Genomic DNA, 72,089 nt, shown 5'->3' on the forward strand with positions numbered 1-72,089 from the left:
CTAGTAAAACATTTAGCAAGTTTGTTGTCAACCTTTTGGTTAGCAATCAGCTGCTCACGAGTGACTGGTAACTGTATTGCATCAGCAATAAGTTCAACGTTCTTTAATTCTTTTCTGGGCTGTTTGTCAGAGGTGATCAACTTCTCAGAGGTATCACACAATCCATCCTCTTGATCATCATCTTTGAACAGAACAGTGTTCGACAAATCTATCACGTCACCCTCTTGTAGTGCCTGAGCACGAGTGACAGCACAAGCGGGGAACACATGTGGATAACTCTGTGCCAACTCATTCGAGAGAGAGTGGTCACTTTTATCCAATACTTCCAATACGGGTACTACCTTTCCTCCGGCAATATCGTTACCCATTATAAAGGTCACACCTTTCACTGGCAACTTAGGACGTACCCCCACTCTGAATATTCCACTGATTAACTCAGTGTACTTTCACAAAGTGCAACGGCACTGGGACAAAACCCATTTCAATACCCTGCACTAACACACTGGAACCACAGTATGTATCGTCAGATAAGGGCAACACATCAGACAATATAAACGACTGCGCCGCACCAGTATCTCTAAGGATTTTAACCGGACGCTGAGACGCTCCGTCATTCGTTAGGGACACAAACCCCTCGGAAATGAATGGTTCATAACTGCGGTCAGGGACTGAGACTTTCAAACTGCAGTTACCCTGAGGCACCTGTTTTGTTGCAGACCTCACAACCGTTCGAATTAGAGCAACACCTGTTGGTGGCTTGGCACGAAGAGGCATCCCTTGTTTGCGTTTTAGCAGGAAACAATCATTAATCATATGTCCCACTTTATGACAATAGAAACAGGAACGCTCATTCTTCTGGCGTGCTTGATATACCACTGCTGGCCGACTAGGGCTAAAGGTAGGAAACTCAGTGGTTCTACTCTCAGTATGAGCCGAAAACACACTCTTGTGCGTCAACACAAACTCGTCTGCCAACACAGACGCTTCTGCCAGGGAGGATACTTTCTGTTCATTTAGGTAAACTACAATGCGTTCGGGTAAGCAATTTTTAAACTCTTCCAACAAGATTAACTCCCGGAGAGAGTTGAAATCAGTTACCTTACTAGCAGCATGCCATTTATCAAACAGATTTCCCTTGTCTCTAGCAAATTCCACATACGTCTTACTAGAAGACTTTCTATGAGACCTAAATCTCTGTCGGTATGCCTCAGGCACAAGCTCATAGGCACGAAGAACAGTAGCTTTGACCACTTCATAATTCAAACTGTCCTCTAGAGGTAGCGCTGACAAAACCTCTTGGGCTTTACCAGTTAATTTACACTGAAGTAATAGGCACCATACCTCTTCAGGCCACTTCAATGCTACACGCTCAAATACGCAAAAATAGGAGTCAACCTCCGACTCTCTGAACAAAGGTACTAAGGCTATCTGCCTGCTAATGTCAAACGTGTTTGAGGACACAGCAGGTGAGGACGGCTCACAAACAGGCACAGTAGGAACGAAGGCTAGCCTTGCTGTCTCTGCCTCCAGTTCCATCTGGCGCATTTTAAACGTCATCTGCCTCTGTTCTCGTTCTCGTTCTTTTTCTGCCTCAATTTTACACATCTCCAACTGGAGAGTCTCTCGCCTAATTTGGGCTCTCTCTTCCACCTCTAGTTGTAACTGTGCTAAACGGACATCCCTCCTGGCATCGCCGTTTGACAGTGGGGAGAGTGGATCTAAATGGGACAATGTGGCTGGTGTTTTAGCCTCACCCTCACTATCAGACACCAATGGGCTTACAGGAGCAGCAACATCCCCTACAGGGTTAGTATGCCCAGGCAGCGGTAACACAAGCACCTGCTCTTCCAACAATACATTTAACACCAGCTGTTTAACCTCCGCCTTAACTAAACTCTGTGGAATCAATACCGAATAATGGTCAGCCAAGGTCATTAAATCAACTCTACGACATTTATCAAAAACCTCCCATGAAGGATTATCCAAAAAGGACTTAAAATCAAAAGTAGCCATCTTACACTACTTCACAAGAGCCAAAGAAAATAGCAAACACTAATGCTACTTCAGCTATGACGCTCAACACTGAACTATACCACGATCACAATCTACATGAGCGGCATGGGTGTCAGTAAAGACAGATCCCGGATGAGCCCCCACTTATGTTACGAATCCCTTTTGGCCCGACAGTCTAGGGGGGATGGTAGTGAGACCCGTAACATAACTCATGTAAATTATAATTGTGACAAAGTGAGTGTGAACGAAATAACCACGACAACCGAAATAATACCGTCAAACTCAGGGTTTATTTATAAACACACGGTAATGGGGGGAGCAGGAAAAAGGGGCTGAGCTGGACCCAAGGAAAGAAACAATAAATATACAAAAACACCCCTAAGTTAGACTAGCCTACTTTAATAACAGCTAACTAACTAACCAAAAATACAGTGGGTGGTCCGCCCAGTTCTAACTAGTGTGTTTAACAAAGTTTACCTACGGGTAGTGTATGCCCATGGGCGACTTGTCTTGGTTTCCCCCTTTTCCCACCAGCAACAAACACCATAACCAAAACAATACTCACAGGAGATGACAAAGTGATTTGGAGGTGCTCCAACAAAAGGAAAGGTTAATTAATACACAGAGAGCGAGCGAAGAACAGAGATCTACAAACATGGCATTTAACAAAGAGATTGAGCTACTGAAATCTATGAAGAACAGAGATCTATCAACATGGCATTACAAAGAGATTGAGCTCCTGAGCAAACAAATGATGGGGTTTTTAAACCATGGGGAAGGAACTGTGATAGGGTAGGAAACAGGAGGAGGTGTGTCTTCTGATTGATGGGTTGATTGTTGACTGATTGGGGAGTGATGATGTTCACCTGTGAGGGGAGACAGAGAGAAAAGAAACACACAGGATACACACACACACAGGATAATGGTATCCGTAACACTAACATACAGATAGAAGGTCCCCCTAACCAACGGAAAACTGGACACTCAAACATTAGGGTAACATTACGGGTAACTTTACAAAAACCTTCTCCCTAGCAGGGGCGTCATGCACCCAAAACTCTGAACGGGCACAAAGTAATACACTGGACTTTGTGCAAACTGGAAACCGCATATCCTGAGGCTGCATTTATTGTAGCTGGGGACTTTAATAACATACATCTGAGGAGTATGCTACCGATGTTCTATCAACACATCTCCTGTGCTACTCGGGCATCGAGAACTCTGGACCATTGTTTCTCCCCCTTCGGGGATGGCTACAAGGTCCTCCCCCACCCTCCTTTCAGAAAATCAGATCATGCCTCCATTTTGCTCCTCCCATCCTATAGGCAGAAATTTAAACAGGAAGTACCCGTGGTAAGGACTGTTCAATGTTGGTCTGACCAATCAGAATCTATGCTTCAAGATTGTTTCAATATTTGATGATCTGACTTGTTGGAAAGGTGGCATCCTATGATTGTGCCACGTTGAAAGTCTCTAAACTCTTCAGTAAGGCCATTCTACTGTCAATGTTTGTCTATGGAGATTGCATAGCTGTGTGCCTAATTTTATACACCTGTCAGCAATGTGTGTGACTGAAATAGCCGAATACAAATACTTTTGTACATATAGTTCAGCTCTGAGAGCTGTCTGGTTTAAAGACTTGTTGGTTTTGGAGGGCTGACTGCCTTAGCAGGAACTAAGGGGGATCCATAATAAACCCCAGGAAGAGTAGCTGATTCCTTGGCAGGAACCAATAGGGATCCATAATATACCCCAGGAAGGGTAGTTGCTGCCTTAGCAGGAACTAATAGGGATCCATAATAAACCCCAGGAAGAGAAGCTACTGCCTTGACAGGAACTAATGGGGATCGTTAATAAGTATAAATACAACTGAAAATACAGCACATGGAATCATTCCCATTGTAGAGAAGCTACCCTCCAGTCTTCAAGAGAAATGGGTGTCACAGACTGAGTTGCAAACAGCGACACCATGTGGCCTTTCTCCCCCTTTCACTTGTCCTTTTTCATCCTCAATGAGACAAACGTGAGGAACGACCCCAGCTTTACCCTTTCAACCTCAAGTACATCCATGACAAGACCAGAGGGACTCCAAGTAAGTAATCCCATCTCAGCACACTAAACAGAGGCTGGTAAACCTGCCTACCATCAACATCCAGTTGAGGACACAGACACAGGGTGCCCTATCCACAAGTACCACACCATCTCAAGAGCTGTAGAGGATTCAGACAAAAGCCTCTGGAAGAATGTAAACGTTGTCTAAAGGACAACTCAATTTGCTTTAGATGCTGCGCTTCAACAAGCCAGCATGCTGCACAGAGTGTAACAGTAACCAACATGTTGCAGCTCTTAATGCTGTCCCAGTGCCCTTGGCTATAACAGAGGTTTCCTCACCTGCCATAGAGCATGGCAGGAATGGCGACGCTCACTCTCCCATAGGTGTCGGTCATGGGCATGCCCAAGAGCCCATGTTTGTCAACGCACACAAAAGCAACCCTTGTTGAAAATTGACCGCAGAGCAATGGAGCCTCCAGTCCAACCAAGCTCCACAGCCAACCAGCTTCCAGAGCCAGTCAGCGTTTAGAGTCAGCCTTTCAAAACCAACATGTCTTTACAACTAGACAGCTCTCAGAGCTAACCTATAAATACAAAATGATGTGGACACCCCATCAAATTAGTGGATTCAGCTATTTCAGCTACACCCTTTGCTGATAGGTGTATGAGCACACAGCCATGGAATCTCCATAGACAAACATTGGCAGTAGAATGTCCTTACTGAAGAGCTCAGTGACTTTCTACGTGGCACCGTTATGGGATGCCGACTTTCCAACAAGTCAGTTCGTCAAATGTATGCTCTGCTAGAGCTCCTCTGGTCAACTGTAAGTGCTGTTATTGTGAAGTGGAAGCGTCTAGGAGCAACAACGGCTCTGCCGTAAAGTGGTGGGCCACACAAGCTCACAGATTGGAACCACCGAGTGCTGAAGCGGGTAAGATGTACAAATCATCTGTCCTCGGTTGCAACACTCACTCCGAGTTCCAGACTTCCTCTGGAAGCAACGTCAGCACAAGAACTGGTCGTCGGAGCTTCATGAAATGGGTTTCCATGGCCGAGCAGCCACACCCAAGCCTAAGATCACCATGCGTCGGCTGGAGTGGTGTAAAGCTTGCCGCCATTTTTTTTATGTTGTTGATTTAAATAAAACGTATATTTTTTACCCCCTTTACCCCCTTTACTCCCCAATTTGGTGGTATCCAATTGTAGTTACTATCTTGTCTCATTGCTACAACTTCCCTACGGGCTCGGGAGAGACGAAGGTTGAAAGCCATGCGTCCACCATACACAACCCAACCAAGCCACACTGCTTCTTAACACAGCGCGCATCCAACCCGGAAGCCAGCCGCACCAATGTGTCGGAGGAAACACTGTGCACCTGGCGACCTGGTCAGCACGCACTGCGCCCGGCCCGCCACAGGAGTCGCTACTGCGCGATGAGACAAGGATATCCATTGTCCTGGTGGAAGGTGAACCTTTGCCCCAGGCTGAGGTCCTTAGTGCTCTGGAGCAGATTTTCATCAACAATCTCTCTGTACTTTGCTCCGTTCATCTTTCCCTCGCTCCTGACTAATCTCCAATTCCCTGCCGTTGAAAAACATCCCCACAGAATGATGCTGCCACCACCATGCTTCACCGTAGGGATGGTTCCAGGTTTCCTCCAAATGTGACCCTTGGTATTCAGGTCAAAGGGTTCAATCTTGGTTTTGTCAGACCAGAGAACTTGTTTCTCATGGTCAAAGAGTCCTTTAGGTGCCTTTTGGCAAACTCCAAGCGGGCTGTCATGTGCCTTTTACTGAGGAGTGGCTCCTGTCTGGCCACTCTAACATAAAGGCCTGATTGGTGGAGTGCTGCAGAGATGGTTTTCCTTCAGGAAGGTATACAGAGGAACTCTGGAGCTCTGTCCTGAGTGACCAAGGCCCTTGTCCCCCGATTGCTCAGTGTGGCCAGGCGACCAGCTCTAGGAAGAGTCTTGGTAGTTCCAAACTTCTTCCACTTAAGAAAGATGGAGGCCACTGTGTTCTTAGGGACCTTCAATGCTGCAACCATTTTTTGGTACCCTTCCCCAGATCTGTGCCTCGACACAATCCTGTCTCGGAGCTCTACGGACAATTCCTTCAACCTCACGGCTTGGTTTTTTGCTCTGATATGCACTGTCAACTGCAAAAATATCGAAAAACCTGTTTTCGCTTTGCCATTATGGGTTATTGTATGTAGATTGAATGGAAGAAAATTATATTTAGTCCACTTTAGAATAAGGCTGTAACAGAACAAAGTGTGTAAAAAGTCAAGGGGTCGTACTACTTTCTGAATGCACATGTACAATTTGTTTGAATGATAATGTTCTCCGTTTTGCTCTATAACCCCCACAAGCGTCTTGAGACTCGTCTGCAGTTGGTAGAATCCGATCTGCCAACTTCGTTCTGTAGTGTCCGAACAGTTTGGGCTACACACTACACAGTATTTGGGGAAAGGTGAGACTCTCATGAACACGTACACGTTGGTTGTTTTGCTCTAGGATGCCCACAGGCCTCAAGAGACTTGTCTGAAGGTCCCCGGTAGAGTACTGTATATGTGTAGACAGTTTAGTGCCAAAAATAGGGGATTAAATATTGCTGAAATAAGTATAGTAACATAACATACCCAAACATATTCCCCATTCTTAGGAAAAGGATGTAATGATGAAGTCTACGTGGTGTAGGTATTTTACAATCAGAGGAGGTTGGTGGCACCTTAATTGGGGAGGACGGGTTTGTGGTAATGGCTGGAGTGGAATAGGTGGAATGGTATCAAATACATGAAATACATGGTTTCCATGTGTTGGATGCCATTCCATTAGTTTTCATAATTACTGTGTAAGTCTACAGAGAGGAGTGAGAACCATGAGCCTCCTAGGTTTTGTGTTGAAGTCAATGTACCCAGAGGAGGACAGAAGCTTTGACCAGGTTCCAGTGAAGCAATGATAATAACAGTCCACAACAACATACCCAAGAGTTTCCTGGTTAGCAAGGGGAAGTCAGTGTTTCATTTCATTGTGTATTAGAAACACACTTTGAGATCATTGTGAGGGGATTTCCACCGTGTCTGAATGGGGATTTGGGCTTCCAGGGAAAATGTTGTTCGATGTTGCAAAAGTAACCAAGTGAGGCGGAACTTAGCGAAGGGTCAAATATGTGAGGCTTATTTGATCTAATAGTTCCGTGATGTTTAGGCTATTACAAATGTACATAAGTGGATGCAAGTTACATTCTGGCAACTTTGAGAAAAATCACATAGTTGTGTATCTGCCCTCTCATTGGCTAGAATGTTACAACCTGATCTCGCCTGCCTTTGATCATTGAGGAGATGGATTTCCATTGTTAGAGCGGTCACTATCTAGTCAATATAATAGATAAACATTGGTCTGGTGCTGTGTTTACGTATGCATGCTATTAACGTGGAAAAGAGGCCTAGTGCAGGATCTGATAGGGCCAAGTAGTGGAATAGTGGGGAGGTTTTAATGGGTGTTGGATCTGATAGGGCCAAGTAGTGGAATAGTGGGGGGGTTTTAGTGGGTGTAGGATCTGATAGGGCCAAGTAGTGGAATAGTGGGGAGGTTTTAATGGGTGCAGGATCTGATAGGGCCAAGTAGTGGAATAGTGGGGAGGTTTTAATGGGTGCAGGATCTGATAGTGCCAAGTAGTGGAATAGTGGGGAGGTTTTAATGGGTGCAGGATCTGATAGTGCCAAGTAGTGGAATAGTGGGGAGGTTTTAATGGGTGCAGGATCTGATAGGGCCAAGTAGTGGAATAGTGGGGAGGTTTTAATGGGTGCAGGATCTGATAGCGCCAAGTAGTGGAATAGTGGGGAGGTTTTAATGGGTGTAGGATCTGATAGGGCCAAGTAGTGGAATAGTGGTAAGGTTTTAATGGGTGTAGGATCTGATAGGGCCAAGTAGTGGAATAGTGATGAGGTTTTAATGGGTGTAGGATCTGATAGGGCCAAGTAGTGGAATAGTGATGAGGTTTTAATTTGTGTTGGATCTGATAGGGCCAAGTAGTGGAATAGTGGGGAGGTTTTAATGGGTATAGGATCTGATAGGGCCAAGTAGTGGAATAGTGGGGAGGTTTTAATGGGTGTTGGATCTGATAGGGCCAAGTAGTGGAATAGTGGGGGGGTTTTAGTGGGTGTAGGATCTGATAGGGCCAAGTAGTGGAATAGTGGGGAGGTTTTAATGGGTGCAGGATCTGATAGGGCCAAGTAGTGGAATAGTGGGGAGGCTTTAGTGGGTGTTGGATCTGATAGGGCCAAGTAGTGGAATAGTGGGGAGGTTTTAATGGGTGTAGGATCTGATAGGGCCAAGTAGTGGAATAGTGGGGAGGTTTTAATGGGTGCAGGATCTGATAGGGCCAAGTAGTGGAATAGTGGGGAGGTTTTAATGGGTGTTGGATCTGATAGGGCCAAGTAGTGGAATAGTGGGGAGGTTTTAATGGGTGTTGCATCTGATAGGGCCAAGTAGTGGAATAGTGGGGAGGTTTTAATGGGTGTTGGATCTGATAGGGCCAAGTAGTGGAATAGTGGGGAGGTTTTAATGGGTGTTGGATCTGATAGGGCCAAGTAGACTGAAAAGAGGAAGAGAGAGGAGAATGAGAGGAGAGAGCAAGTGGAAAAGAGGAAGAAAGAGGAGGAGGAGAGGAGAGAGGAGGATGAGAGGAGAGAGCAGTAGGAAAGGACAAAGGCAGAAAGTGAAATAAGGATGGGGAGAGGACAAAAGTCATTGGAAGAAATGGTTGTCGAATAAAAGGACCATAATGTTAAAAGATGCTTGTCCCTTTATTCAAGACACTGTAACCAACACTGAGGCACTACAATGGTTAAATGGTTGAACAGTTGAACAGTAATACTTTGGACAACACAGTAGAGATGTCTAATGTCTAATAATGTCCCGAGTTGTCCTTTCATGTGTGTTAAGAGTATGTACATAATATGAGTGCATTGCTATCCTGATCCCAGACCTGTTTGTGGTCTTGCCAATGCCAACGGTCGTTCTGCCCCTGAACAAGGCAGTTTAACCCACTGTTCCCCGGTAGGCCGTCATTGTAAATAAGAGGTTGTTCGTAACTGACTTGCCTAGTTAAATAAAGACCATCATGGCAGTCTGTCATTGCCAAGTCAACTCTTTGTCACCCATTGTCATGTTTGGCTTGACACAAATGAGTGACAGGAGTTGTCATGATGGCACAAACAGACTGGCACTCAGACTAGTGCATTGAGTCTCCTTCATAAGAGGACCATTTCATGTCAGACACTCTCTGCTGTGTCACACAGCTCCCTGTATTCAGGTGGTTGAGAGGTGAAGATCACAGGTGGCACATCAACCTTTCTTCTCATCTGGCAGAGTATTGTGATGGCCAGGGCAACTCCAACATCCTGAGGACCAGACACACAGTAACGGTTCAGTCAGGATTGACGGAGCAGGTGACCAGATGCTGAGTGTGATAGATGATGGTTCAATCTAATAGGCCTACACTCAAAAGGTACGGTAAAAATCACTATGGTACAGTGTTGGGGTCGATTCATCCATCATTCAGTTTGCATCCTGACTTTTAGATGTTTTAATTGTTCTTGTTTACTTGTATGTAATGTGTACTGCAATTCAGCTTTTAGCTGCCACATCGGTAATAATTATAATGAACAAATACTACTAAAGTTTTCAATTCAGGTACTTGAAATTCACTTCCTGAATTGAAAAATACATATGAAAAATGACAGACAATTTTCAATTTGGGAATTGACTTTCTATTTATTGAATTTAAAAAACTGAATGGACCCCAACCCTGAAATGGTGAAATAGTACAGACATAGATATGAAATACATACCCATAATGCGTTAAGTGCTACTAATGTTCCTATCATCAGGCTGATTGCATAGCCCATGAAAGAGATCAGGATGGGAAGACATGGCTGAAAATGAAAAATAAAGAGTTTGTAAAAAACAAGAGTATCCACTCTGTACTATATCAGAACTTGAACATATAGCTGTTTATTGTATCAATGAGCACTGCAAGACATTTTGAGCAAAATTAAAAAATAAACTTTTTAGTTGCACCTTCTTGACAGCAGAGTGAACATTTTTTTAATTTTAGAGTTCATTTCGTGCAATTCTACACATTTTAACTTGGGGTGTAGAGAAAATCTTGCCGTTTTAAAGCAAGTTTGCTGCAATTCTACACATTTTGCCATGGGGTGGTGAGAAATGTATGCAGTTTTTAATATGACATGAGAGTGAGACTGACTAACAACATCATTGGGGACCTCATGGGCGGTAATTCGACCACGATAACAGGTTTAGATAGCTGACCGGTAAACAAATTTAGCCATCTAAAAGATATTATCTGACATGGCCTAGTTGATCTGACGGCCTTCACAATGGCCGCCAGTTGCCCATCCCTGGTGTAGTGGAATGACATGATTTTACCTCTTTATATACCAGCATGTGTTCATCCATTAATCCCTTGTGGTCATCATCCTCAGACATATCACTGTTGGGATAGTGAATAACAAATCTTGTATTGTTACCAGGAGCAACCTGAAATAGAATGTGAGATGGTTTAAAACAGTGCTCTACTTTAGCTGCATGATTTCTTACTAGGCTACAGCATGGCATCCATTATGTGTCTGGTCCAAATGTGTTCTATGGTATTTGTTGGTCTTTTAGAGTATTGTCATGTACATCTTCCTCAGTTTATTTATGGTTGTCTTGTCACTGTCCTCATCATCTGTTTTGTATTATTTTTTAAAATAAAAAATGTATTGCTCTTACCGAAAGACAAGAGATTCCCACTTTCATATTTGAGTGATAATTTATTTAACAGACGGACACATTGAAACCCATCCTCCTCATCATACACATAACAACAGCAACAAGTTAACTTATTTAACACAGACTCACACATTTAAAGTCTGTTGAGTCCTCATCAGAACAGAGACAGGAGAGGGGGATGTCTGTGCCCCAGTCTTGGTAGCCTTGTACGAGCCCACAGCATTTTAACTGAAAGTGAAGGAAACAGAACAACAGGCATTTTAAAAACATGATTTACCAGGTATAGTTAAGGCCTAGTCCTGAAAGAACCCTCCATGGAGAAATCTCCAATGAAAGTGTTTTTAGTCCAGGCCTTGATTTACATAATATGGAAAACTGGTCCTAAAGACACACACACATTGAAACAGCACTCTGGGACTTTGAATTGGCACCCTGGGACTTTGAATTGGCACCCTGGGACTGTGAATTGGCACTCTGGGACTGTGAATTGGCACTCTGGGACTGTGACTTGGCACTCTGGGACTGTGACTTGGCACTCTGGGACTGTGACTTGGCACCCTGGGACTTTGAATTGGCACTCTGGGACTGTGAATTGGCACCCTGGGACTTTGAATTGGCACTCTGGGACTGTGAATTGGCACCCTGGGACTGTGAATTGGCACCCTGGGACTGTGAATTGGCACTCTGGGACTGTGAATTGGCACTCTGGGACTGTGAATTGGCACTCTGGGACTGTGAATTGGCACTCTGGGACTGTGAATTGGCACTCTGGGACTGTGAATTGGCACTCTGGGACTGTGAATTGGCACTCTGGGACTGTGAATTGGCACCCTGGGACTGTGAATTGGCACCCTGGGACATTGAATTGGCACCCTGGGACTTTGAATCGGCACAAGCAGAGACCATAAGAAGCATTAAATGAAGGTGACTTACGTTAGTCTGCATGTTGTATAGCCCTTCTAAATCAGTTTGATTCGCTCCACTCAGAGGCATCATCGCTAGATGTTCCTCTCTGGTTAACTCCTCCATCTTGAAATGAATCAAGTTAACATTGAGTGTTATAGTCACAGCTGAAACCTATAATCAGCTCTGAATTTTGAAAAGGACAGATACAGTACATTGAATTGTCAAGAATCAGATGCATTGCACCATCATACAATAACTTCTCAAATATATTTTTACCAGAACAGCAAATAAACATTGCCTCAAGGTTGAATGAAAGTCACAGCCATGTATATCCCCCCAAGCAGATATCTCGAAGGCCCTGAAAGAACTACAGGTTGACTGATTATGATTTTTCAACACCGATACCGATAATTGGAGGACCAAAAAAAGCCAATACCGATTAATCGGACGATTTTTATATATATATATTTGTAATAATGACAATTACAACAATACTGAATGAACACTTTTATTTTAACTTAACATAATACATAAGTAAAATCAATTTAGTCTCGAATAGATAATGAAACATGTTCAATTTGGTTTAAATAATGCAAAAACAAAGTGTTGGAGAAGAAAGTAAAAGTGCACAGAACGCAAGAGAAGTGACACAATTTCACACCCTATTAAGACAGTTTATGTAAGTGTTTCCTTTATTTTGACAGTTACCTGTGTATATATATATATATATATATATATATATATATATATAGACTACTGTACCTCGTGTTTCCTTTATTTTGACAGTTACCTGTGTATATATATATATATATATATATATAGACTACTGTACCTCGTGTTTCCTTTATTTTGACAGTTACCTGTGTATGTATGTATATATATATAGACTACTGTACATCGTGTTTCCTTTATTTTGACAGTTACCTGTGTGTGTGTATATATGTATATATATATATAGACTACTGTAGCTCGTGTTTGCTTTATTTTGACAGTTACCTGTGTATATATATATATACAGTGCCTTCCGAAAGTATTCGGCCCCCTTGAACTTTGCGACTTTTTGCCACATTTCAGGCTTCAAACATAAGATATAAAACTGTATTTTTTTGTGAAGAATCAACAAGTGGGACTCAATCATGAAGTGGAATGACATTTATTGGATATTTCGAACTTTTTTAACAAATCAAAAATGGAAAAATTGGGCGTGCAAAATTATTCAGCCCCCTTAAGTTAATACTTTGTAGCGCCACCTTTTGCTGCGATTACAGCTGTAAGTTGCTTGGGGTATGTCTCTATCAGTTTTGCACATCGAGAGACTGAAATTTTTTCCCATTCCTCCTTGCAAAACAGCTCGAGCTCAGTGAGGTTGGATGGAGAGCATTTGTGAACAGCAGTTTTCAGTTCTTTCCACAGATTCTCGATTGGATTCAGGTCTGGACTTTGACTTGGCCATTCTAACACCTGGATATGTTTATTTTTGAACCATTCCATTGTAGATTTTGCTTTATGTTTAGGATCATTGTCTTGTTGGAAGACAAATCTCCGTCCCAGTCTCAGGTCTTTTGCAGACTCCATCAGGTTTTCTTCCAGAATGGTCCTGTATTTGGCTCCATCCATCTTCCCATCAATTTTAACCATCTTCCCTGTCCCTGCTGAAGAAAAGCAGGCCCAAACCATGATGCTGCCACCACCATGTTTGACAGTGGGGATGGTGTGTTCAGCTGTGTTGCTTTTACGCCAAACATAACGTTTTGCATTGTTGCCAAAAAGTTCAATTTTGGTTTCATCTGACCAGAGCACCTTCTTCCACACGTTTGGTGTGTCTCCCAGGTGGCTTGTGGCAAACTTTAAACAACACTTTTTATGGATATCTTTAAGAAATGGCTTTCTTCTTGCCACTCTTCCATAAAGGCCAGATTTGTGCAATATACGACTGATTGTTGTCCTATGGACAGAGTCTCCCACCTCAGCTGTAGATCTCTGCAGTTCATCCAGAGTGATCATGGGCCTCTTGGCTGCATCTCTGATCAGTCTTCTCCTTGTATGAGCTGAAAGTTTAGAGGGACGGCCAGGTCTTGGTAGATTTGCAGTGGTCTGATACTCCTTACATTTCAATATTATCGCTTGCACAGTGCTCCTTGGGATGTTTAAAGCTTGGGAAATCTTTTTGTATCCAAATCCGGCTTTAAACTTCTTCACAACAGTATCTCGGACCTGCCTGGTGTGTTCCTTGTTCTTCATGATGCTCTCTGCGCTTTTAACGGACCTCTGAGACTATCACAGTGCAGGTGCATTTATACGGAGACTTGATTACACACAGGTGGATTGTATTTATCATCATTAGTCATTTAGGTCAACATTGGATCATTCAGAGATCCTCACTGAACTTCTGGAGAGAGTTTGCTGCACTGAAAGTAAAGGGGCTGAATAATTTTGCACGCCCAATTTTTCAGTTTTTCATTTGTTAAAAAAAGTTTGAAATATCCAATAAATGTCGTTCCACTTCATGATTGTGTCCCACTTGTTGTTGATTCTTCACAAAAAAATACAGTTTTATATCTTTATGTTTGAAGCCTGAAATGTGGCAAAAGGTCGCAAAGTTCAAGGGGGCCGAATACTTTCGCAAGGCACTGTATATATATATATATATATATATATATATATATATATATATATATATATATATATATATATATATAGACTACTGTACCTCGTGTTTGCTTTGATATCCATTCACGCACTCCACAAACAGGTATAGGCTGGCCAGTGACATACCTACAGAAAACTACACACACATATTGGAGTTGTCAAGCAAAATCAATACTAAAGGTTCATTCAAACTTATCACGCTTTTTGGGAAACATGTCATGGGGAAAGTGTTGACTGGTTTCAGTTGAGTTGTATGGCATGCCATTACCTGTCAGAAAGGAACAGTTTGCAGCAGAGAAGTCAAGTCGGTAGCCAGATCCCAGATCTGTTTGTGCTGTCTAACGAACTCTTATGATAATTATCCAAGACAAACAAACAGATCTGAGATCAGGCTAACACTTTGAGACAGGTCTCGGCAGGCTTACCAGAACCACAGCCCATTTCTTCTCCTTGCGAGCGCCATAGACACCAAAGATTGACAGGACCAGGGTTGCTGCTTCTAGGACATACAGAACTACTATACCTGGCAGAATCTCTATCTGTGAATAGGAAGACAAGCCAGACTAATGATATGGCAACTGTGGGTTTATAATCATAATATTACAATGATGCTGATGGATTCTAGCCTGGTCTCAGATCTGTATAGCCAACTCCAATGGTTGTTGTCATGCTAAACACTGTAGGAGTTGGAAAGACAGCACAAACAGATCTGGGACCAAGCTAGATGGACACAGCATTATTATAATGAAATCGATATGATATAATTAGTAAATGTAATAGGAGCTATAAAAATAACAATTACTTCTTCTGATTGGTGGAAGTGCCCATGTCCAAATAATGTGATGGCCAGCAAGAGGGTGCTGATGATCTGAAGAGAATACAACACATGATACAATCATTACAATGTACAGGGTATTATACTGGGAATTCTACTGATAATGCACAGTAAATGTTGATACAATCATTACAATGTACAGTGTATTATACTGGGAATTCTACTGATAATGCACAGTAAAGGTTGATACAATCATTACAATGTACAGGGTATTATACTGGGAATTCTACTGATAATGCACAGTAAAGGTTGATACAGTCATTACAATGTACAGGGTATTATACTGGGAATTCTACTGATAATGCACAGTAAAGGTTGATACAATCATTACAATGTACAGGGTATTATTCTGAGAATTCTACTGATAATGTACAGTAAAGGTTGATACAATCATTACAATGTACAGGGTATTATTCTGAGAATTCTAGTGATAATGTACAGCAAAGGTTGATACAATCATTACAATGTACAGGGTATTATACTGGGAATTCTACTGATAATGCACAGTAAAGGTTGATACAATCATTACAATGTACAGGGTATTATTCTGAGAATTCTACTGATAATGCACAGTAAAGGTAGATACAATCATTACAATGTACAGGGTATTATACTGAGAATTCTACTGATAATGCACAGTAAAGGTTGATACAATCATTACAATGTACAGGGTATTATACTGAGAATTCTACTGATAATGCACAGTAAAGGTTGATACAATCATTACAATGTACAGGGTATTATACTGGGAATTCTACTGATAATGCACAGTAAAGGTTGATACAGTCATTACAATGTACAGGGTATTATACTGGGAATTCTACTGATAATGCACAGTAAAGGTTGATACAGTCATTACAATGTACAGGGTATTATACTGAGAATTCTACTGATAATGCACAGTAAAGGTTGATACAATCATTACAATGTACAGGGTATTATACTGAGAATTCTACTGATAATGCACAGTAAAGGTTGATACAATCATTACAATGTACAGGGTATTATACTGGGAATTCTACTGATAATGCACAGTAAAGGTTGATACAGTCATTACAATGTACAGGGTATTATACTGGGAATTCTACTGATAATGCACAGTAAAGGTTGATACAGTCATTACAATGTACAGGGTATTATACTGAGAATTCTACTGATAATGCACAGTAAAGGTTGATACAATCATTACAATGTACAGGATATTATTCTGAGAATTCTACTGATAATGCACAGTAAAGGTTGATACAATCATTACAATGTACAGGGTATTATTCTGAGAATTCTACTGATAATGCACAGTAAAGGTTGATACAATCATTACAATGTACAGGGTATTATTCTGAGAATTCTACTGATAATGCACAGTAAAGGTTGATACAATCATTACAATGTACAGGGTATTTACTGGGAATTATACTGATAATGCACAGTAAAGGTTGATACAATCATTACAATGTACAGGGTATTTACTGGGAATTATACTGATAATGCACAGTAAAGGTTGATACAATCATTACAATGTACAGGATATTATTCTGAGAATTCTACTGATAATGCACAGTAAAGGTTGATACAATCATTACAATGTACAGGATATTATTCTGAGAATTCTACTGATAATGCACAGTAAAGGTTGATACAATCATTACAATGTACAGGGTATTATACTGAGAATTATACTGATAATGCACAGTAAAGGTTGATACAGTCATTACAATGTACAGGGTATTATACTGGGAATTCTACTGATAATGCACAGTAAAGGTTGATACAGTCATTACAATGTACAGGGTATTATACTGAGAATTCTACTGATAATGCACAGTAAAGGTTGATACAATCATTACAATGTACAGGATATTTACTGGGAATTATACTGATAATGCACAGTAAAGGTTGATACAATCATTACAATGTACAGGATATTATTCTGAGAATTCTACTGATAATGCACAGTAAAGGTTGATACAGTCATTTGTTTCAGAGGAGTTGAGGGATCCATTTCTTCATAACTTCAATAATGTATTTTAACCAACGCCATCTACAAATGGTTTGTAAGCAGACAGTAAATTGTATTTACATATATTACATCTAGACTAAGAAATAGACTAAGAAATTATACATTATTAAGAAAGGAATAGCTGAAATATTTACTTAGTCAGCTGTTTATAAAAATCTAATATCAGTTATTGACTATCCTAATATTCTGACAAAAACGTGATAACTAAGGTCAGTAGGCCTATTTGAAGATGAGAATAAACATAACTCATGACTTTAAAACATTTAGCAGCGCGAGGATTATACTGATCAAAACCCAGTAGCCTAATTGCAACATTAAATGCATTTCTATTTCATTTGAGTGCTTCTTTCAATACCGGTCTATAGAACAACTCGCTCATTAGTGATGATGAAAGTGGCACTGCTCTTTATTCCGTCGCGTGTAAACTGCAACTCTCACTACTTGCGTTGAAGTAAATATAAATAAATAACCGGCAATAATTACAAAACATTTGCCTGTATTAAAAAACGTTGCTCCTACAAAAAATTGATTTATCAACTCGAATATTAACAGGCCAAAATACTGGACGATAACTTACCCCGATCAAGACACAGATGAAAATGAACGTCCGTTTTACGCAGATATGTATTGTTCCCATTTCTATGTTTGGTTATAATAAAAACAACAGTTTGGATAAGCAGTTCACTTCAGAGTTGGTCTTGCTGAAGCCCAAGATCTTTATGTCCAGAAAAAAGATTGTCCGATTCCTTTAACTGTTTCTTCTTCTTCTCAACATGTGTTGACATGCTGCTCAATGGTGTTTTGTGTTATGGGAGGGACTAGCATGAACATTATGTCACTGATGGTTAGAGCTTAGGCAGGCATAAAGGGAGGGACTTGACTTATATTTTCTTTAAATGGGCTCTCCCGGAAGTTAGAGATAGATGTGAACCAGGCAGTAAGATTTGTGGCCAGTTGCCCTGAGTAAAAGGCAACCAGTGGAGCACAAACAACATTGTAAACGTTGATCTGTTTATTTATCTTCCCCCACTATTCGTACTACAACTACAGTGCCTTGCGAAAGTATTCGGCCCCCTTGAACTTTGCTACCCTTTGCCACATTTCAGGCTTCAAACATAAAGATATAAAACTGTATTTTTTTGTGAAGAATCAACAACAAGTGGGACACAATCATGAAGTGGAACGACATTTATTGGATATTTCAAACTTTTTTAACAAATCAAAAACTGAAAAATTGGGCGTGCAAAATTATTCAGCCCCTTTACTTTCAGTGCAGCAAACTCTCTCCAGAAGTTCAGTGAGGATCTCTGAATTATCCAATGTTGACCTAAATGACTAATGATGATAAATACAATCCACCTGTGTGTAATCAAGTCTCCGTATAAATGCACCTGCACTGTGATAGTCTCAGAGGTCCGTTAAAAGCGCAGAGAGCATCATGAAGAACAAGGAACACACCAGGCAGGTCCGAGATACTGTTGTGAAGAAGTTTAAAGCCGGATTTGGATACAAAAAGATTTCCCAAGCTTTAAACATCCCAAAGAGCACTGTGCAAGCGATAATATTGAAATGGAAGGAGTATCAGACCACTGCAAATCTACCAAGACCTGGCCGTCCCTATAAACTTTCAGCTCATACAAGGAGAAGACTGATCAGAGATGCAGCCAAGAGGCCCATGATCACTCTGGATGAACTGCAGAGATCTACAGCTATAGGACAACAATCAGTCGTATATTGCACAAATCTGGCCTTTATGGAAGAGTGGCAAGAAGAAAGCCATTTCTTAAAGATATCCATAAAAAGTGTTGTTTAAAGTTTGCCACAAGCCACCTGGGAGACACACCAAACATGTGGAAGAAGGTGCTCTGGTCAGATGAAACCAAAATTGAACTTTTTGGCAACAATGCAAAACGTTATGTTTGGCGTAAAAGCAACACAGGCCATCACCCTGAACACACCATCCCCACTGTCAAACATGGTGGTGGCAGCATCATGGTTTGGGCCTGCTTTTCTTCAGCAGGGACAGGGAAGATGGTTAAAATTGATGGGAAGATGGATGGAGCCAAATACAGGACCATTCTGGAAGAAAACCTGATGGAGTCTGCAAAAGACCTGAGACTGGGACGGAGATTTGTCTTCCAACAAGACAATGATCCAAAACATAAAGCAAAATCTACAATGGAATGGTTCAAAAATAGAACGGCCAAGTCAAAGTCCAGACCTGAATCCAATCAAGAATCTGTGGAAAGAACTGAAAACTGCTGTTCACAAATGCTCTCCATCCAACCTCACTGAGCTCGAGCTGTTTTGCAAGGAGGAATGGGAAAAAAATTCGGTCTCTCGATGTGCAAAACTGATAGAGACATACCCCAAGCGACTTACAGCTGTAATCGCAGCAAAAGGTGGCGCTACAAAGTATTAACTTAAGGGGGCTGAATAATTTTGCACGCCCAATTTTTCCATTTTTGATTTGTTAAAAAAGTTTGAAATATCCAATAAATGTCGTTCCACTTCATGATTGTGTCCCACTTGTTGTTGATTCTTCACAAAAAAATACAGTTTTATATCTTTATGTTTGAAGCCTGAAATGTGGCAAAAGGTCGCAAAGTTCAAGGGGGGCGAATACTTTCGCAAGGCACTGTATTTGCTCATTAAAACCCTGGACATATATGATAATATAACTCTGGAAATGTCTGTATCTTTATGAAACCTTTGTGTTGTTTACTGTTTATTTCTAATAGTTTGTTGTTGATGTTGTTTTTTGTTTCTTCTCACTTTCTTTATTGTTTATTTCACTTGCTTTGGCAATGTAAACATATGTTTCTCATGCCAACAACACCCCATTAAAGAGAGAGAGAGAATTAAGAACTCATACAGCACTTATTGTCTGCTCTTCTATCTGTTGTCTTGGCAGAACAAAGCATCTACCTCAGGAACCCAGACTCCAGAGGTCCAGTCCAGAGCAAGGAGGCCTGAGTGAACATGAAATCACATAATCAGCCATTTCTGGACAACTATGACCTCACCACTTGCGTCCAAAATGGCACCCTATTCCCTAGTGCTCTATAAGCCCTGGTCAAAAAGTAGTGCACTATATAGGGAATAGAGTGCTATTTGAGAAGCAACCACATTGGGTCTCTAGGAATCCAGAGAAGGGCCAAGTGTTAAGCAATGTCAATGTCAATGCAACCCCGCAAAACATCTGGAGCACATTTTGTACAGAGGAAGATAGTAATGGAACAGACTCAAGCATATGATAGTAATGGAACAGACTCAAGCACATGTTCGCAATGGAACAGACTCAAGCATATGTTCGCAATGGAACAGACTCAAGCATATGATAGCAATGGAACAGACTCAAGCATATGATAGTAATGGAACAGACTCAAGCATATGATAGTAATGGAACAGACTCAAGCATATGATAGTAACAGAACAGACTCAAGCATATGATAGTAATGGAACAGACTCAAGCATATGATAGTAACAGAACAGACTCAAGCATATGATAGTAACGGAACAGATTCAAGCATATGATAGTAACAGAACAGACTCAAGCATATGATAGTAATGGAACAGACTCAAGCATATGATAGTAACGGAACAGACTCAAGCATATGATAGTAACAGAACAGACTCAAGCATATGATAGTAATGGAACAGACTCAAGCATATGATAGTAACAGAACAGACTCAAGCATATGATAGTAACGGAACAGATTCAAGCATATGATAGTAACAGAACAGACTCAAGCATATGATAGTAATGGAACAGACTCAAGCATATGATAGTAACAGAACAGACTCAAGCATATGATAGTAATGGAACAGACTCAAGCATATGATAGTAACAGAACAGACTCAAGCATATGATAGTAATGGAACAGACTCAAGCATATGATAGTAACAGAACAGACTCAAGCATATGATAGTAACGGAACAGATTCAAGCATATGATAGTAACAGAACAGACTCAAGCATATGATAGTAATGGAACAGACTCAAGCATATGATAGTAATGGAACAGACTCAAGCATATGATAGTAACAGAACAGACTCAAGCATATGATAGTAACAGAACAGATTCAAGCATATGATAGTAACGGAACAGACTCAAGCATATGATGGTAACAGAACAGACTCAAGCATATGATAGTAATGGAACAGACTCAAGCATATGATAGTAACAGAACAGATTCAAGCATATGATAGTAACGGAACAGACTCAAGCATATGATAGTAACAGAACAGACTCAAGCATATGATAGTAATGGAACAGACTCAAGCATATGATAGTAACAGAACAGACTCAAGCATATGATAGTAACGCAACAGACTCAAGCATATGATAGTAACGGAACAGACTCAAGCATATGATAGTAATGGAACAGACTCAAGCATATGATAGTAACAGAACAGACTCAAGCATATGATAGTAACGGAACAGACTCAAGCATATGATAGTAATGGAACAGACTCAAGCATATGATAGTAACAGAACAGACTCAAGCATATGATAGTAACAGAACAGATTCAAGCATATGATAGTAACGGAACAGACTCAAGCATATGATAGTAACAGAACAGACTCAAGCATATGACAGTAACGGAACAGACTCAAGCATATGATAGTAACGGAACAGACTCAAGCATATGATAGTAACAGAACAGACTCAAGCATATGATAGTAATGGAACAGACTCAAGCATATGATAGTAACAGAACAGACTCAAGCATATGATAGTAATGGAACAGACTCAAGCATATGATAGTAACGGAACAGACTCAAGCATATGATAGTAATGGAACAGACTCAAGCATATGATAGTAACAGAACAGACTCAAGCATATGATAGTAACGGAACAGACTCAAGCATATGATAGTAATGGAACAGACTCAAGCATATGATAGTAACAGAACAGACTCAAGCATATGATAGTAACAGAACAGATTCAAGCATATGATAGTAACGGAACAGACTCAAGCATATGATAGTAACAGAACAGACTCAAGCATATGATAGTAATGGAACAGACTCAAGCATATGATAGTAATGGAACAGACTCAAGCATATGATAGTAACAGAACAGACTCAAGCATATGATAGTAACGGAACAGACTCAAGCATATGATAGTAACAGAACAGATTCAAGCATATGATAGTAACGGAACAGACTCAAGCATATGATAGTAACAGAACAGACTCAAGCATATGATAGTAACGGAACAGACTCAAGCATATGATAGTAACAGAACAGATTCAAGCATATGATAGTAACGGAACAGACTCAAGCATATGATAGTAACAGAACAGACTCAAGCATATGATAGTAACGGAACAGACTCAAGCATATGATAGTAATGGAACAGACTCAAGCATATGATAGTAACAGAACAGATTCAAGCATATGATAGTAACGGAACAGACTCAAGCATATGATAGTAACAGAACAGACTCAAGCATATGATAGTAACGGAACAGACTCAAGCATTTGATAGTAACGGAACAGACTCAAACATATGATAGTAACAGAACAGACTCAAGCATATGATAGTAACGGAACAGACTCAAGCATTTGATAGTAACGGAACAGACTCAAGCATATGATAGCAATGGAACAGACTCAAGCATATGATAGTAACGGAACAGACTCAAGCATATGATAGCAATGGAACAGACTCAAGCATATGATAGTAACGGAACAGACTCAAGCATATGATAGTAACGGAACAGACTCAAGCATATGATAGCAATGGAACAGACTCAAGCATATGATAGTAACGGAACAGACTCAAGCATATGATAGCAATGGAACAGACTCAAGCATATGATAGTAACGGAACAGACTCAAGCATATGATAGTAACAGAACAGACTCAAGCATATTCCCCATTCACAGGAAAAGGGTGTACGAATGAAGGATAAGGGAGCATACGAATTTTATAACATGTTTGAGATATAATCAAATCACATTTAATTTGTCACATACACGTGTATAGTAGATGTTATTGCGGGTGTAGCGAAATGCTGTTGTTTCTAGCTCCAACAGTTCAGTAATATCTAACTAGTAATATCTAACAATATACACATTCTAAAGTAAAGGGATGGAATTAAGAATATATAAATATGTGGACAAGCAATGTCAGAGCTGCATAGACTAAGATACAGTAGAATAGGACAGAATAAGATGCTGGAGAGTAACTGTTCCGTTCTGGGTAACAGATTAGTTCAACAACTACGTAACTGAGTAGATACAGTATGTCCAGTTGTTTCCTGTGAGGTCTTGATCACTCAAACACTGAAGAGGGTCTTGTTTTGGAAACATCCTTCCTAATTCCCTTTAGTAATCACTGAAATAACACATCAACTGTAAATTGTCTGAAGCTATCACCACTCCACTTATGATATCACTGGTTACATGAACCAATGAATGGAGGATGGAAGGAAGCGTGTATTGTGTAGTAGTTGGAAATGTCCCAAGTGTTTACCCGTGACAGGTCCCGTAGTACTAACTGCCACCACTAGAGGTGGTGTATAGACGGTGACGGCTGTGTTCGGTGCTGTGTTTACATCTGCGTGCTGTTGACGTGGAAGAGACACAGAAGAAAGATGGCGGCGCCCTCTGCAGAGCAGCAAAACGGCCAAAGTGATGAATCTGATCTACAAAGCCCTATATCGACAAATTATGAAGACTCCGAAACAGAATCGGGGGAGGGAGCACTCCCCGACTACGTTGTCGAATTGATAGAGAAAGAAATCGGAGTGGATCTGAAGTCGCTGAAGAAAGTTAGCGCGCTCCTGGAGAAACTGACAGCGGAAAACAAGTTGCTGGAGGAGCAGGTAGTTAGCAAGCGCGTTGTTAACTTCATGTTGCACACTCAAATCAGCTTTCAATGCTGTATCAATTATTGCATGAAAAATAATAGAATCGTTAATAATGCGAGTATTATTCTTTCCCTTGCTAGTTAATGTAAGTAATGATCTATAGCTAACCTTTGCTAGCTAGTTTAAGGGCGTGCATTTCCCTTGCTGACAGGTCTTCCTCCACCCACCTTCTCAGGTTCTGACGGTGTCCAGTTCGGTGCCGCTGCGGGTGTCAGCAGCGCTGTCTGCTGCCGAGGAGTCCCGTGTGTCTCTGGAAGGTTTGCTCCAGCGGGAGAGGGTCCTGTCCAACACCCTGATACAGCACCTGCAGGGCGCCCAGCCCTGGGCAGACAGCCTGGGACGGACCCTGGAACAGCTGGACAGCACAGAGAAACACATGAAATACCTGCAGTGTCTGTCACGCATTGAAGAACTCAGGTGAGCAACGGTATTATAATTTTCTTCTTCTTGTAGTTGGACAATATATTTGACACTATTCAAAGATAGGATCCTGATTGGAATACACACACACAAAATGGTATCCTACTGTATGTTAAGTTGTTCCGCTAACTGTCGTTCTCTCCTCCCACAGTGACAGCATCCAGCAGTGTCTGATCACCAACAGTATATGGGAGGCAGTGGTGGCGGTGGGCAGCATGGCCAGTCTAGATGTGGGCCTAAAGCAGTCTGGCTGCTCTCATCTCCAGGCCTTCCTCAGAGAGACACTATGCTTCTGGCACAAGATCATTAAGGACCGACTGGCTGGGTATGTGTGTCTGAGTGGGTCAGACAGGGCAGGCAGTGTGTTGTGTTAGCGGGCCGGGCCGAAGCAGAAGGACTGGCGATGGAGAACTCTGTGATAGTTATTAGGATCTCTGTTTAGATCAGTGGTCAGAAACCCTGGTCCTGGAGAGAAACTGGCCATGCAGGCCTTTGTTCCAGCCTGGCACTAACCCATCTAATTCAGTCTATTTGATTAGTTGACCAGGTGTATTTGTGTTGGGCCAGAACAAGTAAGACACACACGGTAGCTCTCCAGGACCGGGCTTGGTGATTCACAGTTATTATGATGATCCAAAGTCAAGCTACCTCAGACCTGAATGTGATTTTTAACTCCTCCTCCTCCTCTGTCTGGCAGTGATTTTGAGGAGTTGCTGATCCAGCTCCACTGGCCGTTCATCTCTCCTCCCACCCAGTCTCTCTCCCCCCCTGCCAACGCTCAGGAGCTCCACAGCCAGCTGGAGCTTCTGGTGGCCCAGCTCCTGTCTCTACAGACCTCGTATCCTTCACCCTAATATAGTGTTATCAGAGTCGAAGACATACACACTAGCATTATCGTCTGTTATACATACACTGTTATAGACACTACTGGGTTATAGACAGGACTGGGTTATAGACAGGACTGGGTTGTAGACAGGACTGGGTTGTAGACACTACTGGGTTGTAGACACTACTAGGTTATAGACAGGACTGGGTTATAGACACTACTAGGTTATAGACACTACTAGGTTATAGACAGGACTGGGTTATAGACACTACTAGGTTATAGACACTACTGGGTTATAGACAGGACTGGGTTGTAGACAGGACTGGGTTATAGACACTACTAGGTTATAGACAGGACTGGGTTATAGACACTACTAGGTTATAGACAGGACTGGGTTATAGACACTACTAGGTTATAGACAGGACTGGGTTATAGACAGGACTGGGTTATAGACAGGACTGGGTTATAGACAGAACTAGGTTGTAGACAGGACTGGGTTGTAGACAGGACTGGGTTATAGACAGGACTGGGTTATAGACACTACTGGGTTGTAGACAGGACTGGGTTGTAGACAGGACTGGGTTATAGACAGGACTGGGTTATAGACACTACTGGGTTATAGACAGGACTGGGTTATAGACAGGACTGGGTTATACACACTACTAGGTTATAGACACTACTAGGTTATAGACCGGACTGGGTTATAGACAGGACTGGGTTATAGACACTACTAGGTTATAGACAGGACTGGGTTATAGACACTACTGGGTTATAGACACTACTAGGTTATAGACACTACTAGGTTATAGACAGGACTGGGTTATAGACAGGACTGGGTTATAGACAGGACTGGGTTATAGACACTACTAGGTTATAGACAGGACTGGGTTATAGACAGGACTGGGTTGTAGACAGGACTGCGTTATAGACAGGACTGGGTTATAGACACTACTGGGTTATAGACAGGACTGGGTTGTACACACTACTGGGTTGTAGACAGGACTGGGTTATAGACACTACTAGGTTATAGACACTACTGGGTTATAGACACTACTAGGTTATAGACAGGACTGGGTTATAGACAGGACTGGGTTATAGACAGGACTGGGTTGTAGACAGGACTGGGTTATAGACACTACTAGGTTATAGACACTACTAGGTTATAGACACTACTAGGTTATAGACAGGACTGGGTTATAGACAGGACTGGGTTATAGACAGGACTGGGTTATAGACACTACTGGGTTATAGACAGGACTGGGTTGTAGACACTACTGGGTTGTAGACAGGACTAGGTTATAGACACTACTAGGTTATAGACACTACTGGGTTATAGACACTACTAGGTTACAGACAGGACTGGGTTATAGACAGGACTGGGTTATAGACAGGACTGGGTTGTAGACAGGACTGGGTTATAGACACTACTAGGTTATAGACACTACTAGGTTATAGACATGACTGGGTTATAGACACTACTAGGTTATAGACAGGACTGGGTTATAGACACTACTAGGTTATAGACACTACTGGGTTATAGACACTACTAGGTTATAGACACTACTAGGTTATAGACACTACTGGGTTATAGACACTACTAGGTTATAGACACTACTAGGTTATAGACAGGACTGGGTTGTAGACACTACTAGGTTATAGACACTACTGGGTTATAGACACTACTAGGTTATAGACACTACTAGGTTATAGACACTACTGGGTTATAGACACTACTAGGTTATAGACACTACTGGGTTATAGACACTACTAGGTTATAGACACTACTAGGTTATAGACACTACTGGGTTATAGACACTACTAGGTTATAGACACTACTAGGTTATAGACACTACTGGGTTATAGACACTACTAGGTTATAGACAGGACTGGGTTGTAGACACTACTAGGTTATAGACACTACTGGGTTATAGACACTACTAGGTTATAGACACTACTAGGTTATAGACACTACTAGGTTATAGACAGGACTGGGTTATAGACACTACTAGGTTATAGACACTACTAGGTTATAGACACTACTGGGTTATAGACACTACTAGGTTATAGACACTACTAGGTCATAGACACTACTAGGTTATAGACACTACTGGGTTATAGACACTACTAGGTTATAGACACTACTAGGTTATAGACACTACTAGGTTATAGACACTACTAGGTTATAGACAGGACTGGGTTATAGACACTACTAGGTTATAGACAGGACTGGGTTATAGACACTACTAGGTTATAGACACTACTGGGTTATAGACACTACTAGGTTATAGACACTACTAGGTTATAGACACTACTGGGTTATAGACACTACTAGGTTATAGACACTACTAGGTTATAGACACTACTAGGTTATAGACACTACTGGGTTATAGACACTACTAGGTTATAGACACTACTAGGTTATAGACACTACTAGGTTATAGACACTACTAGGTTATAGACAAGACTGGGTTATAGACACTACTAGGTTATAGACACTACTAGGTTATAGACACTCCTAGGTTATAGACAGGACTGGGTTATAGACAGGACTGGGTTATAGACACTACTGGGTTATAGACACTACTAGGTTATAGACACTACTAGGTTATAGACACTACTAGGTTATAGACAGGACTGGGTTATAGACACTACTAGGTTATAGACACTACTAGGTTATAGACACTACTAGGTTATAGACAGGACTGGGTTGTAGACACTACTAGGTTGTAGACACTACTGGGTTATAGACACAGTGCATTATATCCACTCTGCACACTTCTTCATACAGTAGCTCCATACTCCATACATTCCCAGTCACAGACATAATGTTCCCCACACACTTCCTAAGATATTGACTGATGTTTCTTTAACCTGTTTCTCAGTGATGATCTCATATCAGAGAAGCCAACCTCTGTGTCCCGTGTAGGGTTGCCCCCGACGACACCCCTGTCTCTTCCTGTCCAGATCATGTTGCTTCCTCTGAGCAAGAGGTTTCGATACCACTTCACTGGAAACCGTCAGACCAATTCACTCAACAAGGTTAGAGCAACACACACACACACACACACACAGAGCATGTCTCACACACACACACACACACACACACAGAGCACGTCTCAAACACAGACAGACACACACACACACACACACACAGAGCATCTCACACACACACACACACACACACAGAGCATGTCTCACACACACACACAAAGACAGACACACACACACACACACACACACACACACACACACACACAGAGCACGTCTCAAACACAGAGACAGACAGACTATGACAATAATAATAACCTCCATCTCTGTCTCCATGCAGCCTGAGTGGTTCCTGACCCAGGTCCTGATGTGGATGGGTAACAGCTCCAACTTCATGGAGGAGAAGATCCAGCCCATTCTGGACAGAAATGGAGCTAACGTCAACGCCAAGGTTAGAGGATCAGCCGCTAGATGATCATCTAGAATCCTGAGTTCATGTGCCATTGAAGTATTTGTTCACCCCCCAAGATTCAAAGCTGAAAGTCAAGCTGAGTCCATTGCAGTCATCTGTCAATCGTAGCAGCTCTTGATGTTCCACAGTCATATGAGAGGATATAAGCATATATATATATATTAATATAATAAAATATAATGGGTATAGCTATTGAAGTATCTCGTGTCATCCCTCACGTCCCCACCAGGTGGAGCTGTGTCGCGGTCTACTCACCCTGGCCCAGGAGAAGCTAGCGTTGGATGCTCCACGGCTGCTCTACGACGACGCTCTCTTCTGCCACCTGGTGGATGAGATCCTGCAGTTTGAGAGGGAGCTGCGCACCACCCACTCCTACCCCAGCACCCTGCCCGGAGTGCTGCATGTACTGCTGGAGGAGGTCGTGCTGCAGAAGTGGCTCACTGTGGAGAGGAAGAGTGAGTGAGAGAGGCAGCAGTGGAGCATCTCTCATCGTTCCCTACTCTTTCCCCTTGGCCCTAACCCTCCAATTTCCACAGATCTGAAGGGGCTGGATAGGTATAAGCAGTGTACTAGCAGAGCTTCCACCATATCGCTTCTACCTTACAGATCTGCAAACATTGAAGGGTTTGGGTGAAGTGAAGGGGTAGGAAGCCATTTGGGACTGACTAAAGAGATTGATTTTATGTGGGATTTTACTTCTCTGTTAGACTCTGTTTATGTCAGTGTATGTGATTTAGTGAATGTGTGATGTGTGCTCATCCCAACTGTGTGTCTCTCTGTAGTGGCGATAGAGAAGGTGGATGCCATGCTGTCTGCTGAGGGGGCTTGGAGCTCCCAGTACAAAGACATCAGTGACATGGATGAACTCAAGGCTCCAGACTGCGCTGAGACCTTCATGACCTTACTGCTGGTCATCACTGGTAGGATTATTAACTACTTTATCACTCTCTCTCTCTGCCTCTCTCTGTCTCTCTCTCTCTACCTCTCTCTCTCTCTACCTCTCTCTCTCTCTGCCTGGGTAACTCTGTCTCTCTCTCTCTACCTCTCTCTCTCTCTACCTCTCTCTCTCTCTCTATCTCACTCTCTCTCTCTACCTCTCTCTCTCTCTGCCTCTCTCTCTCTCTGCCTCTCTCTCTGTCTGCCTCTCTCTCTGTCTACCTCTCTCTCTCTCTCTCTCTCTCTCTCTTCCTCTCTATCTCACTCTCTCTCTCTACCTCTCTCTCTCTCTGCCTCTCTCTCTGTCTGCCTCTCTCTCTGTCTCTCTCTCTCTTCCTCTCTATCTCACTCTCTCTGTCTCTCTCTGCCTCTCTCTCTCTCTGCCTCTCTCTCTGTCTCTCTCTCTCTTCCTCTCTATCTCACTCTCTCTGTCTCTCTCTGTCTCTCTCTCTCTCTCTCTCTCTCTCTCGTCTCACTCTGTCTGTCTTGTTGGTTGTCACCGTTCATCCCTCTGTTTGTCGTACAGGGACAGCCTGCTGTTGGGGCAGCCTCTGACTTACTGCACTCTATCTCTCTCCCCTTCTCTCCCTCCCTCTCTCTGCTTTCCCTTTCTCTCCCCTCCACCTCCCTCTATCCTCTCTCTCCCCCTCAATCTCTAATACTCCCCCTACCAGACCGCTACCGTGCCCTCCCCTGCCCTCGTGCTCAGCTGCGTTTCCTGGCGCTACAGAGAGAGCTGGTGGACGACTTCCGTATCCGCCTCACCCAGGTGATGAAGGAAGAGTCCCGTAACCCGCTGGGCGCTAGATACTGTGCTATTCTCAACGCTGCCAACTACATCTCCACCGTGCTGGGGGACTGGGGAGACAACGTGGTACGTGGCCCCTCGGAGTCATCACGCTGTTGCTATACAAAACATATTGATGCAGTAGTAGCTAAGATGGGGAGAAGTCTGTCTATAATAAAGCCATACTCTGCCTTCTTAACAACACTATCAACAAGGCAGGTCCTACAGGCCCTAGTTTCTACCTTCTTAACAACACTATCAACAAGGCAGGTCCTACAGGCCCTAGTTTCTACCTTCTTAACAACGCTATCAACAAGGCAGGTCCTACAGGCCCTAGTTTCTACCTTCTTAACAACACTATCAACAAGGCAGGTCCTACAGGCCCTAGTTTTGTCGTACCTTAACTATCGTTCAGTCGTGTGGTCAGGTGGAACAAAAAAGGACTTAGGAAAATTGCAATTGGCTCAGAACAGGGCAGCACGGCTGGGCCTCAGAACAGGGCAGCACGGCTGGCCCTTGGATGTACACAGAGAGCTAATATTAATAATATGCATGTCAATCTCTCCTGGCTGAAAGTGGAGGAGAGATTGACTTCATCACATGTTGAATGCACCGAACTGTCTGTCTAAACTACTGGCACACAGCTCGGACACCCATACATACCCCACAAGACATGCTACAAGAGGTCTCTTCACAGTCCCCAAGTCCAGAACAGACTATGGGAGGCACACAGTACCACATAGAGCCATGACTACATGGAACTCTATTCCACAGTACTACATAGAGCCATGACTACATGGAACTCTATTCCACAGTACCACATAGAGCCATGACTACATGGAACTCTATTCCACAGTACTACATCAATCAATCAATCAATCAAATTTATTTTATATAGCCCTTCGTACATCAGCTGATATCTCAAAGTGCTGTACAGAAACCCAGCCTAAAACCCCAAACAGCAAGCAATGCAGGTGAAGAATCACGGTGGCTAGGAAAAACTCCCTAGAAAGGCCAAAACCTAGGAAGAAACCTAGAGAGGAACCAGGCTATGTGGGGTGGCCAGTCCTCTTCTGGCTGTGCCGGGTGGAGATTATAACAAAACATGGTCAAGATGTTCAAATGTTCATAAATGACCAGCATGGTCGAATAATAATAAGGCAGAATAGTTGAAACTGGAGCAGCAGCACAGTCAGGTGGACTGGGGACAGCAAGGAGTCATCATGTCAGGTATTCCTGGGGCATGGTCCTAGGGCTCAGGTCCTCCGAGAGAGAGAAAGAAAGAGAGAATTAGAGAGAGCATATGTGGGATGGCCAGTCCTCTTCTGGCTGTGCCGGGTGGAGATTATAACAGAACATGGCCAAGATGTTCAAATGTTCATAAATGATCAGCATGGTCGAATAATAATAAGGCAGAACAGTTGAAACTGGAGCAGCAGCACAGCCAGGTGGACTGGGGACAGCAAGGAGTCATCATGTCAGGTAGTCCTGGGGCATGGTCCTAGGGCTCAGGTCCTCCGAGAGAGAGAAAGAGAGAAGGAGAGAATTAGAGAACGCACACTTAGATTCACACAGGACACCGAATAGGACAGGAGAAGTACTCCAGATATAACAAACTGACCCTAGCCCCCCGACACATAAACTACTGCAGCATAAATACTGGAGGCTGAGACAGGAGGGGTCAGGAGACACTGTGGCCCACTCCGAGGACACCCCCGGACAGGGCCAAACAGGAAGGATATAACCCCACCCACTTTGCCAAAGCACAGCCCCCACACCACTAGAGGGATATCTTCAACCACCAACATACCATCCTGAGACAAGGCTGAGTATAGCCCACAAAGACCTCCGCCACGGCACAACTTAAGGGGGGGGGGGGGGGCGCCAACCCAGACAGGATGACCACATCAGTGACTCAACCCACTCAGGTGACGCACCCCCTCCAGGGACGGCATGAGAGAGCCCCAGTAAAGCCAGTGACTCAGCCCCTGTAATAGGGTTAGAGGCAGAGAATCCCAGTGGAAAGAGGGGAACCGGCCAGGCAGAGACAGCAAGGGTGGTTCGTTGCTCCAGAGCCTTTCCGTTCACCCTCCCACTCCTGGGCCAGACTACACTCAATCATATGACCCACTGAAGAGATGAGTCTTCAGTAGAGACTTAAAGGTTGAGACCGAGTTTGCGTCTCTGACATGGGTAGGCAGACCGTTCCATAAAAATGGAGCTCTATAGGAGAAAGCCCTGCCTCCAGCTGTTTGCTTAAAAATTCTAGGGACAATTAGGAGGCCTGCGTCTTGTGACCGTAGCGTACGTGTAGGTATGTACGGCAGGACCAAATCAGAGAGATAGATAGGAGCAAGCCCATGTAATGCTTTGTAGGTTAGCAGTAAAACCTTGAAATCAGCCCTTGCTTTGACAGGAAGCCAGTGTAGAGAGGCTAGCACTGGAGTAATATGATCAAATTTTTTGGTTCTAGTCAGGATTCTAGCAGCCGTATTTAGCACTAACTGAAGTTTATTTAGTGCTTTATCCGGGTAGCCGGAAAGTAGAGCATTGCAGTAGTCTAACCTGGAAGTGACAAAAGCATGGATTAATTTTTCTGCATCATTTTTGGACAGAAAGTTCCTGATTTTTGCAATGTTACGTAGATGGAAAAAAGCTGTCCTTGAAATGGTCTTGATATGTTCTTCAAAAGAGAGATCAGGGTCCAGAGTAACGCCGAGGTCCTTCACAGTTTTATTTGAGACGACTGTACAACCATTAAGATTAATTGTCAGATTCAACAGAAGATCTCTTTGTTTCTTGGGACCTAGAACAAGCATCTCTGTTTTGTCCGAGTTTAAAAGTAGAAAGTTTGCAGCCATCCACTTCCTTATGTCTGAAACACATTCTTCTAGCAAGGGCAATTTTGGGGCTTCACCATGTTTAATTGAAATGTACAGCTGTGTGTCATCCGCATAGCAGTGAAAGTTAACATTATGTTTTCGAATAACATCCCCAAGAGGTAAAATATATAGTGAAAACAATAGTGGTCCTAAAACGGAACCTTGAGGAACACCGAAATTTACAGTTGATTTGTCAGAGGACAGACCATTCACAGAGACAAACTGATATCTTTCCGACAGATAAGATCTAAACCAGGCCAGAACTTGTCCGTGTAGACCAATTTGGGTTTCCAATCTCTCCAAAAGAATGTGGTGATCGATGGTATCAAAAGCAGCACTAAGGTCTAGGAGCACGAGGACAGATGCAGAGCCTCGGTCCGATGCCATTAAAATGTCATTTACCACCTTCACAAGTGCCGTCTCAGTGCTATGATGGGGTCTAAAACCAGACTGAAGCATTTCGTATACATTGTTTGTCTTCAGGAAGGCAGTGAGTTGTTGCGCAACAGCCTTTTCTAAAATTTTTGAGAGGAATGGAAGATTCGATATAGGCCGATAGTTTTTTATATTTTCTGGGTCAAGGTTTGGCTTTTTCAAGAGAGGCTTTATTACTGCCACTTTTAGTGAGTTTGGTACACATCCGGTGGATAGAGAGCTGTTTATTATGTTCAACATAGGAGGGCCAAGCACAGGAAGCAGCTCTTTCAGTAGTTTAGTTGGAATAGGGTCCAGTATGCAGCTTGAAGGTTTAGAGGCCATGATTATTTTCATCATTGTGTCAAGAGATATAGTACTAAAACACTTGAGCGTCTCTCTTGATCCTAGGTCCTGGCAGAGTTGTGCAGACTCAGGACAACTGAGCTTTGAAGGAATACGCAGATTTAAGGAAGAGTCCGTAATTTGCTTTCTAATAATCATAATCTTTTCCTCAAAGAAGTTCATGAATTTATCACTGCTAAAGTGAAAGTCATCCTCTCTTGGGGAATGCTGCTTTTTAGTTAGCTTTGCGACAGTATCAAAAAGGAATTTTGGATTGTTCTTATTTTCCTCAATTAAGTTAGAAAAATAGGATGATCGAGCAGCAGTAAGGGCTCTTCGGTACTGCACAGTACTGTCTTTCCAAGCTAGTCGGAAGACTTCCAGTTTGGTGTGGCGCCATTTCCGTTCCAATTTTCTGGAAGCTTGCTTCAGAGCTCGGGTATTTTCTGTGTACCAGGGAGCTAGTTTCTTATGAGAAATGTTTTTAGTTTTTAGGGGTGCAACTGCATCTAGGGTATTGCGCAAGGTTAAGTTGAGTTCCTCAGTTAGGTGGTTAACTGATTTTTGTCCTCTGGCGTCCTTGGGTAGGCAGAAGGAGTCTGGAAGGACATCAAGGAATCTTTGTGTTGTCTGTGAATTTATAGCACGACTTTTGATGATCCTTGGTTGGGGTCTGAGCAGATTATTTGTTGCAATTGCAAACGTAATAAAATGGTGGTCCGATAGTCCAGGATTATGAGGAAAAACATTAAGATCCACAACATTTATTCCATGGGACAAAACTAGGTCCAGCGTATGACTGTGACAGTGAGTGGGTCCAGAGACATGTTGGACAAAACCCACTGAGTCGATGATGGCTCCGAAAGCCTTTTGGAGTGGGTCTGTGGACTTTTCCATGTGAATATTAAAGTCACCAAAGATTAGAATATTATCCGCTATGACTACAAGGTCCGATAGGAATTCAGGGAACTCAGTGAGGAACGCTGTATATGGCCCAGGAGGCCTGTAAACAGTAGCTATAAAAAGTGATTGAGTAGGCTGCATAGATTTCATGACTAGAAGCTCAAAAGACGAAAACGTCATTTTTTTTTTTGTAAATTGAAATTTGCTATCGTAAATGTTAGCAACACCTCCGCCTTTGCGGGATGCACGGGGGATATGGTCACTAGTGTAGCCAGGAGGTGAGGCCTCATTTAACACAGTAAATTCATCAGGCTTAAGCCATGTTTCAGTCAGGCCAATCACATCAAGATTATGATCAGTGATTAGTTCATTGACTATAATTGCCTTTGAAGTAAGGGATCTAACATTAAGTAGCCCTATTTTGAGATGTGAGGTATCATGATCTCTTTCAATAATGACAGGAATGGAGGTGGTCTTTATCCTAGTGAGATTGCTAAGGCGAACACCGCCATGTTTAGTTTTGCCCAACCTAGGTCGAGGCACAGACACGGTCTCAATGGTGATAGCTGAGCTGACTACACTGACTGTGCTAGTGGCAGACTCCACTATGCTGGCAGGCTGGCTAACAGCCTGCTGCCTGGCCTGCACCCTATTTCATTGTGGAGCTAGAGGAGTTAGAGCCCTGTCTATGTTGGTAGATAAAATGAGAGCACCCCTCCAGCTAGGATGGAGTCCGTCACTCCTCAGCAGGTCAGGCTTGGTCCTGTTTGTGGGTGAGTCCCAGAAAGAGGGCCAATTATCTACAAATTCTATCTTTTGGGAGGGGCAGAAAACAGTTTTCAACCAGCGATTGAGTTGTGAGACTCTGCTGTAGAGCTCATCACTCCCCCTAACTGGGAGGGGGCCAGAGACAATTACTCGATGCCGACACATCTTTCTAGCTGATTTACACGCAGAAGCTATGTTGCGCTTGGTGATCTCTGACTGTTTCATCCTAACATCGTTGGTGCCGACGTGGATAACAATATCTCTATACTCTCTACACTCGCCAGTTTTAGCTTTAGCCAGCACCATCTTCAGATTAGCCTTAACGTCGGTAGCCCTGCCCCCCGGTAAACAGTGTATGATCGCTGGATGATTCTCAAGTCTAATACTGCGGGTAATGGAGTCGCCAATGACTAGAGTTTTCAATTTGTCAGAGCTAATGGTGGGAAGCTTCGGCGTCTCAGACCCCGTAACGGGAGGAGTAGAGACCAGAGAAGACTCGGCCTCTGACTCCGACCCGCTGCTTAATGGGGAAAACCGGTTGAAAGTTTCTGTCGGCTGAATGAGCGACACCGGTTGAGCGTTCCTACAGCATTTCCTTCCAGAAACCGTGAGAAAGTTGTCCGGCTGCGGGGACTGTGCCAGGGGATTTATACTACTATCTATACTTACTGGTGGCACAGACGCTGTTTCAGCCTTTCCTACACTGAAATTACCCTTGCCTAGCGATTGCGTCTGAAGCTGGGCTTGTAGCACAGCTATCCTCGCCGTAAGGCGAGTACAGCGACTACAATTAGAAGGCATCATGTTAATGTTACTACTTAGCTTCGGCTGTTGGAGGTCCTGACGAATCGTGTCCAGATAAAGCGGCCGGAGTGAAAAAGTTGAGTAGGAAAAAACAAAAATATAAACGGTAATTAAAAAGTAAAAACCGTAAATTTGTCAGGTAGCAAAACAGGTTGGCAACAAAACACACAGCAACTCAAAAACAAGTCTGCAAGTCGTGACCGGAAATGACGTAATGTGTCAGTCATAGAGTCATAGAGTCATGACTACATGGAACTCTATTCCACAGTACCACATAGAGCCATGACTACATGGAACTCTATTCCACAGTACCACATAGAGCCATGACTACATGGAACTCTATTCCACAGTACCACATAGAGCCATGACTACATGGAACTCTATTCCACAGTACCACATAGAGCCATGACTACATGGAACTCTATTCCACAGTACTACATAGAGCCATGACTACATGGAACTCTATTCCACAGTACCACATAGAGCCATGACTACATGGAACTCTATTCCACAGTACTACATAGAGCCATGACTACATGGAACTCTATTCCACAGTACCACATACAGCCATGACTACATGGAACTCTATTCCACAGTACCACATAGAGCCATGACTACATGGAACTCTATTCCACAGTACTACATAGAGCCATGACTACATGGAACTCTATTCCACAGTACTACATAGAGCCATGACTACATGGAACTCTATTCCACAGTACTACATAGAGTCATGACTACATGGAACTCTATTCCACAGTACCACATAGAGCCATGACTACATGGAACTCTATTCCACAGTACCACATAGAGCCATGACTACATGGAACTCTATTCCACAGTACTACATAGAGCCATGACTACATGGAACTCTATTCCACAGTACTACATAGAGTCATGACTACATGGAACTCTATTCCACAGTACCACATACAGCCATGACTACATGGAACTCTATTCCACAGTACTACATAGAGCCATGACTACATGGAACTCTATTCCACAGTACTACATAGAGTCATGACTACATGGAACTCTATTCCACAGTACCACATACAGCCATGACTACATGGAACTCTATTCCACAGTACTACATAGAGCCATGACTACATGGAACTCTATTCCACAGTACCACATAGAGCCATGACTACATGGAACTCTATTCCACAGTACCACATAGAGCCATGACTACATGGAACTCTATTCCACAGTACCACATAGAGCCATGACTACATGGAACTCTATTCCACAGTACTACATAGAGCCATGACTACATGGAACTCTATTCCACAGTACCACATAGAGCCATGACTACATGGAACTCTATTCCACAGTACCACATAGAGCCATGACTACATGGAACTCTATTCCACAGTACTACATAGAGCCATGACTACATGGAACTCTATTCCACAGTACCACATAGAGCCATGACTACATGGAACTCTATTCCACAGTACTACATAGAGCCATGACTACATGGAACTCTATTCCACAGTACCACATACAGCCATGACTACATGGAACTCTATTCCACAGTACCACATAGAGCCATGACTACATGGAACTCTATTCCACAGTACTACATAGAGCCATGACTACATGGAACTCTATTCCACAGTACTACATAGAGCCATGACTACATGGAACTCTATTCCACAGTACCACATAGAGCCATGACTACATGGAACTCTATTCCACAGTACCACATAGAGCCATGACTACATGGAACTCTATTCCACAGTACTACATAGAGCCATGACTACATGGAACTCTATTCCACAGTACCACATAGAGCCATGACTACATGGAACTCTATTCCACAGTACTACATAGAGCCATGACTACATGGAACTCTATTCCACAGTACCACATACAGCCATGACTACATGGAACTCTATTCCACAGTACCACATAGAGCCATGACTACATGGAACTCTATTCCACAGTACTACATAGAGCCATGACTACATGGAACTCTATTCCACAGTACTACATAGAGCCATGACTACATGGAACTCTATTCCACAGTACTACATAGAGTCATGACTACATGGAACTCTATTCCACAGTACCACATAGAGCCATGACTACATGGAACTCTATTCCACAGTACTACATAGAGTCATGACTACATGGAACTCTATTCCACAGTACCACATAGAGCCATGACTACATGGAACTCTATTCCACAGTACCACATAGAGCCATGACTACATGGAACTCTATTCCACAGTACTACATAGAGCCATGACTACATGGAACTCTATTCCACAGTACTACATAGAGTCATGACTACATGGAACTCTATTCCACAGTACCACATACAGCCATGACTACATGGAACTCTATTCCACAGTACTACATAGAGCCATGACTACATGGAACTCTATTCCACAGTACTACATAGAGTCATGACTACATGGAACTCTATTCCACAGTACCACATAGAGCCATGACTACATGGAACTCTATTCCACAGTACTACATAGAGCCATGACTACATGGAACTCTATTCCACAGTACCACATAGAGCCATGACTACATGGAACTCTATTCCACAGTACCACATAGAGCCATGACTACATGGAACTCTATTCCACAGTACCACATAGAGCCATGACTACATGGAACTCTATTCCACAGTACTACATAGAGTCATGACTACATGGAACTCTATTCCACAGTACCACATAGAGCCATGACTACATGGAACTCTATTCCACAGTACTACATAGAGTCATGACTACATGGAACTCTATTCCACAGTACCACATAGAGCCATGACTACATGGAACTCTATTCCACAGTACTACATAGAGTCATGACTACATGGAACTCTATTCCACAGTACCACATAGAGCCATGACTACATGGAACTCTATTCCACAGTACTACATAGAGCCATGACTACATGGAACTCTATTCCACAGTACTACATAGAGTCATGACTACATGGAACTCTATTCCACAGTACCACATACAGCCATGACTACATGGAACTCTATTCCACAGTACTACATAGAGCCATGACTACATGGAACTCTATTCCACAGTACTACATAGAGTCATGACTACATGGAACTCTATTCCACAGTACCACATACAGCCATGACTACATGGAACTCTATTCCACAGTACTACAAAGAGCCATGACTACATGGAACTCTATTCCACAGTACCACATAGAGCCATGACTACATGGAACTCTATTCCACAGTACCACATAGAGCCATGACTACATGGAACTCTATTCCACAGTACCACATAGAGCCATGACTACATGGAACTCTATTCCACAGTACTACATAGAGTCATGACTACATGGAACTCTATTCCACAGTACCACATAGAGCCATGACTACATGGAACTCTATTCCACAGTACTACATAGAGTCATGACTACATGTAACTCTATTCCACAGTACCACATAGAGCCATGACTACATGGAACTCTATTCCACAGTACTACATAGAGCCATGACTACATGGAACTCTATTCCACAGTACTACATAGAGTCATGACTACATGGAACTCTATTCCACAGTACCACATAGAGCCATGACTACATGGAACTCTATTCCACAGTACCACATAGAGCCATGACTACATGGAACTCTATTCCACAGTACTACATAGAGCCATGACTACATGGAACTCTATTCCACAGTACTACATAGAGTCATGACTACATGGAACTCTATTCCACAGTACCACATACAGCCATGACTACATGGAACTCTATTCCACAGTACTACATAGAGCCATGACTACATGGAACTCTATTCCACAGTACTACATAGAGTCATGACTACATGGAACTCTATTCCACAGTACCACATAGAGCCATGACTACATGGAACTCTATTCCACAGTACTACATAGAGCCATGACTACATGGAACTCTATTCCACAGTACCACATAGAGCCATGACTACATGGAACTCTATTCCACAGTACCACATAGAGCCATGACTACATGGAACTCTATTCCACAGTACCACATAGAGCCATGACTACATGGAACTCTATTCCACAGTACTACATAGAGTCATGACTACATGGAACTCTATTCCACAGTACCACATAGAGCCATGACTACATGGAACTCTATTCCACAGTACTACATAGAGTCATGACTACATGGAACTCTATTCCACAGTACCACATAGAGCCATGACTACATGGAACTCTATTCCACAGTACTACATAGAGTCATGACTACATGGAACTCTATTCCACAGTACCACATAGAGCCATGACTACATGGAACTCTATTCCACAGTACTACATAGAGCCATGACTACATGGAACTCTATTCCACAGTACTACATAGAGTCATGACTACATGGAACTCTATTCCACAGTCCCACATACAGCCATGACTACATGGAACTCTATTCCACAGTACTACATAGAGCCATGACTACATGGAACTCTATTCCACAGTACTACATAGAGTCATGACTACATGGAACTCTATTCCACAGTACCACATACAGCCATGACTACATGGAACTCTATTCCACAGTACTACATAGAGCCATGACTACATGGAACTCTATTCCACAGTACCACATAGAGCCATGACTACATGGAACTCTATTCCACAGTACCACATAGAGCCATGACTACATGGAACTCTATTCCACAGTACCACATAGAGCCATGACTACATGGAACTCTATTCCACAGTACTACATAGAGTCATGACTACATGGAACTCTATTCCACAGTACCACATAGAGCCATGACTACATGGAACTCTATTCCACAGTACTACATAGAGTCATGACTACATGTAACTCTATTCCACAGTACCACATAGAGCCATGACTACATGGAACTCTATTCCACAGTACTACATAGAGCCATGACTACATGGAACTCTATTCCACAGTACCACATACAGCCATGACTACATGGAACTCTATTCCACAGTACTACACAGAGCCATGACTACATGGAACTCTATTCCACAGTACCACATAGAGCCATGACTACATGGAACTCTATTCCACAGTACCACATAGAGCCATGACTACATGGAACTCTATTCCACAGTACTACATAGAGCCATGACTACATGGAACTCTATTCCACAGTACTACATAGAGCCATGACTACATGGAACTCTATTCCACAGTACCACATAGAGCCATGACTACATGGAACTCTATTCCACAGTACCACATAGAGCCATGACTACATGGAACTCTATTCCACATCAGGTAACTGATGCAGCAGTAAAATTAGATTTTAAAAAACAGATAAAAACATCTTATGGAACAGCGGGGACTGTGAAGCAACACAAACATTGGCACAGACACATGCATACACACACACACACACACTCACGATAACATACGCACTATATATACACATGGTGGAGTAGGGGCCTGAAGGAACACAGTGTGTTGTGAAATATGTGAATGTATTGTAATGTATTCAAATTGTATAAACTGCCTTAATTTTGCTGGACCCCAGGAAGAGTAGCTGCTGCTTTGGCACATGCTGCCCGCCTGTCTGCCTGCCTGTCTGTCAATCTGTCAGTCTGTCTGACTGTACATGTGTTGTCCGTTCAGAAGTAGTTAAGGGGACAGTAAAAGCCACATATTTACACCTTCACTCTGCTGTATGGGCCCTCCTTTTACTGCACTGCTCCAGAGGTCTTCTTCAAGGCTGTTCAATGTTCTCCTCTCTCTCCTCTGTTCTTCCTCAGTTCTTCCTGCAGCTGCAGCAGTCAGCTGTGGCCCTGGGGGAGGAGGAGCTGTTGGGGCCGCTGGGGGTCACTGAGTCCGGCCGTCTGGCCTCTCTGGAGGGGTCTCTGTTTGAGGGGCTCCTGGGGCTGCTGGAGAGGCTGAGAGGAGACATGCTGGGCAGGTTACTGGAGGCTGTCATGAGGGACGTACAGAAGAAGGCTCAGCCCTACTGCAGGGACAGGTCAGTGGAGACACTCTTCTCTTAGAGGAAGGGTTATTTCTGTTCAATCTAGTTCCTCTCAAGATGTAGGCCTATTTTTGGAGTTTTAAACACTAGGCACCCACTGTCACCTTGCTTTGCTTGGTGTTTAGGCCCAGGTTGATTGTAAGCACTTTGTGACAAAATATATTTTTCCTGTAACACGCCTGGACAGTAGGAATGAAATGTGATTTCTTGAGCTCAGATCATCACCTACAGCCACCATATAACCAATTGAACAACACAATGTTGGAGTGAACAAAATGTTCAAAACTAGAATGACACTAACGTGTATCCTTCCCCTCCCAGGTGGTTGTCTCTGCCGTCCCAGTGTGACCAGGCCACCATGTCCCTGTCCAGTTTAGCCTGTCCTCTGATGCTCTGTCTCAGGGACCACCTGCTCCAGCTGCAGCAGATGCTGTGTCTGCCTCTCTTCCAGACGGGCTGGCAGGACCTGGCTGAGAGGCTGGACCTCTTCCTCTACCAGAATGTGAGTCACACTGCTGGCCTGCTACAAAGGGAATTAATCAGATAGTTGACTTCATTAAATATTTGAACTTTTAGTGATTTCTCAGATACTACTGTCTGGAGTGACTTAAAAGAAGGTAATTAGATTGTCCCACATCACTAGACACATCTGTTCTCAAATACATTAAAACTACATTGGCTACAGACCAATTCTAATGATAAAATACAGACGGGAGAAAATAGGATGAAGCAATAGAGAATGTTTTTTTTGGGGGGGGGTAATCACATCTCTATTAACGTATGGACCTGCTACCTGTCTCCCTCAGGTGATTCTGTATAACCACTTCAACGAGGGGGGTGCAGCCCAGCTCCAGTTCGACATGACAAGGAACCTCTTCCCTCTGTTTGGACACTACTGCAAGAGGCCTGAGAACTTCTTCAAACAGTGAGTGGGCCATTACATACAATGGCAATTCTGCTGACAATATCACCTGAAAACATTGTCCACTGTACCATAATCTGTAGAAGAGACCTACAGTTTGTTTGTAGTTCCTTAGGTTATTAAATGTCCTGCACAGGGGTTGAATTCCTTGTCAAATCATTTCTAGGTAAAAAATGATTGGTCATGTCTCCCTCTCTCAGTGTGAAGGAGGCCTGCGTCATCCTGTGTCTGAATGTGGGCTCAGCTCTTCTTCTACGAGACGTCCTAAGGCAGGCTGAGGAAGACGAGGAGCAACCAGGGACCCCGGACGGCAAGAAGCCCAGCCCTACGTCAGCCCTCAACGAGCTGGGGGTCTACCGCCTGGCCCCCTGCGACGTCCTCATCCTGCTCAACCTCAGGGCCTCCTGGCCGGGAAAGTGAGGGGAGATGGGAGGAAGAACAGTAGCCTGGTCCCAGATGTGTTTTTGACAACTCCTATGGTGATGCCGATTGGCCGTAGGAGTTGAGCAAGGCAGCACTAACAGATCTGTGACCAGGCTAGGAAGGGCTTCAGCTGGCAAAGAACAACCACTACCAATGAACTACACCGTATCCCAGAAACCTGGAATAGACCGCTGTCATTCCTGAATACTCCTGTCCTATCCCGTTTAATCCCAGTGTTGTTTACTTTGCCGATCCTCTGTCTACAAGCTCAGTGTTCCATATCAACTCACCACTCCTGGTCTAAACGCAGGGGAGAGCCCTCGACTGGAGCCTGAAGGATGTGTTTATATGAACTGCTCATGTAGATGACATTATTTGTCTATTGACTGACAGCACAGACTTCTGTCTTCTTGTGGAGGAGATCTAGTAGTACCACATGGTGTGGACAGGTATTTCATGAGGTTCCCCTCTCACTTCCTGACAGGGACTGTTGTCTTTAGCCACACGAGATATAGGAGACCTTAACACTGCTGTTTTAAGCAGTCCAGTGCATTTGATAACAACAACAGCCCTGTCTGTCACATTACCTTATTTAATGTCATATACATTTGCAAAGAAGTGAGAAATAAAAACGTTTAAATCCCGAAAATGTTATTTATGTCAGTAAACTGCCGTTTTGACAACCAATCATGTAAGTTCATGCTAATGTATTTCGGAGTGAAAGATTCTCCAAGTCACTCCAGTGAGCCAAGTGGGTCTCAGCAGCCTGCCCAGGTTCAGTATGGGGTCTCAGCAGCCTGCCCAGGTTCAGTATGGGTCTCAGCAGCCTGCCCAGGTTCAGTATGGGTCTCAGCAGCCTGCCCAGGTGCAGTATGGGTCTCAGCAGCCTGCCCAGGTGCAGTATGGGTCTCAGCAGCCTGCCCAGGTTCAGTATGGGTCTCAGCAGCCTGCCCAGGTGCAGTATGGGTCTCAGCAGCCTGCCCAGGTGCAGTATGGGTCTCAGCAGCCTGCCCAGGTTCAGTATGGGTCTCAGCAGCCTTCCCAGGTGCAGTATGGGTCTCAGCAGCCTGCCCAGGTTCAGTATGGGTCTCAGCAGCCTGCCCAGGTGCAGTATGGGTCTCAGCAGCCTGCCCAGGTGCGGTATGGGTCTCAGCAGCCTGCCCAGGTGCAGTATGGGTCTCAGCAGCCTGCCCAGGTGCAGTATGGGTCTCAGCAGCCTGCCCAGGTGCAGTATGGGTCTCAGCAGCCTGTCCAGGTGCAGTATGGGTCTCAGCAGCCTGCCCAGGTGCAGTATGGGTCTCAGCAGCCTGCCCAGGTGCAGTATGGGTCTCAGCAGCCTGCCCAGGTGCAGTATGGGTCTCAGTAGCCTGCCCAGGTGCAGTATGGGTCTCAGCAGCCTGCCCAGGTGCAGTATGGGTCTCAGCAGCCTGCCCAGGTGCAGTATGGGTCTCAGCAGCCTGCCCAGGTGCAGTATGGGTCTCAGCAGCCTGCCCAGGTGCAGTATGGGTCTCAGTAGCCTGCCCAGGTGCAGTATGGGTCTCAGCAGCCTGCCCAGGTGCAGTATGGGTCTCAGCAGCCTGCCCAGGTGCAGTATGGGTCTCAGTAGCCTGCCCAGGTGCAGTATGGGTCTCAGCAGCCTGCCCAGGTGCAGTATGGGTCTCAGCAGCCTGCCCAGGTGCAGTATGGGTCTCAGCAGCCTTCCCAGGTGCAGTATGGGTCTCAGTAGCCTGCCCAGGTGCAGTATGGGTCTCAGCAGCCTGCCCAGGTGCAGTATGGGTCTCAGCAGCCTGCCCAGGTGCAGTATGGGTCTCAGTAGCCTGCCCAGGTGCAGTATGGGTCTCAGCAGCCTGCCCAGGTGCAGTATGGGTCTCAGCAGCCTGCCCAGGTGCAGTATGCCATAGAAACAGAAGCAGTGTTGGAGACACTGAGGTATAATGAGCGCTAGAGACTGCATCCATATGTCTGACTGTTTAAGGTAATCTACTGACATTCTTCATGACCAGGTTTTATCCGGTTTATACAGACCAACATCACATGTGCACTAGCACTCAATGTGCAAAGGGAGTAGTGATGACGTCATCCCAAAACAGCAGACATTGGATGAATATTAACATGTTAATGGACTTGTTTCATATTGCTGGTGACCGCTGACTGACCGATCTACAAATCACCTTGTATCATAAATAACGACTCATTATTTGTAGATCAGTCAGTCACAATTGACCAATGATACATCACGTTGATGCTCTCCAACAGGACAACTGTCTTCAACTGTGAGCACTGGGGGAAAATAATTCAAATAATGAAATGGCTGTTTTATGCACAAAGGTTATGACTAAAGTGTCTTATTAGGAATTTTCTAATCTTACTTTTTTCTATGTGGGCGTCTATGGAAATTGGCTTTCTATGGCCGGGTGTCAGTTAAACTGCAGTACCGAAGCAAAACTGTAGGAGCAGTTGAAACCATGCTTCAAGACCAGAACCCTGGTCCCTTTGGTTGGAGAACATCAAATCCATGATGCATTGTGGGTAAATGGTGACTGACTGATCTTCAAATAATAATCAGTAATTAATTATGATCCAAGGTCGAACAAGCCTATTATCTCTAGAAAGGGTGGTCTGGTAAACTCATGGATCGGTAGGGCGACACCACTGAGGTATAAAGAACGGCGCGACACTCATTTTCTGTGGATTCGGCGCCATCTTCTGGACACCAAAATCATTAGTGGGTCTGCAATCATCTAGTCTGGTCTGATGCTGTTTCCGGTTTGTGACTGCACGCCGATTTTGTGATCTACGGTGGAGCTACGTTTTGTGTTTTCCAAATAAACCCGGCGGATTTGAACGAGTCTTTTGTTGTCACCATGTCGACTGCCCTCGAGAGCTACATCAACCGTATCCTTTGAACTAAAGTCATCCTGGTACAGTCACTGAATGGGACTTTTGCTGATGAATCGCGTGATTATTGATGCGTGGGTGCTTTGGCCTGCTAGATTGAGCTTTGCTAGCAATGGCATCGCATATGGCTTTTTAGTAGAATGACATGTAACTGTGCGCTAGTTAGATAAAATATAATACAAATGATTTTGAAAGCCAAACATGGGTACATGTTCATCCAAATGTGTTATTTAAGCAATAAGGCCCGAGGAGGTGTGGTATATGGCCAATATACCACGGCTATGGGCTGATCTTTAGCACAACTCAAAGCTGAGTGCCTGAATCCAGCCCTTAGCTGTGGTATATTGGTCATATACCACAAACCCCCGAGGTGCCTTATTGCTATTATAAACTGTTTACAAATGTAATTAGAACAGTAAAAATACATGTTTTGTCATACCTGTGGTATACTGTCTGATATACAACGGCTTTCTGCCAATCAGCATCCAGTGCTTGAACCACCAAGTTTATAATAGCAAGCTAACTATGGATTTTGTCGTGCAAGCTCAACAGTATTGCTGCATGTGCAGCTTCTCATGAAATAGCAGCCTGGTCTCATATGCCTCGATTGGGGCATCAGGTAGCCTAGTGGACTAGAAAGGTTGCAAGATCGAATCCCCGAACTGACAATGTTCAAATCTGTCGTTCTGCCCCTGAACAAGGCAGTTAACCCACTGTTCCCAGGCCTTCTGAAAATAAGAATTTGCGCTTAACTGACTTGCCTAGTTAAATAAAGATCAAATAAAATGCTCAATGGGTGACATGTCTGAGAATGTAGGCCGTTTTCAGCTTCCAGGAATTGTGTACAGGTCCTTGTGACATGGGGCTGTGCATTATCATGCTAAAACAAGATGAATGGCACACCAATGGGCCTCATGATTTTGTCACGGTATCTCTATGCATTCAAATTGCCATCGATAAAATGCAGTTGTGTTCGTTGGCCGTAGCTTATGCCTACCCATACCATAACCCCACCGCCACCATGGGGCCCTCTGTTCACAACGTTGACATCAGCAAACCACTCACCGACACAACGCCATACACATGGTCTGTGATTAGAAGTACTGCCAAATTCTCTAAAATGACATTATGGTAGAGAAATGAACATTAAATTCTCTGGTAACAGCCCTGGTGGACATTCCTGCAGTCAGCATGCCAATTGCACACTCCCTCAAAACTTGAGAAATCTGTGGCATTGTTGTGACAAAATTGCACATTTTGGTGACCTTTTAGGGGCACCCGTGTAGTGATCGTGCTGTTTAATCAGCTTCTTGATATGCCTATCCTGTAAAGTGGATGGATTATCTTGACAAAAGAGAAATGCTCACTAACAGGGATGTAAACAAATTTGTGCAAAACATTTGAAGGAAATAAGCTTTTTGTGTGTATGGAACATTTCTGGGATGAAGGACATCCACAAGTGAATACATACCATACGAAATGTAACTTATACAAATGATGAGTGTCACGGATTTACATTTACTATGTTACGTCTACCCCTGAGACCAGGTTGGAAATAGTGTCCCAGATGTTTTCCTTAGCTGCTGTGTTTCAGGTACAGTGGCCATCGTTACATCTGACGGACGGATGATAGTGGTATGTCTCTAGCTACTTCACTGCCGTACTTGGCTCCAGATCTGTGCGTCTGAATGGTTTTGACTGGACCATAAACCTGATTTTGTGCGTGTGCTGTTTTGATTGGACCGTTGATCTGACTGTGCGTGTACTGTTTTGATTGGACCGCTGATCTGATTGTGCGTGTACTGTTTTGATTGGACCGTTGATTTCACTGTGCGTGTACTGTTTTGATTGGACCTTTGATTTCACTGTGCGTGTACTGTTTTGATTGGACGGTTGATCTGATTGTGCGTGTACTGTTTTGATTGGACTGTTGATCGGATTGTGCATGTACTGTTTTGATTGGACCGTTGATCTGTGTGTACTGTCTTGATTGGACCGTTGATCTGTGTGTACTGTTTTGATTGGACCGTTGATCTGACTGTGTGTGTTCAGGGTACCCTGAAGGGCTTTGACCAGACCATCAACCTGATTCTGGATGAGAGTCATGAGCGTGTGTTCAGTTCCTCTCAGGGCGTGGAGCAGGTGGTCCTGGGACTATACATAGTCAGAGGAGACAACGTGTAAGTATCATGTCGACCTCTGGCGGAACTCTCACCTTTCACCCAAACGACCCCTTATGACCTCTCCCTCTCACTGCGCCCGTTCACACTTAATCTAGGACTTGGATTGGTGAAGAGACTGAGTGTCGACAACATTTCTGAAACCGTGAGGGGAATGAACACTTTAACTGGCCACTTTGGGGGGGGGGCAGACTTCAACACACAGTAGTACACCCAGGCCCAACTTCTCTCCTCTATTTTGCAGAGCTGTGATTGGGGAGATTGACGAGGACACAGATTCTTCGCTGGACCTGGGGAACATCCGCGCTGAACCCCTTAACTCTATAGTCCACTGACCTCTCACCCTGACCCCTCAACTCGGATGTGCTGACCCCTACACCTGAGCGATTGTGTGTGAGAGAGAGTGTGAAAGAGAAAGCTAGAAATAGAGTAGTGTTTAAATTTTCACCACCTACTCAGCAATAGCTGATGTCCCTGTCTGTAGAGCACAGTTTATCTCCCCCGTGAAGGACCCAGGGGACTAATAATAGGATGTTGATGAATGTGGTGATATTTTTTAATAAAGTGTTTCGTTTAACATGAAGTGTGTGTTGTTACTCCACAACAACAGTGTGAGTAAAGGGCTATAATAAACGGGGTGGATCGAGCCCTGAATGCTGATTGGCTGACAGCCGTGGTATATCAGACCATATACCATGGGTATGACAAAACAATTATTTTTACTACTACGTCCCCCTCGAGCACATATACCACACCCCCCCGTGCACATATACCACACCCCCTCGTGCACATATACCACACCCCCTCGTGCACATATACCACACCCCCCCGTGCACATATACCACACCCCCTCGAGCACATATACCACACCCCCCCGTGCACATATACCACACCCCCTCGAGCACATATACCACACCCCCCCGTGCACATATACCACACCCCCCCGTGCACATATACCACACCCCCTCGAGCACATATACCACACCCCCCCGTGCACATATACCACACCCCCTCGTGCACATATACCACACCCCCTCGAGCACATATACCACACCCCCCTGTGCACATATACCACACCCCCCCGTGCACATATACCACACCCCCCTGTGCACATATACCACACCCCCCGTGCACATATACCACACCCCCTCAAGCACATATACCACACCCCCCCGTGCACATATACCACACCCCCCCGTGCACATATACCACACCCCCTCGTGCACATATACCACACCCCCTCGAGCACATATACCACACCCCCCGTGCACATATACCACACCCCCCCGTGCACATATACCACACCCCCCCGTGCACATATACCACACCCCCCCGTGCACATATACCACACCCCCTCGTGCACATATACCACACCCCCTCGAGCACATATACCACACCCCCCGTGCACATATACCACACCCCCTCGTGCACATATACCACACCCCCTCGAGCACATATACCACACCCCCCGTGCACATATACCACACCCCCTCGAGCACATATACCACACCCCCCCGTGCACATATACCACACCCCCCCGTGCACATATACCACACCCCCTCGTGCACATATACCACACCCCCTCGTGCACATATACCACACCGCCTCGTGCACATATACCACACCCCCCCGTGCACATATACCACACCCCCCCGTGCACATATACCACACCCCCCTGTGCACATATACCACACCCCCCGTGCACATATACCACACCCCCTCGAGCACATATACCACACCCCCCCGTGCACATATACCACACCCCCCCGTGCACATATACCACACCCCCTCGTGCACATATACCACACCCCCTCGTGCACATATACCACACCGCCTCGTGCACATATACCACACCCCCTCGTGCCTTATTGCTTAAATATACAGTACCTTCAGAAAGTATTCATTCAGACCTCTTGACTTATTCTACATGCTGTTACAGCCTGAATTCAAAATGGATTCAATATATATTTTCTCAACCATCTACACACAATACACAATACACAATACCCAATACCCAATACACAATACACAATACACAATACATAATACACAATACACAATACACAATACATAATACACAATACACAATACATAATACATAATACATAATACACAATACACAATACATAATACACAATACATAATACACAATACATAATACATAATACACAATACACAATACACAATACATAATACACAATACATAATACACAATACACAATACATAATACACAATACACAATACACAATACACAATACATAATACACAATACACAATACATAATACACAATACACAATACATAATACACAATACACAATACACAATACATAATACACAATACACAATACATAATACACAATACATAATACACAATACACAATACATAATACACAATACATAATACACAATACACAATACATAATACATAATACACAATACATAATACACAATACATAATACACAATACATAATACACAATACATAATACACAATACATAATACACAATACACAATACATAATACACAATACATAATACACAATACACAATACCCTGTAATAACGAAGTGAAAACATGTTTTTTTTGGAAGTGTTTGCAAATGTATTGAAAATGAAATCTAGAAATATCTAATTTCCATAACTATTCACACTCCTTTGCTCTGATGCTCCACATTGATCTCGGGTGCATCCAATTTCCTTTCATCATCCTAGATGGCACTACAACCTGATTGGAGTTGACCTGTGGCAAATTCAATTGTTCGGACATCATTTTGAAAGAAACAAATCACATTTTATTGGTCACATACACATGGTTAGCAGATGTTAATGATGGTAAGTTGACATCACTTTTATATCCAATAGTTCTTCCCGGCTGTATGTAATAACACTTAAGGTTTTCTGGGCTAACAATGTAAGAAATAATACATAAAAAAACTATTAACTGCATAGTTTTCTAAGGACCTGAAGCGAGGCGACCATCTCTGTCGGAGCCATCTCAATACTTGTCTACATAAGGTCCCCCAGTTGACAGTGTATGTCAGAGCAGGAACTATACCATGAAGTCCAAGGAACTGTCTGTAGATCTCTGAGATGGAATTGTGATGGGCCATATATCAAGAATGTTGAAAGTTTCCTAGAGCACAGTGGTCTCCATCATTGGGAAATTGAAAAGATATGAAACTACCCAGACTGCCTAGAGCTGGCCGTCCGACCAAACCGGGCAAGATGGTCAGGAAACTGACGAGAACCCACTCTGGCAGAACTAAAGAGTTCCTTGGCTAAGATGGGAGAACCTGCCAGAAGGACAAGTCTCTACAGGACTTCACCCATCTGGGCTTTGTGGGAGTGGCCAGATGGAAACCACTCCAGAGAAAAGGCACACCTTAAGTTTGGAAAAAGGTCTGATGAGACAAAAATGTTGCTCTTTGACCTGAATGCAAATGAAAAGTAAATCTGGGACAACTCAAATTAGTATAATATGTTATGTTTGGTATGGTTACAAAAGACAAAAACAAAAGTGGGGTGGATGGGTGGGTGGCTGTATAACACGAATGTCTTGAATCCTATCACGACAATTTTAGCTAATTAAGCAACTTTGTAACTACTTTTTTAGCTACGTTGCAACTCGTTAGAAAGTTAGCTAACCCTTCCCCTAACCTTAACCCCTAGAGCTAGTTAGCGTTAGCCACCTAGCTGTTAGCAATAACAAATTGTAATTCGTGACATATCATATGTTTAACAAATGGTAGGGTCATAACTATCAAACTAGTCAGGAGGAGAACAAATCTATAGTCGTTTTATGCAATTGCTTTCAATTTGGGTCTGTCAAGGTTTTCAAAACTTCAGAGTTTCCTACCTGTACCGGAACGCTGCTCCTGAACACTGTCATGTCTTCCAACCTTGAGAACACACACCGGTCAAATACCCCTCTCTGTCTGTCTGTATGGAAGGACTAGTGACCAATGGGTGTGAGTGGTGAAGCGGGTCAGTTAGTCATTAACTACGACAGTAGTCACAACCCATCACGAATCAGAAGGGGAAACAGTCATTTTGACCTAAATAAATCTGACCCTACCACATCCCCTCATCCCAATACCCTCACCCTTCTTCTTACCCTCACCCCTCCCCTTACCTCACCCTCCCCCCACATCAAACCTATAATCCAGTGTATTTACTCTATCCATTATCATCAATCTTTACCTGTCTTCCTCTACCTGAACCCTCCCTGACCCTGGTCTGTACCTGTCTTCCTCTACCTGAACCCTCCCTGATCCTTACATCTGACCCTGGTCTGTACCTGTCTTCCTCTACCTGAACCCTCCCTGACCCTGGTCTGTACCTGTCTTCCTCTACCTGAACCCTCCCTGATCCTTTCATCTGACCCTGGTCTGTACCTGCCTTCCTCTACCTGAACCCTCCCTGACCCTGGTCTGTACCTGTCTTCCGCTACCTGAACCCTCCCTGACCCTGGTCTGTACCTGTCTTCCTCTACCTGAACCCTCCCTGATCCTTTCATCTGACCCTGGTCTGTACCTGCCTTCCTCTACCTGAACCATCCCTGACCCTGGTCTGTACCTGTCTTCCTCTACCTGAACCCTCCCTGACCCTGGTCTGTACCTGTCTTCCTCTACCTGAACCCTCCCTGACCCTGGTCTGTACCTGTCATCCTCTACCCGTACCCTCCCTAGTCCGTACCTAACATCTGACCTGTCTTCCTCTACCCGTACCCTCCCTAGTCCCAACCTAACATCTGACCTGTCTTCCTCTACCCGTACCCTCCCTAGTCCGAACCTAACATCTGACCTGTCTTCCTCTACCTGTACCCTCCCTAGTCCCAACCTAACATCTGACCTGTCTTCCTCTACCTGTACCCTCCCTAGTCCCAACCTAACATCTGACCTGTCTTCCCGTACCCTCCCTAGTCCGTACCTAACATCTGATCTGTCTTCCTCTACCTGTACCCTCCCTAGTCCCAACCTAACATCTGACCTGTCTTCCTCTACCCGTACCCTCCCTAGTCCGTACCTAACATCTGAACTGTCTTCCTCTACCCGTACCCTCCCTAGTCCCAACCTAACATCTGACCTGTCTTCCTCTACCCGTACCCTCCCTAGTCCCAACCTAACATCTGACCTGTCTTCCTCTACCCGTACCCTCCCTAGTCCGAACCTAACATCTGACCTGTCTTCCTCTACCCATACCCTCCCTAGTCCGAACCTAACATCTGACCTGTCTTCCTCTACCCGTACCCTCCCTAGTCCGAACCTAACATCTGACCTGTCTTCCTCTACCCGTACCCTCCCTAGTCCGTACCTAACATCTGACCTGTCTTCCTCTACCTGTACCCTCCCTAGTCCCAACCTAACATCTGATCTGTCTTCCTCTACCTGTACCCTCCCTAGTCCCAACCTAACATCTGACCTGTCTTCCCGTACCCTCCCTAGTCCCAACCTAACATCTGACCTGTCTTCCTCCACCCGTACCCTCCCTAGTCCCAACCTAACATCTGATCTGTCTTCCTCTACCTGTACCCTCCCTAGTCCCAACCTAACATCTGACCTGTCTTCCCGTACCCTCCCTAGTCCCAACCTAACATCTGACCTGTCTTCCTCTACCCATACCCTTCCTAGTCCCAACCTAACATCTGACCTGTCTTCCTCTACCTGTACCCTCCCTAGTCCCAACCTAACATCTGACCTGTCTTCCCGTACCCTCCCTAGTCCCAACCTAACATCTGACCTGTCTTCCTCTACCCGTACCCTCCCTAGTCCGTACCTAACATCTGACCTGTCTTCCTCTACCCATACCCTCCCTAGTCCCAACCTAACATCTGACCTGTCTTCCTCTACCCATACCCTCCCTAGTCCCAACCTAACATCTGACCTGTCTTCCCTAATGCCTTAACAGATGTGGTTTTCCATCAAATATGAAAGACACATAATGGAGCTTAATCAAAGCATTTCACAGGCCTATACCCATAACATAACTTACGCCACATCTCACAAACAGAATGTATAAAACCCACCTGTGTCACTCAAGATAACCAGAAGAGGGTGCCATTGTGAAGAATCAATACATCTAATTCAGAATGCCTAATTTACAGACAATCAATCACTTATCACCAATGTCAGGCATCACACAATGATAGCACTATCAAACTCAATAAAATATTTAAAGGCAGCACTCTTAAGGATCGTACCCTTTTTTTCAATTTTTGCCTAAATTGACATACCCAAATCTAACTGCCTGTAGCTCAGGACCTGAAGCAAAGATATGCATATTCATGATATCATTTGAAAGGAAACACTGGGAAATTTGTGGAAATGTGAAATTAATGTAGGAGAATATAACACATTGGATATGGTAAAAAATAATACAGTCTAGCTGTACTTTAGATTTTGGCCACCAGATGGCAGCAGTCTGTGTGCAAAGTTTCAGACTTATCCAGTGAAAAATGACATTACTGCACAATATTTTGTATCAATTCGGCAAGGTTTGTATGTGAGTAGGCCTGGTTTGGTTCAGGATAGCAATGGTTTTGCTCAGGGTAGTCAGGGTCATCAAGGTAGTCAGAGTTTGGTTCGCAATGGTCCTCAGAGAGAATCAGTTGACTAACGTATCTCAGCTTGACTTTCGGACCAACAGTCTGGTATAGATACACAGTCACTATAAACTGAAGGACCTGTTTAACATCAACAACAACAACAAACTAACTGAAAAACATGTCAATCAAGACAAATGTGAACAGCTGAGTAGTGTGTGTGTGTGTGTGTGTTTGTTTGTGTGTGTGCGCGTGTGCGCAAGTGTGTGTGCATGTGTCGGTGTGTTTGTGTGCGTGTCTGTGTGTGTGTGTCTGTGTGTTACCTGAATGTTAAGCAGGACATTCTAACCAAGAGAGACTTTGTAATTTCTTCAAACGATCATCTTTATTTAATAAGAATTGCAATAATGAAGCTGGTCGACCCCACACTCTTGAGTGTAAGGCAGAGAGCTCAACGGCACAGAAAGGTCCTATATAGCAGACCTAGAAATTCTTAGTCATGGCTGGTTCCACCCCTCCCATGCAGATTCGAGGCATCATAAGCTAATTTGGGTTCATCTTGTGGTTATGTTCACCTGGTGTTGTTACCCTGTACCCTGGCTTAGATTCTCAGAAACAAAAAGTATTAGAAACAATAGGGGTTTGTTTTGTTTCTCAGGCTCTCTCGATCTCGGCTCACACCATGTCCTTGACTATACCCACAGACCAGCTGCAGGGAGCTAGAGGGGAACCATCCCTTTACAGAAGCACAGCATTTGTAGTTATGAAAGTCTCTTACTATTGTTAAGCATATAATTCAACAATCAATATTCAACAAAGCAGTAATATTTCCATTACAGTTTTCACACATCAAAGTTCCTGTAGATTGTTAAAACAGGATCTCACATACTGCAGTTGCACCCAAACGGCTCTTATCTGTACGCCCAGACCCATGACTAAGTCACACAAGACAAGCCTATACTAAAATATAACCATGGATAATTTTCCAAGTAAAAACAGCATAGTATGTATAATTAAACAACATGGTAGTTAATTCAATCATTTCCTCTATAATGGTTACATAAAACAGGTTTCTTAAGGCAAAATCTAAAGTAGGGTGGTTGGTCGGGGTGGATAAGTGGGCATATAACATGAACGTCTAGCAACCCCAAGGTTGCGTGTTTGAATTTCATCACAGAAAACTTTAGCAACTTTGCAATTACTTTTTAGCTACGTTGCAACTACTTATCAAGTTAGCTAACCCTTCCCCTAACCCGTTTAGCTAACCCTTCCCCTAACCCGTGTAGCTAACCCTTCCCCTAACCCGTGTAGCTAACCCTTCCCCTAACCCGTTTAGCTAACCCTTCCCCTAACCCTTCCCCTAACCCTTTTAGCTAACCCTTCCCCAAACCCTTTTAGCTAACCCTTCCCCTAACCCGTGTAGCTAACCCTTTTAGCTAACCCTTCCCCTAACCCGTGTAGCTAACCCTTTTAGCTAACCCGTCCCCTAACCCGTGTAGCTAACCCTTCCCCTAACCCGTTTAGCTAACCCTTCCCCTAACCCGTGTAGCTAACCCTTCCCCTAACCCGTTTAGCTAACCCTTCCCCTAACCCTTCCCCTAACCCTTTTAGCTAACCCTTCCCCTAACCCGTTTAGCTAATCCTTTTAGCTAACCCTTCCCCCAACCCTTCCCCTAACCCTTTTAGCTAACCCTTCCCCTAACCCTTTTAGCTAACCCTTCCCCTAACCCGTGTAGCTAACCCTTTTAGCTAACCCTTCCCCTAACCCGTGTAGCTAACCCTTCCCCTAACCCGTTTAGCTAACCCTTCCCCTAACCCGTGTAGCTAACCCTTCCCCTAACCCGTTTAGCTAATCCTTTTAGCTAACCCTTCCCCTAACCCTTCCCCTAACCCTTCCCCTAACCCTTTTAGCTAATCCTTTTAGCTAACCCTTCCCCTAACCTTAACCCCTAGAGCTAGTTAGCGTTATCCATTTAGCTGTTAGCAACAACAAATTGTAATTCGTGACATATGATACGTTTAACAAATTCGAAAAATATCGTGTGAATTGTTATTCATAATATATCATACAAAATGGATAATGGACATCCACACATAAAGATACAATACATATCATAGTAAATGGAGTGTTTTGGATTATATACGCACAAAACAATACGAAATGCTCTGAGACCATGTTGAGAAAACCAGGCACAGAATCATGCTATGGGGATGTTTTTCAGCGGCATGGACTGGGAGACTGGCAAGGACAGAGGGAACAATGAATGGATCCAAATGACCCCAAGCATACAGCTAAAGCCATACTGGAATGACTAAAGAACAAGAATGTGAAAGTCCTTGAGTGGCCCAGCCAAAGCCCAGACTTGAACCCATTGAAAATCTGTGGATTGAAGGACTTGAAGATTGCTGTTTTTCACCTCTCCCCATCTTATTTAACAGAGCTTGAGAACAGAACAGAGCTTGAGAAAAGGAAGAATGAGAGAGAAAAGACAAATCCAGAAGTGCAAAGCTGATACAAACAAACCCAAGACAAAGCAAATCTGTAATCGCTGCCCAAAGTGCTTCTACAAGTATAGACTCAGGGGTGTAAATACTTATGCACATTTGATTTCTGTATTTAATACTGAGACAAACCAAAAAGGAAAATCCCTACACCACACAGACAGACAGACAGACACACACACTAATGAAACTCAGCTGTAAATCAACATCTGTCTTGACTTAATGTGTGTTTTCCTGGATAACAATACTCTGATTCATAGCAGTTCACTGGAAACGGTTCAAATCTATTTAGTCTCCACAGAACGTTGTGACTTTATATGGGTGAATCAGAGAGGACTTTGAGAGTGAAGAGCAGGACACAGAGGCTTTAGTTCTGAACTATACATTCTTTAAAAATAAAACACTGAGATTCCCAAAGGCAGGTCATCTCCCAATCAAGCTTTAACATAGAGTAGATTTGTGTCACTATGGCAGTATGATTTCTGCCACTAGTGGCTGTGTGTGTAGCTGGTCGACGGGCCCCAGTGTCAGCGCCCCTTGTAGACCGAGTCTCTGCTCTGCACTCAGCGCCGGAGTCTCGTAGTGGACACGCAGCCATGGCTGCCCTGGGGTCAGAGGGCAAAGGTTGAGTCAGACTAGGGTGACACCGACCCTACACCCTTCACACGCTAACACACACACACACAGGGTCAGAGAGTTCTCACCTTTCTCCACCTTCTGTCCCAAAGACACCAGAAGCTCCGCCCCCACACTGTGATTGACAGGGTCTCCGGCCTTCGAACGTCCCGCCCCCAACCTGTGCAGCACCTGAGCGATGACCATGCCGTCTATGTCCAGCACTGTCCCTGCAGACACCAAAAGACAAAGTCATGCAGTGTGTACGTGTGTGTGTGTGTGTGTGTGTGTGTGTGTGTGTGTGTGTGTGTGTGTGTGTGTGTGTGTGTGTGTGTGTGTGTGTGTGTGTGTGTGTGTGTGTGTGTGTGTGTGTGTGTGTGTGTGTGTGTGTGTGTGTGTGTGTGTGTGTGTGTGTGTGTGTGTGTGTGTGTGCGCATTTGCATTTGTTAATCTGTGCCTGTGTGTGTTACCATGGCCCTGTGTCTCCAGTTCTGTTTGGTAGTGTGCCCGTCTCAGGATGCTGTAGTAGTCTGCGTTGGTTGAACAGAGTGATGCAGCAATCTGACTGGCTACTCCCTGACCAATCATCATGTTCTGGAACTTTTCCAGGGCTGCACCATTCTGCAGGGTTGTAGAGATCACCTTTTTACCCTCCTCCAGGCTCCCTGCACGGCCAATCATCCACAACAGCAGCCCACCTACACACACACACACACACACACACACACACACACACACACACACACACACACACACACACACACACACACACACAGAATATTGACTTGAATTTGAAGGTAATGAACGTCCACAGCTTCTGTGTCTAGACTGTAGCTAAGCCCGAGCAGAACTGACATTCTAACTAGGTCTTGGTCTGCTTGGTTTTGGTCCAAAGGAACCAATTCACTGAGTGTGTGTGTTTGTGTGTGTGTGTGTATTCCTCACCCAGACTTGTGACCAGCTCCAGTATGTCGTCTGGGCCCCTCCCCTTTAGACACTCCAGGGACTCCATCACTTCCAGAGTGTTCCCCACACAGCGACCAATAGGACAGTTCATACGACTAAGCACCGCCCCGGTACGGATCCCCAAACTGTTCCCAACTGTCACCTGCAGGAGAGAATGGGGTCAAGGTAAGGGTCAGGGGTCTGGTAAGGGTCAGGGGTCATGGTAAGGGTCAGGGGTCTGCTTTGTGTTATGTCCTTTCTATTCCAGACTTGACAACCAGTTGAGTTCCTAACTAAATCAACAACCTTATTTGATCAATCAAGTACAAGGCAGGAGTGAAAACATGGCCCTCCAGACATTAAAACAAGAATGGGGTAAAGGTCAGGTGTCAGTGTTAGGGTTACCATGGACTGGGCCAGTGACTTGGCACTGCCCAGGTCTTTGTAGAGAGCTGCATTCCCAAACTTCACATCCAGAACCAAGGCACTCAGAGACTCAGCACCCTTCTTAGAGATGATAGAGCCTGGAGAGAACACACACACTATTCACATGTTCATTTCTCTACTTTAAAAGGTTGTCCAGTTTGCTGTTGTTGTTGTTGGCAGACCTGTGATGAGTGGGAGGCTGTCGACTGTAGACGTAACGTCTCTCAGAGCGTACATGACCTTGTCAGCAGGCACCAGGTTATCTGTCTGTCCTACAATGCAACAGCCAACCTCCTCCAGGATTTGATGCAGCTGAGGATGGTGCCACAATATCACACGTTAATAACTTGTAAATGAGAGAGAGAGACAGACAGACAGAAGAAAGAGAGAGAGAGAGAGCGAGAGAGGGAGAGGGAGAGGGAGAGGGAGAGAGAGAGAGAGAGAGGGAGAGGGAGAGGGAGAGAGGGAGAGAGAGAGAGAGAGAGAGAGAGAGAGAGAGAGAGGGAGAGGGAGGGAGAGAGAGCGAGAGAGAGAGAGAGAGAGAGAGAGGGAGAGGGAGGGAGAGAGAGCGAGAGAGAGAGAGAGAGAGAGAGAGGGAGAGAGAGAGAGGGAGAGGGAGAGAGGGAGAGAGAGAGAGAGAGGGAGAGAGAGTACCTGTTGTACTGACTGATAGACGTTAAAGCCAGGGATGGACTCCAGTTTGTCGAGCGTGCCGCCTGTGTGTGCCAGACCTCTGCCACTTATCATGGGTACCTATGGACACAGCTTCTGATAGTCAGACACACACACACACACACACACACACACACACACACACACACACACACACACACACACACACACACACACACACACACACACACACACACACACACACACACACACACACACACACACAGGTGGATCCAGGCAGGTACCTTGCAGCCGCAGGCAGCCAGAGCAGGAGCCAGCACCAGGCTGATCTTGTCCCCCACTCCACCTGTCGAGTGTTTATCCACCATTAGCCCCTCCCACTCTGCCGGCCATGACATCACTTCCCCTGACATCATCATCTCCTTCGTCAGTGCGAGAGTCTCCTCTGCTACCATTCCCTTCAGCCAGATTGCCATCAGCATGGCTCCTATACACACACACACACACACAAGCAAACACACACACACACACACACACATGCAGACACACACACACACACACACGCACGCACGCACGCACGCACACGCGCACACACACATACACACATCAGATCAGACTTTCAACTGTAGAGTAGAGTGCAGGTTTTGGCCTGAGCTTGACTATTGATACTCAGTCTAAAGTGTGTGGGGGTCTTCTTCTCTGCAGACCTATAATAACTTGCCTTATCTGGCATCCCACCCACTGTGACTCTGAGACCTACCTGCACGTCGCTGGATGGTGTGTGTGTGTGTGTGTGTGTGTGTGTGTGTGTGTGTGTGTGTGTGTGTGTGTGTGTGTGTGTGTGTGTGTGTGTGTGTGTGTGTGTGTGTGTGTGTGTGTGTGTACCAATCTGGCTCTCTTGGATGGTCTTGTCCTTGACACCCTGTACGAAGTCTCGGATCTCCCCAGCACTCAGCTGTTCACCGTTCCGTTTTTTGCGGATGTGTTCTGGGAAAGTGGCTTTGCTCTGCTCGTGGTGCGCCATCCCTGCAGCTCACTGACACACAGCGGACTGACACACAGATGACTGACACACAGCGGACTGGCACACAGCGGACTGACACACAGCGGACTGACACACAGCGGACTGACACACAGCTGACTGACACACAGCTGCATGTGACAAGTAGGAGAGGAAAATACACGAGGGATTGTTTTAAATCACTAAACTATTGTGTGTGTGTGTGTGTGTGTGTGTGTGTGTATGTTTCAACAGAATCGGCGGAATGAATACACCCCTGATCAGCGTAAATACAGTTCACTCTCATAACTGCCACGTTGCGTTCCTTCTCTCCCTTTGCTTGTGGACTTCAATGTACAACACATGTGACCAGGCAAAAAAACATTTCCACGCCAAACCTCTACAAACAACCTACATCTTTGTTACCATATTATCTAAAATAACGGCATACATCGTCAGCATAGTTAATAGAACTAACTCGTTAGTAAACCTGCTACAATCATGTAGTAACGTCAGTGTAACAGTCAGTTAATAGTTACACAAGTGGGCCCCAGTGGCAATAAATGAGTAATACCAAAATCTTACCTTGACTTAGAAGAGTTCTAGTGTTGTCTTGGAAAGTCTGTTTGACCAGGCCGTTTCTGTTGGCTGAACTAGTCAGCTGAACTTGCCAGAAAAATGAAACTGAAAAAATATATATAATAATAATAACAATAATAATCTCTCTCTCTTGCTCTATTTCTCTCTTGCTTCTACTTCATTTTGGAAGGAATTCATTTGTTCAAAACTGTTCAACTATTGTCTTTCTCTCTCTGAGTCAACAACCCATGTCATGGGTTTCTCCCCTTTCCTGTCGGGTTGTGATTGGTCCATTTGCTGCCATCTAGTGGACATGTTGCACTATTGGCCTCATCTATGTCTGGACCGTTATTGTCCACGTTTGCACTGTTCTAATGTACTATGGAAAAAGATGGCTCTCCTATTCTTGGCACTTTGCCCAGTCATATTTAAGCTTAGAACTACCTTTCTAGGCATTCTGATGCTTCTAGCTTTGCGTTAAATTTGTTGATAGCATATCTACAGTATTTCACTTTTTAATGTGTATAGTATTGCTTACTGGGTGTTGTCCAATGAATGCTGTAACCACTCCCTCTTCAAATCAGGGCTGATTGGAAAAATATGTTCAAAAGAGAACATTGTATTATCATTTCTTTGTACTCTCTGAGGAAGGCCATGCAGCCGAAATGCATCTGAGTTTTTAAACTTTGTTTCCATTGAACATGCCATACAAATAAAGACATTGTAATTAATTGTATGAAGAGTACCTTGGTCCTCCTTTCTTTTTGATGACCAATTTACCCCTTTTACCAAAGAGCATCTTCTGTCTACCAAGTCTACTATTGTGTACCTCAGCAGCGCTTCCCTTCCTCCTCTTCTTTTCTGTGTCTATTAAGGTTTTTATTAAGAGTTTCCTACCTGTACCGGAACGCTGCTCCTGAACACTCTCATGTCTTCCAACCTTGAGAACACACACCTGTCAAATACCCCTCTCTGTCTGTCTGTATGGAAGGACTAGTGACCAATGGGTGTGAGTGGTGGAGTGGGTCAGTTAGTCATTAACTACGACAGTAGTCACAACCCATCACGAATCAGAAGGGGAAACAGTCATTTTGACGTAAAAACATCTGACCCTACCATTTCGCATCATCCCAATAGCCTCACCCCATCCCCTAACCCTCACCCCCTCCCTCCCTTTACCCTCACCCCATCCCCTTACCCTCAACCCCTCCCTATACCCTCACCCTCACCCCCTCCCCTTACCCTCACCCCCTCCCCTAACCCTCACTCCATCCCCTAACCCTCACCCCCTCCCCTTACCCTCACCCCCTCGCTTACCCGCACCCCATCCCCTTACCCTCAACCCCTCCCTTTACCCGAACCCCCTCCCTTTACCCTCACCCCCTCACATCAAACCTATAATCCAGTATATTAACTCTATCCATTATCATTCATCTTTACCTGTCTTCCTCTACCTGAACCCTCCCTGAACCCTCCCTGACCCTGGTCTGTACCTGTCTTCCTCTACCTGAACCCTCCCTGATCCTTACATCTGACCCTGGTCTGTACCTGTCTTCACCTACCTGAACACTCCCTGACCCTGGTCTGTACCTGTCTTCCTCTGAAAGCACTGAACTGAGCTTTTAGAATTTGAGCAATTCCAGGGCGGCTGGTGGGAGGAGCTACAGGAGGACGGGCTCATTGTAATGGCTGGAATGGAATTGATGGAATGGTATCAAACATATGGAAACCAGGTTTGACTCTGTTCCAATTTTTCCATTCCAGTCATTACAATGAGCCTATCCTCCTATATCTCCTCCCACCAGCCTCCACTGAGCAATTCAATGTTAGCGCCCAAAGTGTCTTCAGTCATACAGAAACACTCTGGTCCTGGTTAGCGGTGGTAGTCGACCTGGTGTTGGTCATCAGAGTAGGCTTGTCTTGGTTCAGGAAGGCAATGATTTGTACGGGGTAGGCGAGGTTTGTATGTGCATAGGCCTGGTTTGGTTCAGGGCAGTCAGGGTCAGGGTTTCACAATGGTACTCAGAGCAAAATCAGATGACTACCATTTCTCAGCTTGGCTTTCTGACCAACAGGCTGGTATACAGTGGGGCAAAAAAGTATTTAGTCAGCCACCAATTGTGCAAGTTCTCCCACTTAAAAAGATGAGAGGCCTGTAATTTTCATCATAGGTACACTTCAACTATGATAGACAAAATGAGAGAAAACAATCCACAAAATCACATTGTAGGATTTTTAATTAATTAATTTGCAAATGATGGTGGAAAATAAGTATTTGGTCAATAACAAAAGTTTATCTCAATACTTTGTTATATACCCTTTGTTGGCAATGACAGAGGTCAAACGTTTTCTGTAAGTCTTCACAAGGTTTTCACACACTGTTGCTGGTATTTTGGCCCATTCCTCCATGCAGATCTCCTCTAGAGCAGTGATGTTATGGGGCTGTTGCTGGGCAACACAGACTTTCAACTCCCTCCAAAGATTTTCTATGGGGTTGAGGTCTGGAGACTGGCTAGGCCACTCCAGGACCTTGAAATGCTTCTTACGAAGCCACTACTTCGTTGCCCGGGGGGGGTGTTTGGGATCATTGTCATGCTGAAAGACCCAGCCATGTTTCATCTTCAATGCCCTTGCTGATGGAAGGAGGTTTTCACTCAAAATCTCACGATACATGGCCCCATTCATTCTTTCCTTTACACGGATCAGTCGTCCTGGTCCCTTTGCAGAAAAACAGCCCCAAAGCATGATGTTTCCACCCCCATGCTTCACAGTAGGTATGGTGTTCTTTGGATGCAACTCAGCATTCTTTGTCCTCCTAACACGACGAGTTGAGTTTTTACCAAAAAGTAAGATTTTGGTTTCATCTGACCATATGAGCCCCAGATCAAGGGAGATTATCAGTGGTCTTGTATGTCTTCCATTTCCTAATAATTGCTCCCACAGTTGATTTCTTCAAACCAAGCTGCTTACCTATTGCAGATTCAGTCTTCCCAGCCTGGTGCAGGTCTACAATTTTGTTTCTGGTGTCCTTTGCCAGCTCTTTGGCCTTGGCCATAGTGGAGTTTGGAGTGTGACTGTTTGAGGTTGTGGACAGGTGTCTTTTATACTGATAACAAGTTCAAACAGGTGCCATTAATACAGGTGGAGTGGAGGACAGAGGAGCCTCTTAAAGAAGAAGTTACAGGTCTGTGAGAGCCAGAAATCTTGCTTGTTTGTAGGTGGCCGAATACTTATTTTCCACCATAATTTGCAAATAAATTCAATGAAATTCAATGAAATTCAAATAATAAAGCTGGTCGACCTCACACTCTTGAGTGTAAGGCAGAGAGCTCAACGGTACAGAAAAAACAGAGGTCCTATATAGCAGACCTAAAAATGCTTAGTCATGGCTGGTTCCACCCCTCCCATGCAGATCGGGGCATCATAAGCTAACTTGGGTTCATCTTATGGTTATGTTCACCGGGTGTTGTTAGACTGTACCCTGGCTTAGATTCTCAGAAACAAAAAGTATTAGAAACAATAGGGGTTTGTTTTGTTTCTCAGGCTCTCTATATCTCGGCTCACACCATGTCCTTGACTATACCCACAGACCAGCTGCAGGGAGCTAGAGGGGAACCATCCCTTTACAGAAGCACAGCATTTGTAGTTATGAAAATCTCTTACTATTGTTAAGCATATAATTCAACAATCAATATTCAACAAAGCAGGTAAATACGTAATATTTCCCTTACAGTTTTCACACATCAAAGTTCCTGTAGATTGTTAAACAGGATCTCACATACTGCAGTTGCACCCAAACGGCTCTTATCTGTACGCCCAGACCCATGACTAAGTCACACAAGACAAGCCTATACTAAAATATAACAATGGATAATTATCCAAGTAAAAACAGCATAGTATGTTCAATTAAACAACATGGTAGTTAATTCAATAATTTCCTCTATAATGGTTAAGTTTCTTAAGGCAAAAACAATAGTGAGGGTGATTAGTCGGGGTGGATGTGGGTGTATAACACAAACTTCTAGCAACCCCAAGGTTGAGTGTTTGAATCTCATCACGGAAAACTTTAGCATTTTAGCTAATTAGCAACATTGAAACAAATGTTTAGCTACGTTGGAACTACTTATCAAGTTCGCTAACCCTTCCCCTAACCTTAACCTCTAGAGCTAGTTAGCGTTAGACACCTAGCTGTTAGCAACAACAAATTGTAATTCGTGACATGTCATACATTTAACAAATTCGAAACATATTGTATTATGAATTGTAATTAATAACATATCAAACAAAATGGATAATGGACATCCACAAAAGAAGATACCATACCACAGTAAATGGAGTGTTTTGGTTTATATACGCACAAAATAATACGATATGCTCTGAGACCATGTTGAGAAAACCAGGCACAGCTCATCACCCGTCTAACACCATCCCTACAGTGAAGCATGTTGGCAGCATCATGCTATGGGGATACTTTTCAGCGGCATGGACTGGGAGACTGGCAAGGACAGAGAAACAATGAATGGATCCAAATACAGGCAAATCCTTGATGATGACCTGCTTCAGAGTGCAAACAACTTTAGACTGAGGCAAAGACTTACGTTCCAACAGAACAATGACCCCAAACATACAGCCAAAGCAATACTGGAATGACTTCAGAACAAGAATGTGAAAGTCCTTGAGTGGCCCAGCCAAAGCCCAGACTTGAACCCATTGAAAATCTGTGGATTGAAGGACTTGAAGATTGCTGTTTTTCGCTGCTCCCCATCTTATTTAACAGAGCTTGAGAACAGAACAGAGCGTGAGAAAAGGAAGAATGAGAGAAAAAACATATCCAGATGTGTAAAGCTGATACAAACAAACCCAAGACAAAGCAAATCTGTAATCGCTGCCAAAGGTGCTTCTACAAATATAGACTCAGGGGTGTAAATACTTATGCAAATTTGATTTCTGTATTTAATTTTCAATACATTTGCTAAACATTTTTCTATGGATTGAGATGTAGCCTACATTGAGCCTTTATGATATGCTTTACAAATCAAACTACATTTTATTGGTCACGTACACATATTTATCAGATGTATGTGAGTGAGTAGTGAAATGCTTGTGTTGCAGCTCCAACAGTGCAGTAATATCTCCTTTCTGTAATGTTTCCTTTCTTTCTGTCACCAAATGTTTTCATAATATTCAAGTTACCAGGTTGTTAGGGCCATACTGGCCAAACATTTTGTTCTTATATTTATATGATAATAGAGATGTGTGGACAGGTGTATTCATATTTAGAAGCAATGTGGAAAGCAGTATCGTTGTTGTTTTGGAAGAATCTGTTGAGTTCATGCTGAGACAAACCAAAACGGAAAATCCCTACACACATGAATGAAACTGTCAGTGAAACTGATATAACACAGTCAGCTATCGATCAGCATTTGTCTTGGCTTACTGTGTGTGTTTTTGGATAACAGTCAGGAAGTCACGCCTGACATACTTCCGACCACAACTCTATCTTCCTGATTCCTGCTTACAAGCAAAAATTAAAGCAGGAAGCACCAGTGACTCGGTCTATAAAAAAGTGGTCAGATGAATCAGATGCTAAACTACAAGACTCTTTTGCTATCACAGACTGTAATATGTTCTGGGATTCTTCCGATGGCATTGAGGAGTACACCACATCAGTCACTGGCTTTATCAATAAGTGAATCGAGGACGTCATCCCCACAGTGACTGTACGTTCATACCACAACCAGAAGCCTAGGATCATAGGCAACATTCGCACCAAGCTAAAGGGTAGAGCTGCCGCTTTCAAGGTGCGGGACTCTAACCCGGAAGCTTATAAGAAATCCTGCTATGCCCTGCGACGAACCATCAAACAGGCAAAGCGTCAATACAGAGCTAAGATTGAATCATACTACACCGGCTCCGACGCTCGTCTTATGCGGCAGGGCTTGCAAACTATTACAGACTACAAAGGGAAGCACGGCCGTGAGCTGCCCTGTGACACGAGCCTACCAGACGAGCTAAATCACTTCTATGCTCGCTTCGAGGCAAGCAACACTGAGGCATGCATGAGAGCATCAGCTGTTCCCGACGACTGTGTGATCACGCTCTCCGTAGCCGACGTGAGTAAGTCCTTTAAACACGTTAGCATTCACAAGGCTGCGGGGCCATACGGATTACCAGGACGTGTGCTCCTGGCATGTGCTGCCTAACTGGCAGGGGTCTTCACTGACATTTTCAACATGTCCCTGATTGAGACTGTAATACAAACATGTTTCAAGCAGACCACCATGTTTCCTGTGCCCAAGAACACAAAGGCAACCTGTCTAAATGAACACAGACCCGTAGCACTCACGTCTGTAGCCATGAAGTGCTTTGAAAGACTGGTAATGGCTCACATCAACACTATTATCGTAGAAACCCTAGACACACACCAATTTGCATACCGCCCAAACAGATCCACAGATGATACAATCTCTATTGCACTCCATACAGCCCTTTCCCACCTGAACAAAAGGAACACCTATGTGAGAATGCTATTCAATGACTGCAGTTCAGCGTTCAACACCATAGTACCCTCAAAGCTCATCACTAAGTTAAGGATCCAGGTACTAAACACCTCTCTCTGCAACTGGATCCTGGACTTCCTGACAGGCCACCCCCAGGTGATGAGGGTAGATAGCAACACATCTGCCACGCTGATCCTCAGCACTGGAGCCCCCCAGGGGTGCGTGCTCATTCCCCTCCTGTACTCCCTGTTCACCCACGACTGCATGCCCAGGCACGACTCCAACACCATCATCTGGCCGGGTGGTGCCAGAATAACAACCTATACCTCAAAGTAACCAAGACTAAGGAGATGATTGTGGACTACAGGAAAAAGAGGACCGAGCATGCCCCCATTTTCATCGACAGGGCTGTAGTGGAGCAGGTTGAGAGCTTCAATTTCCTTGGTGTCCACATCAACAACAAACTAGAACGGTCCAAACACACCAAGACAATCGTGAAGAGGGCACGACAAAGCCTATTCCCCCTCAGGAAACTAAAAACATTTGGCATGGGTCCTGAGATCCTCAAAAGGTTCTACAGCTGCAACATCGAGAGCATCCTGACCAGGCGGTTTCAGAGGATGGCCCTAAAAATTGTCAAAGACCCAGCCACACCAGTCATACGCTACTGCTACTCTCTGTTCATCATATATGCATCGTCACTTTAACCATATCTAAATGTACAAACAACCTCAATCAGCCCGATTAACCGGTGTCTGTATATAGCCTCTCTACTGTATATAGCCTCTCTACTGTTTATAGCCTCTCTACTGTATATAGCCTCTCTACTGTATAGAGCCTCTCTACTGTATATAGCCTCTCTACTGTATAGAGCCTCTCTACTGTATAGAGCCTCTCTACTGTATATAGCCTATCTACTGTATATAGCCTCTCTACTGTATAGAGCCTCTCTACTGTATAGAGCCTCTCTACTGTATATAACCTCTCTACTGTATATAGCCTCTCTACTGTATATAGCCTCTCTACTGTATATAGCCTCTCTACTGTATATAGCCTCTCTACTGTATAAAGCCTCTCTACTGTATATAGCCTCTCTACTGTATAGAGCCTCTCTACTGTATATAGCCTCTCTACTGTATATAGCCTCTCTACTGTATATAGCCTCTCTACTGTATAGAGCCTCTCTACTGTATATAACCTCTCTACTGTATATAGCCTCTCTACTGTATATAGCCTCTCTACTGTATATAGCCTCTCTACTGTATATAGCCTCTCTGTACATAGCCTCTCTACTGTATATAGCCTCTCTACTGTATATAGCCTCTCTACTGTATATAGCCTCTCTACTGTATATAGCCTCTCTACTGTATAGAGCCTCTCTACTGTATATAGCCTCTCTACTGTATAGAGCCTCTCTACTGTATAAAGCCTCTCTACTGTATATAGCCTCTCTACTGTATATAGCCTCTCTACTGTATAGAGCCTCTCTACTGTATAAAGCCTCTCTACTGTATAGAGCATCTCTACTGTATATAGCCCCTCTACTGTATAGAGCCTCTCTACTGTATAAAGCCTCTCTACTGTATAGAGCCTCTCTACTGTATATAGCCTCTCTACTGTATAGAGCCCCTCTACTGTATATAACCTCTCTACTGTATAGAGCATCTCTACTGTATATAACCTCTCTACTGTATATAGCCTCTCTACTGTATATAGCCTCTCTACTGTATAGAGCCTCTCTACTGTATATAACCTCTCTACTGTATATAGCCTCTCTACTGTATATAGCCTCTCTACTGTATAGAGCCTCTCTACTGTATATAGCCTCTCTACTGTATAGAGCCCCTCTACTGTATATAACCTCTCTACTGTATAGAGCCTCTCTACTGTATATAACCTCTCTACTGTATATAGCCTCTCTACTGTATATAGCCTCTCTACTGTATATAGCCTCTCTACTGTATATAGCCTCTCTACTGTATAGAGCCTCTCTACTGTATATAGCCTCTCTACTGTATAGAGCCTCTCTACTGTATATAACCTCTCTACTGTATATAGCCTCTCTACTGTATATAGCCTCTCTACTGTATAGAGCCTCTCTACTGTATATAACCTCTCTACTGTATATAGCCTCTCTACTGTATAGAGCCTCTCTACTGTATATAGCCTCTCTACTGTATAGAGCCCCTCTACTGTATAGAGCCTCTCTACTGTATAGAGCCTCTCTACTGTATATAGCCTCTCTACTGTATATAGCCTCTCTACTGTATATAGCCTCTCTACTGTATAGAGCCTCTCTACTGTATATAACCTCTCTAATGTATATAGCCTCTCTACTGTATAGAGCCTCTCTACTGTATATAGCCTCTCTACTGTATAGAGCCCCTCTACTGTATAGAGCCTCTCTACTGTATAGAGCCTCTCTACTGTATATAGCCTCTCTACTGTATAGAGCCCCTCTACTGTATATAGCCTCTCTACTGTATATAACCTCTCTACTGTATATAGCCTCTCTACTGTATAGAGCCTCTCTACTGTATATAGCCTCTCTACTGTATAGAGCCCCTCTACTGTATATAGCCTCTCTACTGTATATAGCCTCTCTACTGTATATAGCCTCTCTACTGTATATAGCCCCTCTACTGTATATAGCCTCTCTACTGTATAGAGCCCCTCTACTGTATATAGCCTCTCTACTGTATATAGCCTCTCTACTGTATGTAGCCTCTACCGTATATAGCCTCTCTACTGTATAGAGCCTCTCTACTGTATAGAGCCCCTCTACTGTATAAAGCCTCTCTACTGTATGTAGCCTCTCTACTGTATATAGCCCCTCTACTGTATATAGCCTCTCTACTGTATAGAGCCTCTCTACTGTATATAGCCTCTCTACTGTATAGAGCCTCTCTACTGTACATAGCCTCACTACTGTATATAGCCTCTCTACTGTATATAACCTCTACTGTATATAGCCTCTCTACTGTATAGAGCCTCTCTACTGTATATAGCCTCACTACTGTATATAGCCTCTCTACTGTATATAACCTCTACTGTATATAGCCTCTCTACTGTATATAGCCTCTCTACTGTATGTAGCCTCTACTGTATATAGCCTCTCTACTGTATATAGCCTCTCTACTGTATAGAGCCCCTCTACTGTATATAGCCTCTCTACTGTATAGAGCCTCTCTACTGTATAGAGCCCCTCTACTGTATAAAGCCTCTCTACTGTATGTAGCCTCTCTACTGTATATAGCCCCTCTACTGTA

The 72,089-nt window shown here is 43.9% G+C and overlaps 4 protein-coding genes across 7 annotated transcripts; 2 read left to right on the forward strand and 2 right to left on the reverse strand.

Moving 5' to 3' along the window:
• Positions 1 to 8,856: 8,856 nt before the first annotated feature.
• Positions 8,857 to 24,510, reverse strand: LOC149972939 (tetraspanin-8-like). 2 transcript variants are annotated; one of them, XM_090213435.1, is made up of 9 exons: positions 24,329 to 24,510; positions 15,223 to 15,288; positions 14,846 to 14,959; positions 14,482 to 14,556; positions 11,799 to 11,894; positions 10,995 to 11,093; positions 10,521 to 10,631; positions 9,923 to 10,006; positions 8,857 to 9,472 (listed from the first exon to the last, which is right to left on the reverse strand). In XM_090213435.1, the coding sequence occupies exons 4-9, from the start codon at positions 14,542 to 14,544 to the stop codon at positions 9,344 to 9,346; spliced, it is 582 nt and encodes a 193-aa protein (XP_090069561.1). In that variant the 5' UTR covers positions 14,545 to 14,556; positions 14,846 to 14,959; positions 15,223 to 15,288; positions 24,329 to 24,510; the 3' UTR covers positions 8,857 to 9,343. The 2 variants fall into 2 exon arrangements, with proteins under 2 accessions (XP_090069561.1, XP_090069559.1); XM_090213433.1 differs by lacking the exon at positions 24,329 to 24,510 and adding an exon at positions 17,853 to 18,144.
• On the forward strand, positions 23,820 to 44,650 carry LOC110490622 (RAD50-interacting protein 1). The gene is made up of 13 exons (XM_036945262.2): positions 23,820 to 24,116; positions 24,337 to 24,578; positions 24,733 to 24,906; positions 25,279 to 25,419; positions 28,290 to 28,446; positions 28,736 to 28,846; positions 29,097 to 29,322; positions 29,650 to 29,787; positions 30,478 to 30,677; positions 42,430 to 42,650; positions 42,978 to 43,158; positions 43,463 to 43,581; positions 43,779 to 44,650. Exons 1-13 carry the CDS (start codon positions 23,886 to 23,888, stop codon positions 43,996 to 43,998), a joined length of 2,361 nt encoding a protein of 786 aa, XP_036801157.2. The 5' UTR covers positions 23,820 to 23,885; the 3' UTR covers positions 43,999 to 44,650.
• A 1,829-nt stretch (positions 44,651 to 46,479) lies between these two features.
• On the forward strand, positions 46,480 to 49,662 carry LOC110518478 (U6 snRNA-associated Sm-like protein LSm8). Its single transcript, XM_036956871.2, has 4 exons — positions 46,480 to 46,896; positions 48,494 to 48,534; positions 48,952 to 49,079; positions 49,324 to 49,662. Exons 1-4 carry the CDS (start codon positions 46,866 to 46,868, stop codon positions 49,412 to 49,414), a joined length of 291 nt encoding a protein of 96 aa, XP_036812766.1. The 5' UTR covers positions 46,480 to 46,865; the 3' UTR covers positions 49,415 to 49,662.
• Positions 49,663 to 55,979: 6,317 nt separating this feature from the next.
• On the reverse strand, positions 55,980 to 62,600 carry LOC149972940 (thymidine phosphorylase-like). Of its 3 annotated transcripts, none has more exons than XM_090213438.1 (10): positions 62,327 to 62,600; positions 61,627 to 61,893; positions 61,026 to 61,228; positions 60,763 to 60,861; positions 60,291 to 60,420; positions 60,088 to 60,206; positions 59,683 to 59,845; positions 59,208 to 59,435; positions 58,827 to 58,967; positions 55,980 to 58,727 (listed from the first exon to the last, which is right to left on the reverse strand). In XM_090213438.1, the coding sequence occupies exons 2-10, from the start codon at positions 61,763 to 61,765 to the stop codon at positions 58,588 to 58,590; spliced, it is 1,362 nt and encodes a 453-aa protein (XP_090069564.1). In that variant the 5' UTR covers positions 61,766 to 61,893; positions 62,327 to 62,600; the 3' UTR covers positions 55,980 to 58,587. The 3 variants fall into 3 exon arrangements, with proteins under 3 accessions (XP_090069564.1, XP_090069562.1, XP_090069563.1); XM_090213436.1 differs by having other exon boundaries at positions 60,763 to 60,857; positions 61,022 to 61,228; positions 61,627 to 61,878; positions 62,327 to 62,463; XM_090213437.1 differs by lacking the exon at positions 62,327 to 62,600 and having other exon boundaries at positions 60,763 to 60,857; positions 61,022 to 61,228; positions 61,627 to 61,884.
• Positions 62,601 to 72,089: the final 9,489 nt, after the last annotated feature.

The sequence above is a fragment of the Oncorhynchus mykiss genome, chromosome 21, assembly GCF_057628025.1.
Source record: "Oncorhynchus mykiss isolate SJ-2025 chromosome 21, ASM5762802v1, whole genome shotgun sequence".
Classification (NCBI taxonomy): Eukaryota; Metazoa; Chordata; class Actinopteri; order Salmoniformes; family Salmonidae; genus Oncorhynchus; species Oncorhynchus mykiss.

Coding starts and splice junctions, on each gene's coding strand:
- LOC110490622 (XM_036945262.2), top strand. CDS start 23,886: ATGGCGGCGCCCTCTGCAGAGCAGCAAAACGGCCAAAGTGATGAATCT. Junction 24,117..24,336: donor ACAAGTTGCTGGAGGAGCAG/GTAGTTAGCAAG, acceptor CCACCTTCTCAG/GTTCTGACGGTGTCCAGTTC. Junction 28,447..28,735: donor AGACCAATTCACTCAACAAG/GTTAGAGCAACA, acceptor GTCTCCATGCAG/CCTGAGTGGTTCCTGACCCA.
- LOC110518478 (XM_036956871.2), top strand. CDS start 46,866: ATGTCGACTGCCCTCGAGAGCTACATCAACC. Junction 46,897..48,493: donor CCTCGAGAGCTACATCAACC/GTATCCTTTGAA, acceptor GCTGTGTTTCAG/GTACAGTGGCCATCGTTACA. Junction 49,080..49,323: donor ATAGTCAGAGGAGACAACGT/GTAAGTATCATG, acceptor TCTATTTTGCAG/AGCTGTGATTGGGGAGATTG.
- LOC149972940 (XM_090213438.1), bottom strand. CDS start 61,765: ATGGCGCACCACGAGCAGAGCAAAGCCACTTTCCCAGAACACATCCGC. Junction 60,421..60,762: donor TCTATCAGTCAGTACAACAG/GTACTCTCTCTC, acceptor CACCATCCTCAG/CTGCATCAAATCCTGGAGGA. Junction 59,846..60,087: donor AGTCACTGGCCCAGTCCATG/GTAACCCTAACA, acceptor TCTCTCCTGCAG/GTGACAGTTGGGAACAGTTT.
- LOC149972939 (XM_090213433.1), bottom strand. CDS start 17,912: ATGGGAACAATACATATCTGCGTAAAACGGACGTTCATTTTCATCTGT. Junction 15,289..17,852: donor TCATCTGTGTCTTGATCGGG/GTAAGTTATCGT, acceptor TATTCTCTTCAG/ATCATCAGCACCCTCTTGCT. Junction 11,895..14,481: donor GATATCAAAGCAAACACGAG/GTACAGTAGTCT, acceptor ATTCATTTCAAG/ATGGAGGAGTTAACCAGAGA.